This window comes from Salmo salar, unplaced genomic scaffold, assembly GCF_905237065.1.
Source record: "Salmo salar unplaced genomic scaffold, Ssal_v3.1, whole genome shotgun sequence".
NCBI lineage: Eukaryota > Metazoa > Chordata > Actinopteri > Salmoniformes > Salmonidae > Salmo > Salmo salar.
Genome location: NW_025550941.1, coordinates 418,290 through 490,378, shown reverse-complemented (window position 1 = coordinate 490,378; position 72,089 = coordinate 418,290). Strand labels below are relative to the sequence as shown.

General features: G+C 41.3%; 1 protein-coding gene across 1 annotated transcript; it reads right to left on the bottom strand.

Moving 5' to 3' along the window:
- Positions 1-28,031: 28,031 nt before the first annotated feature.
- On the bottom strand, positions 28,032-55,617 carry LOC106595040 (zinc finger protein 2-like). The gene is made up of 2 exons (XM_045714142.1): positions 54,976-55,617; positions 28,032-29,833 (listed from the first exon to the last, which is right to left on the bottom strand). Exons 1-2 carry the CDS (start codon positions 55,370-55,372, stop codon positions 28,545-28,547), a joined length of 1,686 nt encoding a protein of 561 aa, XP_045570098.1. The 5' UTR covers positions 55,373-55,617; the 3' UTR covers positions 28,032-28,544.
- Between the last annotated feature and the right edge of the window lie 16,472 nt (positions 55,618-72,089).

Below are 72,089 nucleotides of genomic sequence, written 5' to 3'. Positions count from 1 at the left end.
GTTGAAAGTTTCTGTCGGCTGAATGAGCGACACTGGTTGAGCATTCCTACAGCATTTCCCTCCAGAAGCCATGAGAAAGTTGTCCAGCTGCGGGAACCATGCGAGGGGATATACTACTATCTGTACTTACTGGGGGCACAGATGCTGTTTCATCCTTTCCTACACTGAAGTTACCCTTGCCTAATGATTGCGTCTGAAGCTGGGCTTGCAGCACAGCTATCCTCGCCGTAATGTGATCGTTCTCCTGTATATTATGAGTACAGCGACTGCAGTTAGAAGGCATCATGTTAATGTTACTACTTATCTTCAGCTGTTAGCTAGGTCTATGTTGTTGTTAGGTGAAGTTATGCATCCTGCAGTAGGTCTATGTTGTTAGGTGAAGTTATGCGTCCTGCAGTAAGTCTATGTTGTTGTTAGGTGAAGCTATGGGTCCTACAGTAGGTCTATGTTGTTAGGTGAAGTTATGGGTCCTACAGTAAGTCTATGTTGTTGTTAGGTGAAGTTATGGGTCCTACAGTAGGTCTATGTTATTGTTAGGTGAAGTTATGGGTCCTACAGTAGGTCTATGTAGTTGTTAGGTGAAGTTATGGGCCAATAGGTTAAAAACTTAGTGTACAAACCCTTATTGTCAGGCTGATGGCAAAGCTAGACAAAGAGCATTTTACTGGTTGAAGTGTTTAACTATAAATCAGTTCATTTGCGACAATAACACAAACATATTAAGCAGGTGATTCAAGCGAGCCTTACAATTATAATCCATATTTAACTTCTCTAGGGTAGGGGGCAGATGAAAAACGTAGACAAATTAAACGGCCTACTACTCGGGCCCAGGAACTAGAATGCATATTATTAGTATATTTGGATAGAAAACAATCTGAAGTTTCTAAAACTGTTTGAATGATGTCTGTGAGTATAACAGAACTCATATGGCAGGCAAAAACCTGAGAGTAATCCAACCAGGAAGTGTCATTGCCTATCTAACAACCACTGACTTCGGGTTCATTTTGCACTTCCTAAGGCTTCCACTAGATGTCAACAGCCTTTAGAACCTTCTTTCAGCCTTTTGCAGTGAACAGAAAGCGAACAAGAAGGCTGGGAAGTTGGTGACTCAGGGAAGGACATGGGTTTGTGACCCGCATTCACGTGAGGAGGTAGCTGTGTTCCAAAACGTTTTTCAAGACATTGCAATCGTCCGGTTGGAATATTATTGAAGTTTTAAGTTAAAATCGCCCTAAAGATTGATGCTATACAACGTTTGACATGTTTGAAAGAACGTAAATATAACTTTTTTTAAACTTTTCGTCGTGAAACTTTCGGGCGCTTTCTACATTTGGAGTAGCTTACTGAACGTGCAAACAACAAGGAGATATTTGAACATAAATTATGGACTTTATCGAACAAAACAACATTTACCTGGGATAGGATATAGTAATCCTTCTAACCCTCCCCCCCAAAAAAAGAAAAGATATAGATGTACTATTGTAAAGTGGTTGTTCCACTGGATATCATAAGGTGAATGCACCAATTTGTAAGTCGCTCTGGATAAGAGCGTCTGCTAAATGACGTAAATGTAAAATGTAATGTAAAAATGTATTGTGGCCCTGGGACTCCTGGAAGTGCCTTCTGGTGAAGATTATCAAAGGTAAGTGAATATTTCTAATGCTATTTATGATTTTAGATGACTCCAAAATGGCGGGTATCTGTATTGCCTGATGAGTGCCGTACTCAGATTATTGCAGTGTGCTTTCCCCGTGAAGTTATTTTGAAATCTGTCAAAGCAGTTGCATTCAGGAGATGTTAATCTATAATTCTTTGAATAACAGTTTAATATTTTATCAACGTTTATGATGAGTATTTTTGTAAATTGTTGTGCTGATTCACCGGCAGTATTGAAGGCAATATATTTTCTGAACATCACGCGCATAAAATGCTAAAATGCTGTTTTTGGATATAAATATCAACTTGATCAAACAAGAAATGCATGTATTGTGTAACATGATGTCCTGGGAGTGTCATCTGATAAAGATCGTCAAAGGTTAGTGCATAATTTTAGCTGGTTTTCTGGTTTTCAGGCTGTGTGGTTACTCTTGTGTTGTACCTGTCCGAACATAATCTAACTTTATGCTTTCGCCATAAAGCCTTTTTGAAATCGGACAATGTGGTTACATTAAGGAGAAGTGTACCTTTAAAATGGTGTAAAATATGTTATGTTTGAGAACTTTGAATTATGACATTTTGTGGTTTTTGAATTTGGCGCTCTGATTTTTCACTGGCTGTTGAATCGTGTGTCCCGTGGGTGGGACGATAGCGTCCCACCTGCCCGAGAGAGGTTAATGTGAAATGCACTTGTGTTGCATAAGCAACCTGTAAATGGAGGCTATTTTTGCTGTCAGCCTATAAGAACTCCCATGAGTTTTCTCCCACGGTGTTGAATTAGTAAATAGACACAGAACTTAATGTGAGTTTCCTTATGTAGCACTCCTGATCTTGTGCTGATAGTGAGATGTAATATTCAGAATACGTTGTGAAAAACTAAAATCTTCGCTCACCATTTTTGCTCCAGGCAGATATACTACATCCATAACTATCTCCAATCCAAAATTAAATCTAGAATCGGCTTCCTATTTCGCAAACAAAGCCTCCTTCACTCACGCTGCCAAACATACCCTCGTAAAACTGACTATCTTATAGATCCTTGGCTTCGGCGATGTAATTTTCAAAATAGCCTCCAACACTCTACTCAGCAAACTGGATGCAGTCTATCACAGTGCCATCCGTTTTGTCACCAAAGCCCCATATAGCACCCACCACTGCGACCTGTATGCTCTCGTCGGCTGGCCCTCGTTACAAATCTGTCACCTATCCCACTGGCTCCAGGTCATCTACAAGTCTTTGCTAGGCCGCCTTAACTCAGCTCACTGGTCACCATAGCAACACCCATCCATAGCACGCGCTCCAGGAGGTATATCTTACTGGTCATCCCCAAAGCCAACACCTACTTTGGCCGACTTTCCTTCCAGTTCTCTGCTGCCAATCACTGGAACGAATTGCAAAATTTGCTGAATTTGGAGACTTATATCTCCCTCACTAACTTTAAGCATCAGCTATCTGAGCAGCTTACCGATCGCTGCAGCTGTACACAGCCCATCTGTAAATAGCCCATCCAACTGCCTACCTCACCCCCATGTTTTTATATGCTCTTTTGCACCCCAGTATCTCTGCTTGCAGATCATCATCTGCACATCTATCACTCCAGTGTTAATTTGCTAAATTGTAATTACTTTGCTACTATGGCCTATTTATTGCCTTACCTCCTTACTCCATTTGCACACACTGTATATAGATTTTTCTATTGTGTTATTGACTGTACGTTTGTTTATCCCACGTGTAACTGTTGTTTTTGTCGCTCTGCTTTGCTTTATCTTGGCCAGGTCGCAGTTGTAAATGAGAACTTGTTCTCAACTGGCATACCTGGTTAAATAAATAAATAAAATCTTAACTTTATTGACAACACCCAAATGGATACTGTCATTAATGCGGTTCTTCAATAATTACACATAATTCTTAATGCTGTAGCAAACATTATATTAAACAGGACATTCAAATAGCCTTACAATTATAATCCAAAGTAGTGTGAAATGTACTCATAAGCAACCTGGAAATGGAGGTTACTCCCCTGAATTTCCCACATTCACATTCAGAATATATTGTGAAAAACTAAAATCTTTGCTCACCATTTTTGCTCCAGGCAGATATCCTACATCCATAACTATCGGTTTCCTCATTAGCAGGGAGGAGTTTCTGCAATCATATTGCCCTCGTGCCACAATTTTAGCAAACACAGAAAGGGGCCTATATTGGAGACCAAAAGTCGTCTGGCACACTGCTTAGAGTTTCAACAACATTAATAACTTATTTCTAGCCTACAATCATCAATGTCACTACTAATGTGAAACAAGACAAAATATGACTATTCTTGCTCATTTTAAGGCAAATGTCAAATAATTTTAACATTCACTACAGACGTCAATTGTTGTACAACATCATGGCTCCGCTGTTGGCATCACCTTCTACAGTGGATTACCGCTGTTGTGGGCATTTATATCATCTGTCTGACTCTGTCGTTCACACAGGAGAGAGACGTGACTACCGTGGATCCTCTGGGGAGCCTCAACAACCTCATGATGCTGACAAGGCAGAGAAGAGTCTCTCCAGAGCAGAACACCTCAAGAAACACCTGCAGAGATCCACAGGGAAGAGAACTCACTGCTCCTCTGACTGTGGGAAGAGATTCACCTCATCAGGCATTAAAATTCATCAGAGAACACACACAGGAGAGAAATCTTATAACTGTGATCAATGTGGGAAGAGATGTACTACATCTGGCAATCTGACTCAACACCAGAGAATACACACAGGAGAGAAACCTTCTAGCTGTGGTCAATGTGGGAAGAGCTTTGGTGGATCTGGCTCTCTGACTCTACACCAGAGAATCCACACAGGAGAGAAATCTTATAGCTGTGGTCAATGTGGGAAGAGTTTTGGTCGATCTTGCCATCTGACTCAACACAAGAGAACACACACAGGAGAGAAATCTTCTAGCTGTGATCAATGTGGGAAGGGTTTTGGTGGATCTGGAGAGCTGACAGTGCACCAGAGAACACACACAGGAGAGAAATCTTATAGCTGTGATCAATGTGGTAAGAGTTTTGCTGCATCTAGCACTCTGACTCTACACGAGAGAACACACACAGGAGAGAAATCTTATAGCTGTGATCAATGTGGGAAGAGTTTTGGTCAATCTAGCTCTCTGACTCTACACCAGAGAACACACACAGGAGAGAAATCTTATAGCTGTGATCAATGTGGGAAGAGTTTTGGTCAATCTAGCTCTCTGACTCTACACCAGAGAACACACACAGGAGAGAAATCCTATAGCTGTGATCAATGTGGGAAGAGTTTTGGTAAATCTGGCCATCTGGTATCACACCAGAGAATACACGCAGGAGAGAAATCTTATAGCTGTGATCAATGTGGGAAGAGTTTTGGTGGATCTGGAGAGCTGACAGTGCACCAGAGAACACACACAGGAGAGAAATCTGATAGCTGTGATCAGTGTGACAAGAGATACTCTAGTAAAAGATCTCTGATTAAACATCAGAAAATACATACATGAAGGAATTGTTTCATGATATCAATGAAACGAAATCTCACAATGTAGAATGTTTTTAACATTGTAGAAGGAGTATTTTAATGATGTCACAATGTAGAAGCCTTTTTTTCCCCCCATTCAATTGATTTCAACATGATATGGATATTAGCCTCAGGGGGAAAATCCAGGCTCTGAATTGAAAGAGTACTATTTATGTAATTTAACAAAAAGTGACTAACACAAAAAAGAGTTGTGTTACACTTACCACGTTGGTGACCCACTTGAATCAAAATGCAACACTTCAAAACATAGCTAGCTGTTTTCTACAAATTGTCCTCTACCCAGTGATGTACACATTATTCCCAGATTCTGTGTGGTTTTGGAGCTGTTCGTTTTAACAGGACGTGTAACCTCATCTTCCTCCTTTCGCACAACTGATTGCCAGCAGCATACCACCCTGCATCCCACTGCTGGCATGCTTCTGAAGCTAAGCAGGGTTGGTCCTGGTCAGTCCCTGGATGGGAGACCAGTTGCTGCTGGAAGTGGTGTTGGAGGGCCTGTAGGAGGCACTCTTTCCTCTGGTCTAAACAATATCCCAATGCCCCAGGACACTGCCCTGTGTAGGATGCTGTCTTTCGGATGGGATGTTAAAAGGGTGTCCTGACTCTCTGAGGTCATTAAAGATCCCATTGCACTTATTGTAAGAGTAGGGGTGTTAACCCTGGTGTCCTGGCTAAATTCCCAATCTGGCCATCATACCTAATCATCCCCACCTAGCAAAATGTAATTGAAAAGATGTTGAAAATATGACTATGCAATCAACTATTTCATATTTACATTTCATGTAACATTTAGTAGTGAAAGTTATTTATGCAACCAACTGACAATTTTTTGGGTGCAATTATATTGACATTGTTGCCCTGTTTTTAGAATATCAGGGTTCATTCTCAGAAGTGCCAACCCAAATGTACTAGAGAATGACATTGGGGACTGGGCACCGATCCAACAACATGCCTATCTAGTGAACCCTGAAAAGAGAGAGAAGCTCTGCAGTGAGGTGGAAAGTTACTACAGATATTGCAGGAGTTTCCTCTTGAAATCAGACATGTCTGTGGTAAGGACAACTTGGTTGCTGATTGTCTCAAGGGTGGGCAGTCAAAAAGACTTGTGTTTAGCCAGTGCGTTGCTATGGATCACAATTTATTTTAACTGCACTTTTTTTTCAAGGGGACGAGAGTTCTAGAAGCTAGTGAGTTTTAGGACGAAGAGAGTTCTAGAAGCTAATGGGGAAAAGTATTTTTTTATTTTTAATTGTTGACAGCCATTAGACACCATGTTTACATTGGTGAAGGTGAAGTATTGTAGTTGATTATAATGTGAAATAGAAGTTGTTTTCTGTTGGTGGTAAGCATTCTATTAAGTTGTTACAGTCTTTCTCTTAAGGGGTCTTAGAGGTTCACCTAGGGGTCATGATAGATGCAACACCAAATGTTTGATGTATTATAATAATTGATTATGTTAATGTTGTATTAATAAAACCCCTCCCTCCTTACATTTATAGGGTCCCAGACTACAGATTAACAATATATATACATTATGAGGTTTAATATTGTTCCAAAGTACTTTTCTACTCTCTACAAAACTGTCTGAGAAATGTGTGACTGTGAAGACAGGACTCTGCAGGGGAGTGTAAGACACTAGTCGGACATTCCACTATAAATCAACTTGGACATTTACTGCTAAGCTTTTAGATAACACTGAAACTCTACGTTTGTATAGCTGTGTGGCTGCATGGGCTTGGTCTCATGAGTAGAAGGTAATGATGTAATGGCTGGACTTCAGGTTTAATAAAAGCAACTTGGGACTTTTACTTTTTTGCAGAACTTACTCGGAAACATCCGTTATGTTCCTGTTGGCAACTTCTGTCTGCATTGCATTAATAAAGGTTTTGAATGATTTTATTAAAGATATTGTCATAATGCTAATTTTCACCAATGAGCCAATGATTGACAAGGAACAAGGAAATGAACCCCAGCAATCCCAATTGCATTGTGTCAATGTTCTGTCCTATAAGAATTTCAAAGGAAGAGAAAATGTGTCAAAGAATAGTCTTACAAGCATTAAAATATATATATTAAATAAATATTGAAAGATAAATGGCATCAACATACAATTGAATGCAAAAGAGGTAGTCTAGACACTGTATTAATACCATTATGCATTTGAATCCCATCTACAGCTACCATCTAAGATATTAATTTCCCTCCACAAGGGGGCGGACATCTAACGTTTCAAAATGGGATAGTATTGTACATGTAACGTTTCCAAAATGGGATAGTACTCTACAAGTAACGTTAACAAAATGGGATAGTATTGTACATGTAATGTTTCCAAAATGGGATAGTATTGTCCATGTAAGGTTTCCAAAATGGGATAGTATTGTACATGTAACGTTTCCAAAATGGGATAGTATTGTACATGTAACGTTTCCAAAATGGGATAGTATTCTACAAGTAACGTTAACAAAATGGGATAGTATTGTACATGTAACGTTTCCAAAATGGGATAGTATTGTCCATGTAACGTTTCCAAAATGGGATAGTATTGTACATGTAACGTTTCCAAAATGGGATAGTACTCTACAAGTAACGTTAACAAAATGGGATAGTATTGTACATGTAATGTTTCCAAAATGGGATAGTATTGTCCATGTAAGGTTTCCAAAATGGGATAGTATTGTACATGTAACGTTTCCAAAATGGGATAGTATTGTACATGTAACGTTTCCAAAATGGGATAGTATTCTACAAGTAACGTTAACAAAATGGGATAGTATTGTACATGTAATGTTTCCAATATGGGATAGTATTGTCCATGTAACGTTTCCAAAATGGGATAGTATTGTACATGTAACGTTTCCAAAATGGGATAGTATTGTACATGTAACGTTTCCAAAATGGGATAGTATTGTCCATGTAACGTTTCCAAAATGAGATAGTATTGTCCATGTAACGTTTCCAAAATGGGATAGTATTGTCCATGTAACGTTTCCAAAATGGGATAGTATTGTACATGTAACGTTTCCAAAATGGGATAGTATTGTACATGTAATGTTATGCCCCCTTGTGAGTTAATAGTATTGCATGCTCTAGCAGGCTATATAAAGAGGAAGACCTCCATTGACGATTCAGTTCGTTGTAACATCTCGTCTGGACAGGTCACCGTCCTTAGTTAGTTAGTTAGTTAGTTAGTTAGTTAGTTAGTTAGTTAGTTAACGAAGCTAACGTTAGCTAGTTCATTCTCACAAAAGTGAGAACTGCTCTAGATTGTAAACTTACATTAATGAGAGTGTAAAGCCATGTTGGCTTTATTGAAACGATATACAATATATGGGAAAGAATATAGTTCAGGAAATAATCCAAACCTAGTTGTGCCTAGTTAGGACATAACGTTAGCTAGCTAGCTAACGGTACTGTACTGTACCTCATACAACACCGACGGTCAAACCCGGCTTTCTAATATTTACGTTAATTAACTATAGTAACGTTATGGAAGATATTCACAGAAAACCATCATTGTCTTCGTTATTCATTATTAGTATGTTATATTATTATAATAAATGATTTCGAGACATATTCAGAGCCAAACATCAACCCAACTTAACCTTTTTAACTGTTGTCGCATCCAATCTTGTCACCATCGTTTCAGTTGTAATTGCGAAGTTCCCGGAAGAAGTCCAGCAACAACGGAGGTTCCTCGATGAACCCACCTTCTAACAAGTTCTTTGAAGAACCTTTTGGGGCTGTTTTTCATTGACCAAGAACCCTACGGTTCTTAGGGGATCTGAGAACAACTCCAGTTGAACACTTCATTTTTAGAGTGTAGTCGGCTCTATTTACTCTCAGATTCAAACATGATGATTAGCATCAACGATCAAGTCAGCTGCTGCTGCTCCAATACAATATGAGGTGAGACGATGAACTGATGTTGAACTGGGCAGTCAGCTGCTGCTGCTCCAATACAGTATGAGGTGAGACGGTGAACTGGGCAGTCAGCTGCTGCTGCTCCAATACAGTATGAGGTGAGACGGTGAACTGGGCAGTCAGCTGCTGCTGCTCCAATACAGTATGAGGTGAGACGGTGAACTGATGTTGAACTGGGCAGTCAGCTGCTGCTGCTCCAATACAGTATGAGGTGAGACGGTGAACTGATGTTGAACCGGGCAGTCAGTCATTCATTCTGTCTGGTCTAACATTGTTACTGCACATTGAGGTGGAAATTAGAACCAATCAGGAGAGACTTTGACATTTCTTCAAACAATCAACCTTTATTTAATAAGAATTGCAATAATGTAGCTGGTCAGCCCTACACTCTGAGGTGGAAGGTCGAGAGCTCGATGACACAAGGAGTTCAGAAGCCTTATATAGTCAAACTATCTTGTTCATATAGAAAACACGTGATCTTGGTTTGTGTACGTGTGTGGAGAACGAGACACAGACTAACTGTGAATTGGTCGTCTCGTTCTGTAGCAACAGCTAGTTATTCTAGTTTTCCAGTGAGGTGTCAAAACAACAGGAAATCACTCTAGACACAGTTCCTCTGAAGTAGATCAAAGGTTCCCTGAATTGGGCCAAGCGCCTTTGGCCTATCTGCCTGGAGGGTGTGTGGTTGCAGACCCACACAAACATACACATAAACTTCTCAACCTTAAAGAGATCCTTCAACACATTAGAAGTCATATCAACTTAAAGAGGTTAACATAGATGTTTCCCTCACAACATTGCACAGAGATAAATCAGACCCAGCCTGAACTGTGTGATGTAGTAAGGAGTTGTAGTTTCTCTAGAGGTAAATCAGACCCAGACTGAACTGTGTGATGTAGTAGGGAGTTGTAGTTTCTCTAGAGATAAATCAGACCCAGACTGAACTGTGTGGTGTAGTAGGGAGTTGTAGTTTCTCTAGAGATGAATCAGACCCAGACTGAACTTTGTGATGTAGTAGAGAGTTGTAGTTTCCAACAGGCCAATGTTCTACATAGTTTAGCGCATAAAACGTTGTAATTAACTACAATGACCATAATCCACTGCGCGCCTACTTGTCTTGTCTGTGTTTCTTTTACACCTGTGTTAAGTTCTAAATAAAGAGTAAAAACTCAGACGATAAGTAAAGCTCAAACCAAGTTTATTCACCCACTGAGTCACAGCTGCATAAGACCAAGACATATTCACACAAGCTGCTGGTATTTAACCCTTTATGCTGAGTCTCCTCCTTGCTGGTATTTAACCCTTTATGCTGAGTCTCATCCTTGCTGGTATTTAACCCTTTATGCTGAGTCTCCTCCTTACTGGTATTTAACCCTTTATGCTGAGTCTCCTCCTTGCTGGTATTTAACCCTTTATGCTGAGTCTCCTCCTTACTGGTATTTAACCCTTTATGCTGAGTCTCCTCCTTACTGGTATTTAACCCTTTATGCTGAGTCTCATCCTTACTGGTATTAACCCTTTATGCTGAGTCTCATCCTTACTGGTATTAACCCTTTATGCTGAGTCTCCTCCTTACTGGTATTTAACCCTTTATGCCGAGTCTCCTCCTTACTGGTATTTAACCCTTTATGCTGAGTCTCCTCCTTACTGGTATTTAACCCTTTATGCTGAGTCTCCTCCTTACTGGTATTAACCCTTTATGCTGAGTCTCCTCCTTACTGGTATTTAACCCTTTATGCTGAGTCTCATCCTTACTGGTATTTAACCCTTTATGCTGAGTCTCCTCCTTCCTAGTATTTAACCCGTTATGCTGAGTCTCCTCCTTACTGGTATTTAACCCTTTATGCTGAGTCTCCTCCTTACACCTCTGTTGCTAGGCAGAACCTTTGTGATATCAATTCTTCCTCACTTCATCTGACCTCAGCCTAAATTCCTCACTCCTCCCCACCTCACGGCTGTCCTGTTGACTTGTTCCAGACTGTGGCCCTTCTCCTCCCCACCTCACGGCTGTCCTGTTGACTTGTTCCAGACTGTGGCCCTTCTCCTCCCCACCTCACGGCTGTCATGTTGACTTGTTCCAGACTGTGGCCCTTCTCCTTCCCACCTCACGGCTGTCCTGTTGACTTGTTCCAGACTGTGGCCTTTCTCCTCCCCACCTCACGGCTGTCCTGTTGACTTGTTCCAGACTGTGGCCCTTCTCCTCCCCACCTCACGGCTGTCCTGTTGACTTGTTCCAGATTGTGGCCCTTCTCCTCCCCACCTCACGGCTGTCCTGTTGACTTGTTCCAGACTGTGGCCCTTCTCCTCCCCACCTCACGGCTGTCCTGTTGACTTGTTCCAGACTGTGGCCCTTCTCCTCCCCACCTCACGGCTGTCCTGTTGACTTGTTCCAGACTGTGGCCCTTCTCCTTCCCACCTCACGGCTGTCATGTTGACTTGTTCCAGACTGTGGCCCTTCTCCTTCCCACCTCACGGCTGTCCTGTTGACTTGTTCCAGACTGTGGCCCTTCTCCTCCCCACCTCACGGCTGTCCTGTTGACTTGTTCCAGACTGTGGCCCTTCTCCTTCCCACCTCACGGCTGTCCTGTTGACTTGTTCCAGACTGTGGCCCTTCTCCTCCCCACCTCACGGCTGTCCTGTTGACTTGTTCCAGACTGTGGCCCTTCTCCTTCCATAGGATCCCTGACGTCTAACAATAACACATTCTGACAGAATGTAAACGTTCTACATCCCCTTCTCTCAAACAGTGACATGAATAAGGATATTTCATATTTTCAAGTTCAGAAGTCAGAACCCACCACCTGCTATGTAAAAGAGACAGAAGAATGCACAATGGTCAATGCTATCCGGGATCCTTGGGACATCCCTACCCTAAACCCTAACCTTAAACCCTAACCTTAACCATTTTAAATGTCAACTTCAACGGGCTAGGGACGTCCCAAGGATGTATCTCTACCTGAAAATACATGATCTAAGTGATTGATAGTTGGTATTCAGCAGTCATAAAGCTTTATATACTTTAATGAACTACTAAAATAGTGATTTTGTCAGACAGCATAGACAGCAGCTCTACACTTTATTGACTGACTGATCCATTCAGCCTTCCTCTCCTCTGAAGACCCAGTGAGGGTGGAGCTCAGTCAAAGAGCTGTTGAGGGACTGGTTAGGAAGAACACTTCTACAGCCAGAGAGGTGAGAGGTCACACATGGTTTAGATGGTAAATATTTATGTCCCCTTAGCGGTTCATCACGTCAGCAAAAGGGAATATGTTCCATCATCTATGTTTATTTACATCAGTGCAAATTGTCCACTGATATTGGTGTAATTTCTCACCCCTCTTGGCTGTATGAAAGTTAATTTCCCCTCAGGCACATGCATTTGTTCTTTGTTATTATGAAGGTCATTTGTGTCAAATGTACTTTTCCCCTCAGTCACCCCCTCTCTTTACATTGCTTATGCATATTCAGTGGCCTGACTGTGTCAAAGGCCCATCCTGGTAGATCTGAACCTAATGCAGCTTGGCGTGATCAGATGACAGAAGTCACATTTTAGTGCCAGGTGTAACTGAGGCCATAGATGCTCCATATCCATTACTTTGAGTGTTTTATATAATATGACTAAATGTGTTTCTTTCTGTGTTACAGGGGCAGTCAAGAAATGGAACGGCAAGGCCACAGAACATGACATAAGCATATTCTGTCATTGTGTTCATTTGTTGAAATCAAATCAAGCTTTATTTATACAGGAAAAAAAACAAATAAAAAAATGAAAATAAACATAAATATTTAGTACACAACAAACAGAAGATTAACAACTGAATGACTAATTGGCACCCTAAGGAAATGCCATTGATTAAAATATTAATTGGATGCAATATCCAACCCAAAATACAAGCTTTTTTTTTTTAAGAGGGGCTCTCCATTGAAAGTTCACTAGTAACAACAACTGGGACCTAAAAGACACCCACCATGAGACCCACTAAATCTGCCCAAGAAGAGGAAAACAAAAGAAAAACCCACACCAAACTTAACGACAGGAAGTAAACCAAAAAGGCAGAACAACTAAAGGTGTTGACTCTCCACATCTATCAAGACAACTGGAGCACTGGGCCAGACACTCTTAAATAGAACCTGGACCAGCTCAGGTGAAACACCTTCCCACTAACGAGATGGACAAGCCAGCACAGGTGTAACACATACTGACTAACGAGGTGACACCAATCAGTGCGTCCTACGTGCTAACCAGCTAGACGTGCTAACCAGCTAGACGTGCTAAGCAGCTAGACGTGCTAACCAGCTAGACGTGCTAACCAGCTAGACGTGCTAACCAGCTAGACGTGCTAAATTTCAACCTCAAAACATAATTGGAAAAACCAAAGCCTGTAACACCTTCCCCCTTTAAGACAACAAATATATCCTACAAGTTTGCTCACCACCAACAGAAAACAGCTTCCATTTCACATTATAATCAACTACAATGCTTCACCTTCTACAATATAAACATGGTGTCTACTGGCTGTCAACAATTAAAAACAAGAAAATAATGTATTTTCTTCCTAAAACGCTTCTAGAACTCTCGTCCCCTTGGATCCAAACAAAAGTAATTCTATTCATCTATAAATACAGGAAAAACTGTGCAGTCAAAATAAATTATGATCATAGCAACGCACTGGCTAAACACAAAACCTTTTGAATGCCCACCCATGAGACAATCAGAAACCAAGTTGTCCTTACCACAGACATGTCTGATTTCAAGAGGAAACTCCTGCAATATCTGTAGTAACTTTCCACCTCACTGCGGAGCTTCTCTCTCTTTTCAGGGTTCACTGGATAGGCATGTTGTTGGATCGGGGCCCAGTCCCCAATGTCATGCTCTAGTATATTTGGGTTGGCACATCTGAGAATGAACCCTGATATTCTAAAAGCAGGGCAACAATGTCAATATAATTGTACCCCAAAATTGTAAGTCGGTTGCATAAAAAATTCTAACAAAATGTTACATGAATTGTTAACATGAAATATCAAAACCAAATGTACACCCATTTGTTAATATGTATTGGCAATAATTAACTTAAGGGTGAGGCATGGAATAATAAAACATGTATCTTTTGTCAGGCTGAATGTTTGAAATATGAGGTGATTTGAGTCTTGCTTCTTCAGTAGTGGAATAAAGACAATTAGCGCTTGAATGTTGTAAAGAAATACTGGAGTGATGTAGGATTGTTAATAAATTTGTGATAAATTGAAAACCTCAACATAAAATGTGCTATATACACAAACATCTGCCACAATAATCATATTACTTGTATTTTTTTAAACAAGCACCTTATAAACTGCTCAAGCACCAGAAACACTGTTGTTTTGACAAGTAGCAATAAATCACTGAAATTGATTAGGGGGGAAATCAGGTTGTACGGGATGTTGAAATTAACACAACTAAAAAATATATTTTACCTCACTGATTAGAGGACAACCTGCAGAAGACAGTCAGCTACATTTTGGAGTGGTGCATTTAAATGTAGGGGTCGCTAAACAAAGGAACACAACACTTATTTGTCATAACTCATCAATATCATGTTGAAATCAAATGCGCGAGAGGAGGGAGATGAGGTTGCACGTCCTGTTAAAACTAACATCTAAAAACCACCTGGAATCTGGGAGTAAGGTGTACATCACTGGTTAGAGGACAATTTGTAGAAAACAGCAAGCTACATTTTGAAGTGTTGCATTTTGATTCCAGTGGGTCACCAACGTGGTAAGTGTAAAACAACTATTTTTTTGTTAGTCACTTTTTGTTAAAACTCATAAATAGTACTCTTCCAATTCAGAGCCTGGATTTCCCCCCTGAGGCTAATATCCATATCATGTTGAAATCAATAGAACAGGGGCAAACGTTTAGGGTTCTACATTGTGACCTCATTACAATACTGCTACTACAATGTTAAAACATTCTACATTGTGACATTAATTCATTGATATCATGAAACTACTACTTCATGTATGTATTTTCTGATGTTTGATCAGATAACTTTTATCAGAGTATCTCTTCCCACATTGAACACAGCTATAAGATTTCTCTCCTGTGTGTCTCCGCTGGTGTACAGTCAGATAGCTAGATGTAGTAAAACTCTTCCCACATTGATCACAGCTATAAGATTTCTCTCCTGTGTGTGTTTTCTGGTGCATCTTCAAAATATGTGAAGTTGAAAATCTTTTTCCACAATCTGAACAATGGAATGGTTTCTCTCCTGTGTGTACTCGCTGGTGTCTAGTCAGATGGCTAGATGTAATAAAACTCTTCCCACATTGATTACAACTAAAAGGTTTCTCTCCTGTGTGTAGTTTACAGTGGGATTTCAGGGAGCTTGACTGAGTAAAAGCTTCCCACATTGATCACAGCTATAAGGTTTCTCTCCTGTGTGTGTTCTCTGGTGTAATATCAGCTGACTAGATGTAGTGAAACTCTTTCCACATTGATTACAGCTATAAGGTTTCTCTCCTGTGTGTACTCGCTGGTGTATTTTAAGGTCTGATGAATATTTGCAACGTTTCCCACAGTCAGAGCAGCAATGAGATTTCTTCCCTGTGGGTCTCTGCTGGTGTTTCTTGAGGTGTTCTGATCTGGAGAGACTCTTCTCTGCCTCGTCAGCATCATGATGTTGTTGAGGCTCCCCAGAGGATCCACGACTGTCCCGCCTCTCTCCTGTGTGAATGACAAAGTCAGACAGATGGTTAAAGGCCCACAACAGCAGAAATCCACTGTTTATTTGAGGTAAAAGGTGATGCCCAGATCATACCCATGAAGTTGTACAACAATTGACATCTGTTAAATTATTTGATAATTAAGACAGTCAACTTAGCAACAATCATATTTTGTCTTGTTTTCACATTAGTAGTAACTAGAAATAAGTTATTAAAGTTGTTGAAATCCTAAGCAGTGTGCCAGACAACTTTTGGTCTCCAATATAGACCCCTTTCTGTGTTTTCTAAAATTGCAGCACGAGGGCAATGCACACACAATTTGATTGCAGAAACTCCTCCCTGCTAATGAGGAAACCACTAGTTATGGATGTAGCATATCTGGTCATGAGGAAACCACTAGTTATGGATGTAGTATATCTGGTAATGAGGATGTAATATATCTGCCTGGAGCAAAAAATAGTGAGCAAAGATTTTTGTTTTTCACAATGTATTCTGAATATTACAGCGCAAGATTAGGAGCGCTACTCAAGGAAACTCACATTAAGCTCTGTCCATTTACTAATTCACCACCGTGGGGGAAAACTCAGGGGAGTTCTCATAGGCTGACAGCAAAAATAGCCTCCATTTACAGGTTGCTTATAAGTGCATTTCACAAATATGGATTATAATTGTAGGGCTCGCTTGAATCACCTGCTTAATATGTTTGTGTTATTGTCGCAAATCAACTGATTTATAGTTAAACACTTCAACCAGTAAAATTATCTTTGGCTAGCTTTGCCATCAGCCTGACAATAAGGGTTTGTACACTAAGTGTTTAACAAATTGGCCCATAACTTCACCTAACAATAACATAGACCTACTGTAGGACCCATAACTTCAACTAACAATAACATAGACCTACTGTAGGACCCATAGCTTCACCTAACAACAACATAGACCTACTGTAGGACCCATAGCTTCACCTAACAACAACAACATAGACCTACTGTAGGGCCCATAACTTCACCTAACAATAACATAGACCTACTGTAGGACACATAACTTCACCTAACAATAACATAGACCTACTGTAGGACCCATAACTTCCCCTAACAATAGCATAGACCTACTGTAGGAACCATAACTTCACCTAACAACATAGACCTACTGTAGGAACCATAACTTCACCTAACAACATAGACCTACTGTAGGACCCATAACTTCACCTAACAATAACATAGACCTACTGTAGGACCCATAACTTCACCTATCAATAACATAGACCTACTGTAGGACCCATAACTTCACCTAACAACATAGACCTACTGTTGATAGAATAATTTATATGTTTAAAATAATGACTAAAGTATTCCACCCTGAAAACTGTAGAACTGTATGACATGTGTTAAGATCATAAGACTATAATCTGATGATGATGTGTGTGTTGGAGAAGACTTGTAAATAGTATTCATTTATTGAGTTAATGTTGAATAATAGAAGGGAACATTCAACATTTATGAGTGTGTTTCAAAGTAGGTTAGAGAAATATTGACGGTTAGGAGGGAACATGTGTGTGGGTTTGTAGGAAACAAGTAGATCTATTCCTCTGAAGAAATAGGCGAGACTGAGCTCCGAGAAGGGAAGTAAGCCAGGCGCTGCGAAACCACAGAGGTTTCCTGTTTTGAGCTAGACTTGTCAGTTGCAGACATGAAGATGGAGGAACCCGGTTAGACAGTAGAAGCTATCAAAGTAGAACATTGCGACAGAGTTAGTGAGGGGCATTTATAAAGTGTATGATATAACCAAATGTGAGGTATAAAAGGCTATGTGCATTGTATGATTTTCAGAGAGCTCTCTGAATAAAGGACTGATCTATTGCAGACTGAGACTTTGTCTAATTCTTCATTAACCAGAGCCTTACAACCTCTGGGAATTGGTCAAAGCTTGAGTGATAGTTGAGTTCAACCACTGAGATAGCAAAATTCTCATGACAGAAGGACCTCGGCGTTACTCTGGACCCTGATTTCTCTTTTGAAGAACATAAAGACTGTTTCAAGGACAGCTTCTTTCCATCTACGTAACATTGCAAAAATCAGAAATGTTCTGTCCAAAAATGATGCAGAAAAATTTATCCATGCTTTGTCACTTCTAGGTTAGACTACTGCAATGCTCTACTTTCCAGCTACCTGGATAAAGCACTAAATAAACTTCAGTTAGTGCTAAATACGGCTGCTAGAATCTTGACTACAACCAAAAAATTGGATCATATTACTCCAGTGCTAGCCTCTCTACACCGGCTTCCTGTTAAGGCAAGGGCTGATTTCAAGGTTTTACTGCGAACCTACAAAGCATTACATGGGCTTGCTCCTACCTATCTTTCCGATTTGGTCCTGCCCTACATACCTACACGTACACTATGGTCACAAGACGCAGGCCTCCTAATTGTCCCTAGAATTTCTAAGCAAACAGCTGGAGGCAGGGCTTTCACCTATAGAGCTCCATTTTATGGAATGGTCTGCCTACCCATGTGAGAGACGCAGACTCGATCTCAACCTTTAAGTGTTTATTGAAGACTCATCTCTTCAGTAGGTCCTATGATTAAGTGTAGTCTGGCCCAGGAGTGTGAAGGTGAACGGAAAGGCACAAGAGCAACGACCCGCCCTTGCTGTCTCTGCCTGACAGGTTCACCTCTCTCCTCTGGGATTCTCTGCCTCTAAACCTATTACAGGGGCTGAGTCACTGGCTTACTGGTGCTCTTCCATGCCGGCCCTAGGAGGGGTGCGTCACTTCAGTGGGTTGAGTCACTGACGTGGTCTTCCTGTCTGGGTTGCCCCCCCCCCCCCCCTTGGGTTGTGCCGTGGCAGAGATCTTTGTGGGCTATAATCGGCCTTGTCTCAGGATGGTAAGTTGGTGGTTGAAGATATTCCTCTAGTGGTGTGGGGGCTGTTTTGGCAAAGTGGGTGGGGTTATATCCTGCCTGTTTGACCCTTTCCGGGGGTATCATCGGATGGGGCCACAGTGTCTCCTGATCCCTCCTGTCTCAGCCTCCAGTATTTATGCTGCAGTAGTTTATGTGTCGGGGGGCTAGGATCAGTCTGTTATATCTGGAGTAGTTATCCTGTCTTATCCGGTGTCCTGTGTGAATTTAAGTACGGTCTCTCTAATTCCATCTTTCTTTCGCTCTCGGAGGACCTGAGCCCTAGGACCATGCCTCAGGACTACCTGGCATGATGACTCCTTGCTGTCCCCAGTCAACATGGCCGTGCTGCTGCTCCAGTTTCAACTGTTCTGCCTGCGGCTATGGAATCCTGACCTGTTCACTGGATGTGCAACCTGTCCCAGACCTGCTGTTTTCAACTCTCTAGAGACAGCAGGAGCGGTAGAGATAATCTCAATGATCAGCTATGAAAAGCCAACTGACATTTACTCCTGAGGTGCTGACCTGTTGCACCCTCGACAACTACTGTGATTATTATTATTTGACCATGCTGGTCATTTATGAACATTTGAACATCTTGGCCATGTTCTGTTATAATCTCCACCCGGCACAGCCAGAAGAGGACTGGCCACCCCTCATAGCCTGGTTCCTCTCTAGGTTTCTTCCTAGGTTTTGGCCTTTCTTGGGAGTTTTTCCTAGCCACTGTGCTTCTACACCTGCATTGCTTGCTGTTTGGGGTTTTAGGCTGGGTTTCTGTACAGCACTTTGAGATATCAGCTGACGTAAGAAGGGCTACATAAATACATTTGATTGGATATTAAATTTGATTTAACAACAACATAGACCGACTGTAAGACCCATATCTTCAATTAACAACACAGACCTACTGTATGACCCATAACTTCACCTAGCAATAACACAGACCTACTGTAGGACCAATAACTTCAACTAACAACATAAACCTACTGTAGGACCCATAACCTCTTCTAACAACAACATAGACCTACTGTAGGATCCATAACTTCACCTAACAATAACATAGACCTACTGTAGGACCCATAACTTCACCTAACAACAACATAGACCTACTGTAGGAACCATAACTTCACCTAGCAATAACATAGACCTACTGTAGGACCCATAACTTCACCTAACAACATAAACCGACTGTAGGACCCATAACCTCATCAAAAATCAACATAGACCAACTGTAGGACCCAATTTAATCCTATAATTGGCCTATAGTAATCTGTACTTAATCCTATAATTACATTTGACATTTAGCAGATGCTCTTATCCAGAGCGACTTACAGTAGTGAATACATACATTTCATACATTTTTTTGTACTTGCCTCCCGTGGGAATCGAACCCACAACCCTGGCGTTGCACACACCATGCTGGCGTTGCAAACACTATGCTCTACCAACTGAGCCATAATGGCCGATAGTAATCTGTATTAATATTATAATGGCCTATAGTAATCTGTACTTATTATTTTCTGGAAATCATGTATAGGCGCGCCACCAATATAATTGATCCAAGGAACTAGAGGGGAGAGGAAAACCCCCCCTAGAGGAAAGAACTTAGATTTGGAAACAATGGTGGAGTAAAGCCGAGGGGATATGGTTATTAGCATAAAGGGGAGGGACTATGACACTTGTATAAGCATGAAACTGGACTGAGACTGAGTCAGGCAGTTGCTATTTGGGGAATGACAGAATATTTCCACGACAGTTTATAAACATTGGAGTAAAAAAATGCTTATTTGGGGTTCTGATGGGGAATGACAGTTTTTTTATTTTTAGATTTTACCCCTTTTTCGCCCCAATTTCGTGGTATCCAATTGGTAGTAGTCTTGTCTCATCGCTGCAACTCCCTTATGGATTCGGGAGAGGCGAAAGTCATGCGTCCTCCGAAACACAACCCAACAAAGCCATGCTTCTTGACACAATGCACATCCAACCCGGAAGCCAGCCGCACCAATGTGTCGGAGGACACCGTACACCTGGTGACCTGGTCAGGTGCGCCGCCCCATGGGCCTCCCGGTCATGGCCAGCTGCGACAGAGCCTGGGCACGAACCCAGAATCTCTGGTGGCACAGCCAGCAATGCGATGCCTTAGACCACTGCGCCACCTGGGAGGCCTGGGGTATTACAGTTGAACTCAGCTCATAAGCCATGCGTTATATTCTTCAAGAATCAATGGCTATAAATAAATAATTATAAAGTCTAAATATGGATGTAGCAATTGCAGATTTCCCCTTTAACACCACACATCAATTCAACAACTGCAGAGTTTGTGCCTCTGTATTTAAGACAGTACTTCCTAGTGTTAATCAGGGAACGGTTTCTCAAAACCATCTTATTGCTAAGTTCACCGTTAGAACCATTGGACGGCTTAAGATGCATTTGAGAAACCGGGCCCAGATATCCAGCTTCCTCCTCTTCTTCCTCCTCCTCCTTTTTGGATGTGACAGTCATCTCCCCCTCCTCCTCTTTCACTCCAAAAAATGCATCCCCCTCTTCTTTTACAGTAACATCCTCCTCCTCTTTCACTCTGAACGCCTCTTCTTCTTCTTTCACTGAAACGTCTTTCTCTTCTTCTTTCACAGTAACAGCCTCACCCTCTACTTGTTTTTGTATTGAAACAGCCTCCTCTTCCTCCTCCGCTTTGACGAGAGCTTCTTTCTCCATCCAGCAGACCTCCTCTTCTTTAGCAGGAGAGTAGTTTAGTAACTGCATGGCCGGGGATGCTAGCTAGCTAGGCTAATGCTAACTTAACCAGCCCGCTAGCTGAATAATAACAACACCGTAAATATGAAATTAAATCGGATAACTAACTAGACGACAGAAGTGAGTTTAAAACACAGTGGCTAATATACACGAAAGCGTCTAAAGAGCTTTATTGGTTCGGCTATTTTGTCTAGCAAGCTACCGAGGTGGCTGAATAACTGTTACTGCTGTTGAAAGAAGCGTTCCGTCCACTAGATTATACGTCACACCAGCATCATTTCCTTAAAGTCGCACACCGCCATCTGTTGACTGGAGTGGGTAACGCAGTTGAGTAAAACGTTTATTATATTTTCAAACAAGTTAAAGTGTAGGAAGCGTGAGTTTTTACTCACCAGTGTAACAACACAGTGTGGTTAAAGACTTAGAAACCTAGTTGTATTGAAGATCTGGTTACCTATAAGCACAAACTGTTATTTTTTTGAATAATCACATATTTATATATTTTTTTTATTTTATTTTAGTTCACCTTTATTTAACAGATAGACCAGTTTAGAACAAGTTCTCATTTACAACTGCGACCTGGCCAAGATAAAGCAAAGCAGTGCGACACAAACAACAACACAGAGTTACACATGGAATAAACAAACGCACAGTCAATTACACAATAGAAAAGTCTATATACAGTGTGTGCAAATGAGGTAAGATTAGGGAGGTAAGGCAATAAATAGGCCGTAGTGACGAAGTAATTACAATTTAGCAATTAAACACTGGAGTGATAGATGTGCAGAAGATGGATGTGCAAGTAGAGATACTGGGGTGCAAAGGAGCAAAACAATAAATAACAACATGGGGATGAGGTACAGTTGAATTCAGAAGTTTACATACACCTTAGCCAAATACATTTAAACTCAGTTTTTCCCAATTCCTGACCTTTAATCCAAGTAAAAATTCCCTGTCTCGGGTCAGTTAGGAGCAACACTATATTTTAAGATTATGAAATGTCAGAATAATAGTAGAGAGAATGATTTATTTCAGCTTTAATTTCTTTCATCACATTCCCATTGGGTCAGAAGTTTACATACACTCAATTAGTATTTTGTTAGCATTGCCTTTAAATTGTTTATCTTGGGTCAAATGTTTCGGGTAGCCTTCCACAAGCTTCCCACAATAAGTTGGATGAATTTTGGCCCATTCCTCCTGACAGAGCTGGTGTAACTGAGTCAGATTTGTAGGCCTCCTTGCTCGCACATGCTTTTTCAGTTCTGCCCACAAATTTTCTATAGGATTGAGGTCAGAGCTTTGTGATGGCCACTCCAATACCTTGACTTTGTTGTCCTTACGCCCTTTGCCACAACTTTGGAAGTATGCTTGGGGTCATTGTCCATTTGAAAGACCCATTTGCGACCAAGCTTTAACTTCCTGACTGATGTCTTGAGATGTTGCTTCAATATATCCACATAATTTTCCTCCCTCATGACGCCATCTATTTTGTGAAGTGCACCCAGTCCCTCCTGCAGCAAAGCACCCCCACATCATGATGCTGTCACCCCAGTGCTTCACGGTTGGGGTGGTGTTCTTCGGCTTGCAAGCCTACACCTTTTTCCTCCAAACATAACGATGGTCATTACGGCCAGACAGTTCTATTTTTGTTTCATCACACCAAAGGACATTTCTCCAATAAGTAAGATCTTTGTCCCCATGTGCAGTTGCAAACCGTAGTATGGCTTTTTTATGGCGGTTTTGGAGCAGTGGCTTCTTCCTTGCTGAGCGGCCTTTCAGTTTATGATGATATAGGACTAATTTTACTGTGGATATAAATACTTTTGTACCTGTTTCCTCCAGCATCTTCACAAGGTCCTTTGCTGTTGTTCTGGGATTGATTTGCACTTTTCGCACCAAAGTACGTTCATCTCTAGGAGACAGAACGCGTCTCCTTCCTGAGCGGTATGATGGCTGCGTGGTCCCATGGTGTTTATACTTGCGTACTATTGTTTATACAGATGAACGTGGTACCTTCAGGCATTTGGAATTTGCTCCCAAGGATGAATCAGACTTGTGGAGGTCTACAATTTTTTTCTGAGGTCTTGGCTGATTTCTTTTGATTTTCCCATGATATCAAGCAAAGAGGCACTGAGTTTGAAGGTATGCCTTGAAATACATCCACAGGTACACTTCCAATTGACTCAAATGATGTCAATTAGCCTATCAGAAGCTTCTAAAGCCATGACATCATTTTCTGGAATTTTCCAAGCTGTTTAAAGGCACAAACAACTTTGTGTATGTAAACTTCTGACCCACTGGAATTGCGATACAGTGAATTATAAGTGTATAATCTGTCTGTAAACAATTGTTGGAAAAATGACTTGTGTCATGCACAAAGCAGATGTCCTAACCGACTTGCCAAAACTATAGTTTGTTAACAAGAAATGTATGGAGTGGTTGAAAAATGAGTTTTAATGACTCCAACCTAAGTGTATGTAAACTTCCTACTTCAACTGTAGTTGATGGGCTGCTGTTTACAGATGGGCTGTGTACAGGTGGGCTTTGTACAGGTGGGCTGTTTACAGATGGGCTGTGTACAGGTGCAATGATCTGTGAGCTGCTCTGACAGCTGGTGCTTAATTAAAGTTAGTGAGCGAGATATGAGTCTCCAGCTTCAGTGATTTTTGCAATTCGTTCCAGTCATTGGCAGCAGAGAACTGGAAGGAAAGGCGACCAAAGGATGTGTTGGCTTTGGGGATGACCAGTGAAATATACCTGCTGGAGCTCGTGCTACCGGTTGGTGCTGCTATGGTGACCAGTGAGCTGAGATAAGGCGGGCTTTACCTATGTATTAATTTATGTATTAATATGTATTAATTTATTTGGGGATTCTGGGTAATCCACAGCAGATTTATGGAGAATTGCTGTCGGTGAGTTGAAAATTGAATGGTCCTGGCATAGAAATGTATAAAGTTGACATTACATCATAAACTGTATATCATCTATACTGTGTGGGAGTGCTATTTATATCCCGTCACTACTGATCATACATCCATACTGGGTGTGTCCCATCATTGCAGCTTTGGAAATAAATGAACTATCCATCCATTGCTCCTTCCTGTGTTGACTCACTGACTTGAGGGACCAGGAAGGTCAAGCTAGCTTAATATCTAGCTCAAGGTTCACCTCATGCTTTTCATGAACTGTGTGGTTGTGTTATCTAGAGGGAACCCGTTAGCACAGTAGGATCTGGTGCCTCTTGCAGTGGGTTCAAAACGACAGAGGATATCAACCTGCTTGCTCTTTTTTTTCCTTTTTTTCTTTTACACAACAGGCTGAAAAGCGTCAATGCTTCAGGAAGCTTTGTTTCCCCATCACTACTTTTCAGCATATTCTCTGTGAAGTCGACTACGGGAGTTTTATCACTTTTTCCACCTTGGCTTACTGCTAGCGCACTAGCTGACTGACTTCTGGAATCTATCTATTTTTTATGTTGGGGATTTTCCCTGCCATCATTCTGTATGTCTCTGTTCTTTTGATCTGCAGTTATGTTTTAGTTGAGTTTTGTTAGTTGGGTTCTAACTGGTCTCCTGTAGTTGGGCTCCAGCTCGCTGACAATAGCTAGTTGGCTAAATAACTAATGTTAGCTGGCTGGCTAAGATAACTGCATATAGCTAACATTCTTTGATTGGTTAGATGGCGTTATGTATTTCCAAAACGTTGGTTTACTTTAATCACTCAAGTCATGAGTGCAAACGATTGGTTTAATTTGAAGTTATTTCTGTTGTAGTTTACATCATAGGGAATAGGCTGGTCCTCCATATTACATCACACCTGACTTCATCATTCTTCTGAATTCTGATTGGTTTTTGTAATAACTCCAAAAATAGAACAGTGAGGTGTAACTTTACATTGGAACTTTAAAAAAATGATTGGGAACATATTTGATCTTTTATAAACTTTACCATAACCATTTTATTTCTCTCCGTCACCCACTTTACATGTTTAGATAATAAAGCATTTGACCTTTCCACTACGTTAACAATGGAGGATTGGTTGATTTCCAGTTTAAGTATTTAAGATGATTAATGAGAAAAGTATCGTCCAACCATCGGGTAACTTGTTTCATGCACATCAAAGGTGAGGGTGAATTTCAGATGTTCACTGCTTGTATTGATGAAGGAGTGGAATCAATGAATTTCTCTGCTGTCCCCTGGAATAGAAGGAACACGTCATCAAGGAAGCCATTTTCAGAGCCTGATGAGGTGCAAGAATGGATTGTTAGGGCTGACAATCACATTCTTCTCTAACAACCCCACTTACAGATTGGCATAATTAGATGCTATTTTTTAAACTACAATGACCATAATGACCTGAGCACCTACTTGTCTTTGTTTCTTTTACACCTGCTACGTAAAAGAGACGGAAGAATGCACAATGGTCAATGCTATCTGGGATCCCTGGGACATCTCTACCCTAAACCCTAACCTCTACCTCAGCCATTTTAAATGTCACCTCAATGAGCTAGGGAAGCCCCAAGGATGTATCTCTACCTGAAAATACATAATCTAAGTGATTGATAGTTGGTATTCAGCAGTCATAAAGCCTTATTTACTTTATTGAACTACTAAAACTGTGATTTTGTCAGACAGCATAGACAGCAGCTCTACATTTTATTGACAGACTGATCCATTCATCCTTCCATCCCTCCTCAGCCTTCCTCTCCTCTGAAGACCCAATGAGGGTGGAGCTCAGTCAGAGAGCTGTTGAGGGACTGGTTAGGAAGAACACTTCTACAGCCAGAGAGGTGAGAGGTCACACATGGTTTAGATGGTAAATATTTTTGTCCCCTTAGCGGTTCATCACGTCAGCAAAAGGTAATATGTTCCATCCTCCATGTTTATTTACATGAATGCAAATTGTCCACTGATATTGGTGTAATTTCTCACCCCTTTTGGCTGTATGAAAGTTAATTTCCCCTCAGACACACATTTGTTCTTTGATATTATGAAGGTCATTTGTGTCAAATGTACTTTTCCCCACTCATTCACCCCATCTCTTTATATTGCTTATGTATATTCGGTGGCCTGACTCAAATTCCGAACACAATGCCCATCCTGGCAGATCTAAATCTAATGCAGCACATTGTGACTTTTGTGCATCCAGACCTAATGCAGCTGAGAGTGATCAGATGACAGAAGTCACATTTAGGTGCCAGGTGTAACTGAGGCCATAGATGCTCCATATCCATTACTTTGAGTGTTTTATTTAACATGATTAAATGTGTTTATTTCTGTGTTGCAGGGGCAGTCAAGAAATGGAACAGCAAGGCCACAGAACATGACATAAGCAGAGCTGTGGGAGACCACCTCAAGCCCCTGGTAGAGCCGGGGGTGGTGTTTACCACTCCACCACGCCTTCAGCAGGCTGGAAAAGTGACCGTTTTTCATACTAAGATGGACCAAGAAATGTGTTGCTTTTGCACATATTTGTAAAATGTTTTGGCAAGAGTCTTCTTTGGTCAGTCATTGGGTTCATTTGTTTTACATTATGTTCAAATCAAATCAAGATTTATTTATACAGCACATTTCAGACATGGATGCAACGCAATGGCTTCATAGGAAAAAACAAATGAAAATAAACAGAAATATTTAGTACACAACAAACATAAGAGGATAAAAAACAGAAGACTAACAACTGAAAGACTAATGAGCACCCTAAGGAAATGATTAAAATATTAACAATTGGATGCAACATCCAACCCAAAATATAAGCTTGTTTTACTACATTGTTTGTTGTTACGTTCCCCAGAAAGAAAAATCTAAATTGCTCAAACTGAAGAGGAACTAACAAAGAGTCACTGACAACCACAACTAAACAGGTGAGGTTTTAGGAGGGGTTCTGATAGACACTATGGGGGTGTCCACTGAAAGTTGACTAGTAACAACAACTGGGACCTAAAAGTCACCCACCATGAGACCCACTAAATCTGCCCAAGAAGAGGCAAACAAAAGAAAAACCCACACCAAACTTAAAAACAGGAAGCAAACCACTGTGGAGCTTCTCTCTCTTTACAGGGTTCACTAGATAGGCATGTTGTTGGATCAGGGCCCAGTCCCCAGTCCCCAATGTCATGCTCTAGTACATTTGGTTTGGCACATCTGAGAATGAACCCTGATATTCTAAAAGCAGGGCAACAATGTCAGTTTGTGATATATTGAAAACCTAAACATAAAATGTGCTATGTACACAAACATCTGCCACAATAATCATATTACTTGTATTTTTTAAACAAGCAGCTTATAAACTGCACAAGCACCAGAAACGCTGTTGGTTTGACAAGTAGCAATAAATCACTGATATCGATTAGGGGGGAAATCAGGATGTATGTGCTGTTGAAACTAACACAACTAAAAAAAAACACATGGAAATGGGAGATATATTTTTCCGCACTGATTAGAGGACAACCTGCAGGAGACAGTCAGCTACATTTTGGAGTGATGCATTTAAATTTAGGGGTCGCTAAACAAAGGAACACAACACTTATTTGTCATCACTCATCGATATCACGTTGAAATCAATTGTACCGAGAGGAGGGAGATGAGGTTGCACGTCCCGTTAAACTAACAGCTCAAAAACCACACGAAATCTGGGAATAATGTGTACATCACTGGTTAGAGGAACCTTTGTAGAAAACAGATCGTTACATTTTGAAGTGTTGCATTTTGATTCAAGTAGGTTGCCAATGCGGTAAGTGTAACACAACTCTTTTTCTATTAGTCACTTTTTGTTAAATCTCATAAATAGTACTCTTTCATTTCAGAGCCTGGATTTTCCCCCTGAGGCTAATATCCATATCATGTTGAAATCAATAGAACAGGGGACAAACGTTTAGGGTTCTACATTGTGACATCATTAAATTACTCCTACTACAATATTAAAACATTCTACATTGTGACATCATTAAATACTCCTTCTACAATGTTAAAACATTTGACATTAATTCATTGATTGAGGTATTTTATCAGATTATCTCTGGTCACACTGATCACAGCTGAGGTTTCTCCTGTATGTGTTATATGGTGTGTAGTCCGCTTGCTAGACGTAGTAAAACTCTTCCCACATTGAGCACAGCTATAAGATTTCTCTCCTGTGTGTGTTTTCTCTGGTGTGATATCAGGCTGGTTGACTGAGTAAAACTCTTCCCACATTGATTACAGCTAAAAGGCTTCTCTCCTGTGTGTTTTCTCTGGTGTTTAGTCAGACAGCTAGACTCAGTAAAGCTCTTCCCACATTGATTACAGCTATATAGTTTCTCTCCTGTGTGTTTTCTCCGGTGTTTAGTCAGACTGTTAGATGTAACAAAGCTCTTCCCACATTCATCACAGCTATAAGGTTTCTCTCCTGTGTGTGTTCTCTGGTGTTTAGTCAGACAGCTAGACTCAGTAAAGCTCTTCCCACATTGAGCACAGCTAAAAAGTTTCTCTCCTGTGTGTGTTCTCCGGTGTTTAGTCAGACTGTTAGATGTAACAAAACTATTCCCACATTTATCACAGCTATAAGATTTCTCTCCTGTGTGTGTTCTCCGGTGTTTAGTCAGACTGTTAGATGTAACAAAACTCTTCCCACATTCATCACAGCTATAAGGTTTCTCTCCTGTGTGTGTTCTCTGGTGTGATATCAGGCCAGTTGACCTAGTAAAACTCTTCCCACATTGAGCACAGTTAAAAGGTTTCTCTCCTGTGTGTGTTCTCTGGTGTGATATCAGGCTGGGTGATTGAGTAAAACTCCTCCCACATTGAGTACAGCTATAAGGTTTCTCTCCTGTGTGTATTCTCTGGTGAAGAGTCAGATTACGCAATGTTGTAAAACTATTCCCACATTCATCACAGCTATAAGGTTTCTCTCCTGTGTGTGTTCTCTGGTGAAGCGTCAGATTGCTCGAAGTAGTAAAACTCTTCCCACATCGACCGCAGCTATAAGGTTTCTCTCCTGTGTGTGTTCTCTGGTGTGATATCAGGCTGTTTGAATGACTAAAGCTCTTCCCACATTGAGTACAGCTATACGGTTTCTCTCCCGTGTGTGTTCTTTGGTGTACAATAAGATGGCTAGATGTATCAAAACTCTTCCCACATTGACCACAGCTATAAGGTTTCTCTCCTGTGTGGATTCTCTGATGAATTTTCATGCCTGATGAGGTGGTGAATCTTTTCCCACAGTCAGAGCAGCAGTGAGGTTTCTTCCCTGTGGATCTCTGCTGGTGTTTCTTGAGGTGTGCTAATGTGGAGAGACTCTTCTCTGCCTTGTCAGCATCATGAGGTTGTTGAGGCTCCCCAGAGGACCCATGGTAGTCCCGTCTCTCTCCTGTGTGAACAACAAAGACAGACAGATGGTTAAAGGCCCACAACAGCGAAAATCCACTGTAAAAGTGATGCCAACAGCGTAGCCATGATGTTCTACAACAATTGACGTCTGTAATGAATGTAATGATTATTTGACATTTGTCTTAAAATGAGCAAGAACAGTCATATTTTGTCTTGTTTTCACATTAGTAGTAACATCTAAGACGATAAATGAGTTACTCATGTTGTTGAAACTCTAAGCAGTGTGCCAGACGACCTTTGGTCTCCAATATAGGCCCCTTTCTGTGTTTAATAAAATTGCGGCACGAGGGCGATGCACATGCAATTTGGTTGTAGAAACTCCTCCTTGCTAATGAGGAAACCGATAGTTATGGATGTAGTATATCTGCCAGGAGCAAAAATGGTGAGCAAAGATTTTAGTTTTTCACCATGTATTCTGAATGGGGGAAAACTCAGGGGAGTAACCTCCATTTCCAGGTTGCTTATGAGTACATTTCACACTACTTTAGATTATAATTTTAAGGCTCGTTTGAATGTCCTGCTTAATATAATGTTAGTGTCATCATTGCAAATCAACCGCTTTGTACTTAAAAAACACTTCAACCAGTAAAATGCTCTTTGGCTAGCTTTTCCATCAGCCTGACAATGAGGGTTTGCACACTGTTTGCCAAATTAGCCCATAACTTCACCTAACAACAAATATACCTATGTAATGAACGAAGAAGCACTTTGGTTGTTGTTGCATGACATACATAGTGTACTCTAGGACCCATAACAATAACATAGACCTACTGTAGGACCCATAACAATAACATAGACCTACTGTAGGACCCATAACTTCACCTAACAATAACATAGCCCTACTGTAGGACCCATAACTTCACCTAACAACAACATAGACCTACTGTAGGACCCATAACTTCACCTAACAACAACATAGACCTACTGTAGGACCCATAACTTCACCTAACAACAAATAAAGGAAAATAGCTCTGTGTGTTGTACAATAGCCTGTCCATCAAGGAACACACTGAACTCTGTCTGAGAAGCAGTTGGTGAACCAGGCGAGTCAGTCATTTGAGAAACCAAGGCTGTTGAGTCTGCTGATAAGAATACGGTGATTGACAGAGTCGAAAGCCTTGGCCAAGTTGATGAAGACGGCTGCACAGTACTGTCTTTTATCGATGGCGGTTATGATATCGTTTAGTACCTTGAGCGTGGCTGAGGTGCACCCGTGATCAGCTCGGAAACCGGATTGCACAGAGGAGAAGGTACGGTGGGATTCAAAATGGTCAGTGATCTGTTTGTTAACTTGGCTTTCAAAGACTTTAGAAAGGCAGGGCATGATGGAAATAGGTCTGTAACAGTTTGGGTCTAGAGTGTCACCCCCTTAGAGAGGGGGATGACCGCGGAAGCTTTCCAATCTTTAGGAATCTCGGACAATACGAAAGAGAGGTTGAACAGACTAGTAATAGGGGTTGCCACAATGGCGGCGGATAACTTTAGAAAGAGAGTGTCCAGATTGTTTAGCCCAGCTGATTTGTACGGGTCCAGGTTTAGCAACTCTTTCAGAACATCAGCTGGATTTGGGTGAAGGAGAAGCTGGGGAGGCTTGGGCAAGTAGCTATGGGGGGTGGGGAGCTGTTGGCCGGGGTTGTCAGGAGAAAAGCATGGCCAGCTGTAGAGAAATGCTTATTGAAATTCTCGATTATCGTGGATTTATCGGTGGTGACAGTGTTTCCTAGCCTCAGTGCAGTGGGCAGCTGGGATGAGGTGCTCTTATTCTCCATGGACTTTACAGTGTCCCAAAACCTTTTGTAGTTAGAGCTACAGGACGCAAATTTCTGTTTGAAAAAGCTAGCTTTTGCTTTCCTAACTGACTGTGTGTATTAGTTCCCGACTTCTCTGAAAAGTTGCATATCGCGGGGACTATTCAATGCTAGTGCAGTACGCCACAGGATGTTTTTGTGCTGGTCGAGGGCAGTCAGGTCTGGAGTGAACCAAGGGCTATATCTGTTCTTAGTTTTACAATTTTTGAAAGGGGCATGCTTATTTAAGGTGGTGAGGAAATTACTTTTAAAGAACAACCAGGCATCCCAGTTTAGGTCACCTAACAGAATATACTCTGAAGACAGATGGGGGCAATCAATTCACATATGGTGTCCAGGGCACAGCTGGGAGCTGAGGGGGGTCTGTAACAGGTGGCAACAGTTAGACTTATTTCTGGAGAGATTCATTTTTTTATTAGAAGCTCCAACTGTTTGTGCTTAGACCCGGAAAGTATGATAGAACTTTAAGGCCATGTCTGCAGTAGATTGCAACTCCTCCCCCTTTGGCAGTTCCAACGGAAAATGTTGTAGTTTGGGATGGAAATGTCAGAATTTTTGGTGGCCTTCCAAAGCCAGGATTCAGACACGGCAAGGACATCAAGGTTGGCGGAGTGTGCTAAAGCAGTGAGTAAAACAAACTTAGGAAGGAGGCTTCTGATGTTAACATGCATAAAACCAAGGCTTTTATGGTTACAGAAGTCAACAAATGAGAGTGCCTGGGGACACACAGGACCTGGGTTAACCTCTACATCACCCGAGGAACAGAGGAGTAGGATGAGGGTACGGCTAAAGGCTATCAGAACTGGTCGTCTAGTGCGTTGGGAACAGAGAATAAAAGGAGCAGATTTCTGGGCGTGGTAGGAAAGATTCAAGGCATAATGTACAGACAGGAGTATGGTAGGGTGCGGGTACAGTGGAGGTAAACCTAGGCATTGAGTGACGATTAGATAGGTTGCATCTCTGGAGGCAACAGTTATGCTAGGTGAGGTGTCAGGGAAATTGCAAGATTATGTTATAATGCTTGTATTGCATTATAATGGTTGTTTTATTTGACAGAATAGAGTATTCTGTTAACTATTGTGTGTGTGTTCTACTGAGGATGGGCCTCTATGAGATGACACTGACAGGTGATTTACGATGTCTTTGGGTGATAAAACCTAAAGAGCATTCCAGAGAACATGAGTTAATGGTTCTGTTCTATACCGTACCAGGAAGAGACGGTTCCAGTTTGGAGTAGGTGGGCCAGACACTGGTCTATACAATGAAAACTGTTGACACAGCAGATGCTGTCTGCTATGTAGTATAGATATCTTTCATACAAATCTTAACCTCTCTAGGGTCGGCGGGACAAAATCGTCCCACCTACGTAACAGCCAATGGAATCCTGTGGCGCATTATTCAAATACTTTAGAAATGCTATTACTTCAATTTCTCAAACATATGACTATTTTAGACCATTTTAAAGACAAGACTCTCGTTAATCTAACCACACTGTCCGATTTCAAAAAGGCTTTACAACAAAAGCAAAACATTAGATTATGTCAGCAGAGTACCCAGCCAGAAATAATCAGACACCCATTTTTCAAGCTAGCATATAATGTCACAAAAACCCAGAAGACAGCTAAATGCAGCACTAACCTTTGATGATCTTCATCAGATGACTCACCTAGGACATTATGTTATACAATACATGCATGTTTTGTTCAATCAAGTTCATATTTATATCAAAAAACAGCTTTTTACATTAGCATGTGACGTTCAGAACTAGCATACTAAATTACTCACGATAAACGTTCACAAAAAGCATAACAATTATTTTAAGAATTATAGATACAGAACTCCTCTATGCACTCGATATGTCCAATTTTAAAATAGCTTTTCGGTGAAAGCACATTTTGCAATATTCTAAGTAGATAGCCCGGCATCACAGGGCTAGCTATTTAGACACCCAGCAAGTTTAGCACTCACCAAAGTCAGATTTACTATAAGAAAAATGTTATTACCTTTGGTGTTCTTCATCAGAATGCACTCCCAGGACTTCTACTTCAATAACAAAATGTTGGTTTGGTCCCAAATAATCCATAGTTATATCCAAACAGCGGCGTTTTGTTCGTGCGTTCAAGACACTATCCGAAAGGGTAAAGAAGGGTGACGAGCACGACGCATTTCGTGACAAAACATTTCTAAATATTCCATTACTGTACTTCGAAGCATGTCAACCGCTGTTTAAAATCAATTTTTATGCCATTTTTCTCGTAAAAAAAGCGATAATATTCCGACCGGGAATCTGCGTTTAGGTAAAAAGACGAAAGAAAATAAAGCATGGGGTCGACTCGTGCACGCGCCTAAGCCCATTGTCCTCTGATCGGCCACTTGCCAAAAGCGCAAATGTGTTTCAGCCTGGGGCTGCCTCGATATCATTCAGATTTTTCCCGTGCTCTGAGAGCCTATGGGAGCCGTAGGAAGTGTCACGTTACAGCAAAGATCCTCAGTCTTCAATAAACAGAGACAAGAAGAATAAGATCTTGTCAGAGAGGGCACTTCCTGTAAGGAATCTTCTCAGGTTTTTGCCTGCCATATGAGTTCTGTTATACTCACAGACACCATTCAAACAGTTTTAGAAACTTTAGGGTGTTTTCTATCCAAAGCCAATAATTATATGCATATTCTAGTTACTGGGCAGGAGTAGTAACCAGATTAAATCGGGTAAGTTTTTTATCCGGCCGTGTCAATACTGCCCCCTACCTCCAACAGGTTAACCTTGTGACCATTCTATGTATCTGTTGTTCGTCATGTAGGTTGAAAGGGGTGCATCTTGGCTATAAAATATCTTTGTACTTTTGTTTTGCCACTCTCAACAGATCATTAGAAAATGGTGAATCGTTGATAAGTCATTGCTATTGCAAAGCTCTTATTATTAAAGATTTAGTTTAAGTATAACTCTGACTTGTGTGAAGATTGTCTCTCCTCATTTGATAGTAAAGAAATTAACCACCACAGAGGTCACCGCATGTGTGGGAGGTGGGACAGAAGAGCTCTCTGAGGCATGTTGAGTGGGACGAGGGGCTCCGCAGTAAAATAAAACAATGACAACTACCCTAAACAACAGTATAAAAGGCATATTAACATTAGAGAGACATAAAGCGAGGCAAAAAGCAATCACAAGTGTTGATTGGGAGAGCTAGCTAAGATGATCTACCAACGGGACATCACGTGGTCATGATTTTATGTTGATTTGTAACTTGCAGGATAAACAAGATCCAAACCACCAGGGGGGTATGTCATGACGTTGCCCTCTATCTGGGTACAGAGAACACAGTTGAACCCCCTCCCTCTGCACCAGGCCTTTTCTATGCACCATCCCCCGACCTCTATACTTCTGACACTGCTGTGGTGAGAGGGGTCGTAAAATTCTAAAGGAGAATGTCCTGCCGCATGGCCCAGTTTTGAGACAGAGAGGGGTTTCATAGAGAGACAAAGGAAATTCTTCCAACTCACAGAATTGGGGAACCGAACGACATTTATGTTCTGGAGAAGGTATAAAAGATCGGTGAAGAATCCAGCTACGAACTGGTCCGCTTGGTACAATTTTGTGATACTCATTGGAGACAATAGTGCCATATTACCATACTAAGGTTTATATAATAGCCTCAGCTATGGGACTTGCATCTAAATGGTTGTATACAATGATTTAATAAGATTAAAGCTATTTGGAATATGTTGAGAGGCTATGTACTGATGTTAACCTCTATGGGCTAGGTGGGACGCTAGCGTGCCACCCGTGGTGCACTCCATCAACAGCAGGTGCATTTCAAGAGCGGCAAATTTGAATCCGAATAAATGTCAAAATTCTAATTTTTCAAACATACAACTATTTTACACCCTTTGAAAGATAAACATCTCCTTAATCTAACCACGTTTTACGATTTCAAAAAGGTTTTACGGCGAAAGCATAAATTTAGAGTATGTTAGGACAGTACATTTACAAGAGTTGTGTGTAATGTTTTGTCAATTCAAATACAGGGTCACCAAAACCATAAAACCAGCTAAAATGATGCACTAACCTTTTACAATCTCCATCAGATGACACTCCTAGGACATTATGTTAGACAATGCATGCATTTTTAGTTCTATCAAGTTCATATTTATATCCAAAAACAGCGTTTTACTATGGCATTGATGTTGAGGAAATCGTTTCCCTCCAATAACCGGCAGTCAAGTCAGCGTCACAAATTAAATAATTAAAATTAGAAAACATTGGTAAAATATTATATTGTCATTTAAAGAATTATAGATTTACATCTCTTGAACGCAATCAACTTGCCAGATTTAAAAATAACCTTACTGGGAAAATCACACTTTGCAATAATCTGAGCACTGCGCCCAGAAAAATACGCGTTGCGATACAGACTAGACGTCATGTTGGGGAGATCTAAAATCGAAAATACTATGTAAATAATCCATTACCTTTGATTCTCTTCATCAGATGCCACTTCCAGGTATCACAGGTCCATAACGAATGTAGTTTTGTTCAAAAAAGCTCATCATTTATGTCCAAAAATCTCCGTCTTGTTAGCACATGATCTAAGCCAGCCGGACTTCTCGTCATGAACGAGGGGAAAAAATATATTTCCGTTCGTTCAGACATGTCAAACGTTGTATAGCATAAATCATTAGGGCCTTTTTTAACCAGAACATGAATAATATTCAAGGTGGACGAATGCATACTCTTTTATAACGTATTGGAACGAGGGTACCCAACATGAACTCGCGCGCCAGGTGTCTAATGGGCCATCATCGTTCCATGGCTCTTGTTCGGTCAGATCTCCCTCCAGAAGACTCAAAACACTTTGTAAAGGCTGGTGACATCTAGTGGAAGCAATAGGAAGTGCCAAAATATTCCTCAGCCCCTGTGTTTTTCAATGGGATAGGTTTAAAGGTAATACAACACATCAGGTATCCACTTCCTGTCAGAAAATGTCTCAGGGTTTTGCCTGCCAAATGAGTTCTGTTATACTCACAGACACCATTCAAACAGTTTTAGAAAATTTAGGGTGTTTTCTATCCATATGTAATAAGTATATGCATATTCTAGTTACTGGGTAGGAGTGGTAACCAGATTAAATCGGGTATGTTTTTTTATCCAGCCGTGTCAATACTGCCCCCTAGCCCTAACAGGTTAATGTGATAGAATTGTATTTCTGTTTAAAGCTTAACCTCTATGGGCAATGTCTAAATATTCCATTACCGTACTTTGAAGCATGTCAACCGCTGTTTAAAACCAATTTTTATGCCATTTATCTCGTAGAAAAGCGATAATATTCCGACCGGGAATCTGCAATAAGCTAAACAGCCGAATGAAATTTCTCCACGGGGGCGAATCGTGCACGCGCCTCATTCAATGGTCCTCTGATCGGCCACTTGGATAAGGCGATAATCTGTTTCAGCCAGAGGCTGCCTCGTCATCGTTCAGGTTTTTCCCGGGTTCTGAGAGCCTATTGGAGCCCTGGGAATTGTCACGTTACAGCTAAGATCCTTACTCTTCAATAAACAGATGCAAGACGCACGACTCCTTGTCAGACAGGCCACTTCCTGCATGAAACCTTGTCAGGTTTTTGCCTGCCATAGGAGTTCTGTTATACTCACAGACACCATTCAAACAGTTTTAGAAACTTTAGGGTGTTTTCTATCAAAACCTGAACAATAATATGCATATTCTAGCTTCTGAGTTGGTGTAGGAGGCAGTTAAAAATGGGCACATATTTTTTCCAAAATTCTCAATACTGCCCCCTAGCCCAAACAGGTTAACTCAGTCATTGGCACGCCCCCAGGGACACAGACAAGACCTGGCGCCATGAGACAGCCTTTTTCTGTCATTCCGAATAAAACCCCCACCCAGGGTTACTTTCTTTAGACCAGGCCTCCACTCCATTACGAGTTGGCCAATAGGTTTGACCATGCATCCCTCTCCTGAACTTTGACCATACCACGTGGTAAACTTTTAGACTATCGATACTGACATAATAATAACAAGTCTTTGATATTAATTAATAGTCTGCAGCTAGAAATTTGATGTCATCAAACGCGAAGACCGACGAAACATCCATTCTATAACGACATTAATGAATGTCGCTTTGAAAGATCCATTCTAATCGAGAGAGAGAGAATGCGGACAAAACTCTCCAACAAGGATCCCGACGACACACTGAGCGTAAATATATATTGATTGCAATTGTTCCCGAATGAGTGAGCGTTCATGTGCAGATTAGCATATCAATTGTTAATATTTATCAACTCTGTTGTGCCTTCTCAGCTGCCCCAACCCCCTTGTTTGTTTAACAAGCCGCCATGCCGGTTTAGCCCACTAGGGCACATTACTCTACCATTTCTTTGTGACGATAATTACTGTTTGTATGTTTTCTGTGAATTACTTTGTTTAGTAAATAAATGATTTTAAGACAGTTGATGTATGGATGACTTAGTAAAGACTGGATTTGTGCAGATACAACAATTTACGACGTTTGTAATGAGACTGACACGAGGTAAAATACACCATTTAAACCAGAATATAATCGGCCTGTACTATAATATAATATATAATGTTATAATATAGGAAAGTTATATTAGGAAAATTATAACTTTGTAATCTGAATATTTTCCTTGGTGCCCCGATCTCCTAGTTAAATACAGTTAAACGATTAATCAGTTTAATCGCGTAATAATAATTGCAGGGAGTTATTTTGATAAACATGTCTTCAGTATAATGGTGCCCAAAGACACGACAATGGCGATGAATGGGCAGAGAGGGTCAGTTAACCTCTTGGGGCTAGGGGGCAGTATTGAGAATTTTGAAAAATATATGTGCCCATTTTTAACTGCCTCCTACACCAACTCAGAAGCTAGAATATGCATATTATTGTTCAGGTTTGGATAGAAAACACTCTGAATCTTCTAAAACTGTTTGAATGGTGTCTGTAAGTATAACAGAACTCATATGGCAGTCAAAACCCTGAGACAAATTCTGACAGGAAGTGGATACCTGATGTGTTGAATTACATTTAAGCCTATGCCATTGAAACACACAGGGGCTTATTAATTGTTGAGCACTTCCTATGGCTTCCACTAGATGTCACCAGTCTTTAGAAAGTGTTTTGAGTCTTATACTGTGAGAACTGAACGAACAAGAGCCTTGGAACGGTGGTTGCCGATTAGACTCTGGCGCGAGAGTTCATGTTTGGGTACTCTCGTTCCAAAACGTTTTAAAAGAGAATGCAAACGTCCGCCTTTAATATTATTCATGTTCTGGTTAAAAAAGGCACTAATGATTTATGCTATACAACGTTTGACATGTTTGAACGAACGTAAATATTTTTTTTCCCCTCGTTCATGACGAGAAGTCAAGGCTGGCATAGATCATGTGCTAACAACACAGAGCTTTTTGGACATAAATTATTAGCTTTTTCGAACAAAACTACATTTGTTATGGACCTGGGATTCCTGGAAGTGACATCTGATGAAGAGAATCAAAGGTAATGGATTATTTACATAGTATTTTCGATTTTAGATCTCTCCAACATGGCGGTTAGTCTGTATCGCAAAGCGTATTTTTCTGGGCGCAGTGCTCAGATTATTGCAAAGTGTGATTTCCCAGTAAGGTTCTTTTTAAATCTGGCAATCCGGTTGCGTTCAAGAGATGTAAATCTATAATTCTTTGAATGACAATATAATATTTTACCAATGTTTTCGAATAGTAATTATTTAATTTGTTGTGCTGCTTGACTGGCGGTTATTGGAGGGAAACGATTTCCTCAACATCAACGCCATAGTAAAACGCTGTTTTTGGATATAAATATGAACTTGATAGAACAAAAAATGCATGCATTGTCTAACATAATGTCCTAGGAGTGTCATCTGATGGAGATTGTCAAAGGTTAGTGCATCATTTTAGCTGGTTTTCTGCTTTTGGTGACGCCTGTCTTTGAATTGACAAAACATTACACACAGCTATTGTCAATGTACTCTCCTAACATAATCTAACTTTATGCTTTTGCCGTAAAGCCTTTTTGAAATCGGACAACGTGGTTAGATTAAGGAGATGTTTATCTTTCAAAGGGTGTAAGATAGTTGTATGTTTGAGAAATTTGAATTATGACATTTAATTGTTTTCAAATTTGGCGCTCTTGATATTTCACCTGTTGTTGATTGGGTGTACCAGGGGTGGGACGCTTGCCACATAGCCCATAGAGGTTAACTACACACAGGGCCTGAGTTCGAGGCTGCGGCCGACAGATCAACAAAATAAACAAAATGGAGTACCGTGATTAATGAACAGTCCAGCAGGCATCAGCTATGTAGCCAAGTGACCATAGGGTCCAGTGAACAGCAATATATGAAACAGGGAAGCCGTTAGGTAGTCGTTACTACGCTAGCCGGGACATGTGCCTGGCTCGAGGCTAACTGGTGCTAGCTTCGGGACAAGGGCATCGCCGACGTCTGGCAAAGGCCGGTTGAGGGCACATCGGACGGAATTACGTCGGCAGACCAGTTGTGATGGATCGGCGGGGCTCCGTGTCGACAATGGGTCCAGGCCAATTGGCAAAAGAGGTATTGTAGCTGGAGTAATTTTGTTTGCTAGCCGGGAGATGCACCTGGCTCAAGGCTAACTGGTGCTAGCTTCAGGACAAGGGCGTTAGCCACTATAGCCAATCCGGTGTAATGGTCCAGAGCTTACGACAGGAATCCGGTGATGTAGTGGAGAAAAACAGTCCGATATGCTCAGGGTTGATATCGCGCTGTGCAGACTGGCAGGTATTATCCAGGCTAAAAGTGGCTGATGTCTGAGCTAAAAAGGTAAAGGCCGCTAGCAGTGGCTAACAATGACTAAATAGCTAGTAGCTAATTAGCTGGTTAGCTTCTGATGGAGGTTCTAGCTATAAGGTCTAAAAAAAATAGCAGATCCATATCACATTGGGTGAGGCGGGTTGCTGGAAGGTATATTTAATTTAAAAATGGAACAAGAGATTGAAATATATTGCAATATATACAAAAAAATATGAAAAAAACATAACATTTACAACAAACACGTCTTACTGCTACGCCATCTTGGATTACAAGATGACTCAGTTAAAAACCATTGGATTTAGCAAACTCTGAAATTATTTAGCATTTCTGTGCCCATGAAAACTGTTTTCCCAGCGTAACATAAGGAGCCACTAAATGATACATAATTCGAGTGCATTTCAGAATGCAAAAAAATTGTCCAGTATTTAAGTTCATCATGTGACAAGCGTAACGTTATGACCATAACTACTGTTCCCTGAAGGAGGGAAACTAGGTACAACATACTATTAAATCCACGCCTCTCTGGAAGCCCTGCCTTCCACAGGTGATGAGAGTGAGGCTTGGATTTATTCCTTAAATTTAATAAGGCTCTTCACCGACCCAGGAAGGGGTGGGGCCAAACAGGTGTTGCACCTCGTTTCCCTCCTTCAGGGAACACTAATTATAGTGTTAGGTTTCATCCGCTTCCCCAAACCAATCCTGTGATCTCCTCCCGTCCACCCAGCACATTCCACAGCCACTCTGTCTTTCTACAGATCTCACTCCTTTATATACTCTGCCTCTGATCTATCATGTCTTTAATATCTCAATGTTCAAAGTTTAGCCCGAATCCAACAGTCATAAAGTTACACTCCCTTTCAGTCGGTCAACTTCGGTAAAACATACTATGGGAAAATACAATCAATCCCCCACGCAGACCCAAACGGATACTAAATGAAACGGCCCCTGGCAGACCACCCAGACCTGACCCCGCAAGATGCGTCAGTTTTGTCAATTTATTAATAGTCTTTTGTTTGAAACACTCCTGTCAATGTTGAATAAGGACACACACCTGATTACGCATATAGAAGTAGGACTAGTCTACCTGGCCTGTGTGCAAATGTAGGCCTGTAAATGTGCCCATTTGGGGATGTCTGACAGTACTTCTGATTGTCTTAACGCATCACCACTAATGAGTTGCGGAGCTTCTCAAATATTTTTTTTTCCACCTCGCACAGCAAGTAAACAAAGTCTAATAAAAAGAAAATAACGTAATTTCACCTTTATTTAACCAGGTAGGCTAGTTGAGAACAAGTTCTCATTTGCAACTGCAACCTGGCCAAGATAAAGCATAGCAATTCGACACATACAACACAGAGTTGCACATGGAATAAACAAAACATAGTTAATACAGTCAAAAAATCAATTGCAAATGACAATAGTTCCTCAAAGTAATTTTGTAAAATATTTCCAGCTCTCGCCCTTTCGATAACCACTCGGCATAAAAGGGAAAAATGTAATTCTCTGATCCAGTGGAAACGTCATAAAATACCTGATTACTTCTTATCCTTTGAACAAATAGCCTACAGCTGTGTCTGTCCAGAACTCACTGGCAGGAAAACTGAGGGCCAGAATATTTTATACAATGTTGCAAGTTTCAGGGGGCCCAGTTGATAGTTGATACAATGTTTCAAGTTTGTTGTAGACAGGCCATGTGCAGCCAAAGTATTAATTTTTATCAGGATATTTTCTACATGCAGAATGCAATGTTTTTATTTGTTGGCTTTATGTAGGCTATTTTTTTACATAGTTGGCAATGGCAATAAAAGTTACTTTTAGATTTGTATTATTTTCATTTAGATAGAATGTAGATTAATCAGACAATAATTTTGAGATAGTATTATAAATTAAATGAAACTGTTCATGTAAAATGTAAATATGAAAATCATAACTGGCACCAGATCAGTAGAAATGGTCAGATAAATTGGCACTCCAACTGGAAAAGGTTGCCGACTGCTGGTGTAGTCTATTACTAGTCTATTAGTCTATCTATCTGTAGTCTATTAGTTTATTACTGAAAACTTCAGGAGCAGAACGGCAGAATTTACAAAGTCCAGAAGTGGGGGGGGGGCTTCTGGTTAGGTTGGGGCAGCAGTGTAGCCTAGTGATTAGAGCGTTGGACTAGTAATCGAAAGGTTGCAAGATCGAATTCCCGAGCTGACAAGGTACAAATCTGTCATTCTGCCCCTGAACAAGGCAGTTAACCCACTGTTCCTAGGCCGTCATTGAAAATAAGAATTTGTTCTTAACTGACTTGCCTAGTAAAAAAAAAAGGTTATGTTGATGACTGGCTCCCTCTAGTCAGGTTATAGTGATGACTGGCTCCCTCTAGTCAGGTTATAGTGATGACTGGCTCCCTCAAGTCAGGTTATAGTGATGACTGGCTCCCTCTAGTCAGGTTATAGTGATGACTGGCTCCCTCCAGTCATTTGTGTGTCTTATTTATTTAATCAAACAGCCTGCTTAAAGCATCAGACAAGTTCAGTACATATAGATTTTATAAAAACACATGGGGTGATTGGTAGAAAGAACAGATGACTCTTGGTTAACCAAGATGTATTTTAGTTGGGGACAGCACTAGAACATGATGTTGGGGCTACCGAGTAGCACAGCGGACACTGCATATCAGTGCTTTAGGCGTCACTACAGACACCCTGGTTCAAATCCAGGCTCTATCACAACCGGCCGTGATTGGGAGTCCCATAGGGCGGCGCACAACTGGCCCAGCATCATCCGGGGTAGGCAGTCATTGTAAATAAGAATTTGTTCTTAACTGACTTGCCTAGTTAAATAAAGGTTACATTTAAATACATTTATAAAAAATAGTGTTTCATGACAACCCGTTTTTTAGAAATCCGTCAAGGCACCAACTTTGAGAAGGGTTTAAAACAAAGGTTTCAAACCAATTCATGAATGTAATTGAATCTAGGTATGTCTTGCCTTTTTACAGAATATTATACAATGACTTATCAACAGCTCTAATAATTTGCCTCCACAGGAAATCTTCACTGGCAATTATAGAATATACAATATATCCTAGAAACCTGGTTAAACTGTCATTTTGACATCATGGATGAATTCTAGAATATACTATATATCCTAGAAACCTGGTAAACTATCATTATGACATCATGGATGGCCAGTCTTTGTATTCGTAGTGTAGTGAATTCAGGGGGGTAGCCCTGAGCTGAACTCAAACCTGGGTCCAGCGACTGTCAAGCCAACACCTTATAACTGTTATGCCAAGATGTCTGAACTTCTTGACGAGGTCGCTAGGTGTTGAGTTATGGTTTCTACAACAGCTTTCTCTATGAATTTGAGAGTGGTTACACTTCTCCTGCCATCCCTCAGCTGTTGACCAAACCAAGTCTCTGGGCAGCCATTTTGTTACTGTTTAAAAAACCCACACAACCCAGCAATCTGCAGTTCAAACAATAACAAATCTGTAATTACACCACTGTTTTGGTTATAAGATGATGATGATGGGGTTGGAGAAATGTAACTAGTCTCAAATTCATAGACAGACCTATGGATGCAAGGACTGACCATCCATCAACATTATACTATCTACGTTATAGTTTTAACCATGTTGAGGCTATACAGTGTTGGTTTACATTGTTTCTAAACATTGGAGTAAAAAAATAATATTTGGGGTTCTGATGGGGTACAGCAGTTGAACTAAACTCATGAGGCATGTGTTATATTCTTCAAGAATCAATGACTATAAACAAATAATTTAAAGTCCAAATATTGATGTAGCAATTGCAGATTTCCGCTTTAACACCAAACATCAGTTCAACAACTGCAGAGTTTGTGCCTCTGTTTTTAAGACAGTACTTACTAGTGTTAATTAGGGAACGGTTTCTCAAAACCATCTTATGGCTAAGTTCACCGTTAGAACCATTGGATGCCTTAAGATGCGTTTGTGAAACCGAGCCCAGATATCCAGTTTCCTCCTCTTCTTCCTCCTCCTTCATGTAACAGTCATCTCCTCCTCATCATCTTTCACTCCAAAAACTGCATCCTCCTCTCCTTTTACTGTAACATCCTCCTCCTCTTTCACTCTGAACGCGTCTTCCTCTTCTTTCACAGTAACGGCCTCACCCTCTACTTCTTGTTTTACTGTGATACCCTCTTCTTCTTTAGCAGGAGGAGAGTAGCTTAGTGAACTCATGGTCGCGGATGTTAGCTAGCTAGGCTAATGCTAACTTAACCAGCCCGCTAGCTGACTAACAACAACAACGCCGTATATATTAAACTAAATCTGTTAAGTGTTCCCTTTATTTTTTTGAGCAGTGTACATTTCTAATTTCTCCCACTTCCGGATTCAATTTCTCTCAGTTGTTTTGCCTGCCATATGAGTTCTGTTATACTCAGACACCATTCAAACAGTTTTAGAAACTTTAGAGTGTTTTCTATCCAAATCTACTAATTATATGCATATTCTCGTTTCTGGGCAAGAGTAGTAACCAGTTTAAATCGGGTACGTTTTTTATCCGGCCGTGAAAATACTGCCCCCTAGCCCCAACAGGTTAAAATTTTTCTCGTAAAATAGCGATAATATTCCAACCGGACAACGTTTTATTCATTCAAAGAGAGAAAGAAAAAAATGCCAAAGTCTCGTGAACGCGCTCTCCAGTGTCACTGTCCCCAGGCAGGCCACTTACAAACTCTGCTGCTGTACTTTGCCCAGAGACAGGAGACGCGTCATTCCACTTTCTAAAGGCTTTAGAGAGCCAATGGAAGCCTTAGAAAGTGTCACGTAACAGCACAGATTCTGTAATTTCGAGAGAGATGCAACAGAAGGACAACAAATTGTCCACTTCTATCTAATTTCTCTCAGTTTTTGCCTGCCATATGAGTTCTGTTATACTCAGACACCATTCAAACAGTTTTAGAAACTTTAGAGTGTTTTCTATCCAAATCTACTAATTATATGCATATTCTCGTTTCTGGGCAAGAGTAGTAACCAGTTTAAATCGGGTACGTTTTTTATCCGGCCGTGAAAATACTGCCCAACAGGTTAAATCATTTGATAATTATTTGCCGCCATTTGAAAATCAACCCAGAGGACCTCTGGGTGACTATACACAGATCTACCCTCTCATACCACTGACAGAAGAAAATGGAGATGCTACCACAATTATCCTCAAGGGGACTCCGATGAACGAGGTGGAAGACACAACAGCAGCAACAAGCAGCATGAGAACATTAAAATTGGATGAAAAAAGAAAGCACAGTTCCTGGAGGGAGTTTCCCTCGCCACCCCAACTCACTCCACACAAAGGAACAGACTGGAAGATCCTAGACATATTGCCGCCTGTAGAAAACACTAACTACTACAGAAGCAGAAGAAAAGTCCAATGTGCCACCATCCATGGGTGACCTATTCAGAGAGCAAGACAAGGAGGACTAGACACAGCACTGAAGAAGGCCCAGCTTGCACAGATCCAGACAGGAAGTGGTGGTTTTACCCACAATATGATGGCTGCTCAAAGTTGTTTCTACAGGCTCACCACAACCACAGCCTGCAGCTCCCCCCACAGTCACATCAGTCACACCCGTGAACCTGGTGCCTGCAGGGTATGTGCTTTTCACCACTCAACCTTATGGTGACCCTCAACCATGGACTGGAAGAGGAGGTGGGCCCGCCAGAGCCCTGCATGACTGGAACAACACTCAATGCTGGACCTGTGGGCATTTGGGGCATGCGAGTTCGCAGTGTGGGGGGAAATGAAAGAGGAAGAGGTTACAATAAGGGCAGAGGAAACTTTGGGTCTGGCAGAGGAAGAGGAAACTCAGCCACAGTACCACTCGGCCGGAGCTGAATATGCTCCCTGGGGCCACTTATGCCCTATGGACAAGGAGGACAAGTTAATGACAGAGAAGAGCCGTGGCCAATGGGAAATCACAACACCAACAGTTGTTATTTCCCTCAGAATCAACAATGAAGGAACAATAACAGGGACATGGGGACAGCCCAGGAATGTGTACTGGACAAAGACTTGTTTGATGAACCTCTGCTTGACTCTGACATGGTGCTGTTTGTTGATGGTTCTACTTATATAGATCAAAGCACAGGGAAGATATGTAGGATCAGCTGTAGTAGATGTGGGAGGTGACATTGAGGTTATACGGCCCCTACCAGAACATTTATCACAGCACATTTATTAGCTCTGAACACAGCTTGTGAATTGGGGGAAGGGAAGGCCCTTACTGTCTACTCAGATTCAGCATAGTGGGGTTTAGAGAGCAGGAGAGGTGACTAATACCACAGACACACCTATTAAAAACAGACAAGGGAACTCCACTGCAATCAGGGAAGTTCCCCTCCAAAAGGACCTTTTGTCCACCTTGCTATGGACTTCATAGACATGATAGAGTGAAAAGAAAGAAAGAGATACTGCCTGGTGATAATTGACAGGTTTACCAGGTGGGTGGAACCATCCCACTACCAACTGCGTTGCGCGTACAGTTGCAAAATTGCTAGTTAGGGAAATTATACTCCGGTTCGGAGTGCCTGTGGTTTGTCTGCAGACAATGGGACCCATCTCATAGGAGATGTGGTTGCCCAAGTGGCCAAAATGATGAGTGTTGACCAGAGGTTTGTGTCCATCTATCACCCGTGGAGTAACGGGATTACAGAGAGGGTTAATTAAATGATCAAAGGGGGGCTTGCAAAAGCCTGTCATTACACAAAAATGAGCTGGGTGGAATGCTTGCCCCTTGTCCTCATGAAAATGTGCAGCAGCCTTAACAAAGGTATTGGGTGTACACCTTATGAGATGTTAACAAGATGACCAATGAACACCCCAGGGGTGAGACCTATGACTGACCGACAGAAATAACTGAGACACTGTGTGACCATCTTGAGTACATGAAGGAACTAACCTCTGCTGTAAGTTTTCTCCACTCTCACACTAGCAAAGCAAACGAGGTTCCCCCAGGTGAAGACCCTGACGAGCTTACCATAAACGTTGGAGACTGGGTGAAACTACGAGTCCATAAGAGAAAATGGAACCAGCCAAGATGGATGGGACCCTTCCAGGTGACCATGGCAACAAAAGAGGCTGAGATCCACCGATGAGGAGGAGCCAGAGGAGAAACGGTGAAGACCACAGCCAGAGGAGAAACGGGGAAGACCACAGCCAGAGGAGAAACGGGGAAGACCACAGCCAGAGGAGAAACGGGGAAGACCACAGCCAGAGGGGAAACGGGGAAGACCACAGCCAGAGGGGAAACGGGGAAGACCACAGCCAGAGGAGAAACGGGGAAGACCACAGCCAGAGGAGAAACGGGGAAGACCACAGCCAGAGGAGAAACGGGGAAGACCACAGCCAGAGGAGAAACGGGGAAGACCACAGCCAGAGGAGAAACGGGGAAGACCACAGCCAGAGGAGAAACGGGGAAGACCACAGCCAGAGGGCCGAGACCAAAGGCCAGAAGAACCAACAGAGGGTTCAGCCACAGAACCAGAAGAGTCATCAGATGTCGAGGACACCATCACACACTATGGTTGTGAAACAAGAAAATCACAACCATGGAAACACATGCAGGGTATTTATTGCTCTCCAAATCCTACTGGTTCCCTTTGTGGACGGGGATGTGGACAATAATAAATGGGTGAAAGCAGTGACATACATAGGATTAAAGGGGAACACATCTGGCACATGGGTAATGCAACAGGTGACAGGTGTAAACTTTTCCAGGATGGAGGAAGGCATGGGAGCACCTTTTGGATGGATGTGGGTATGCAGTAACAGGGGATACCTCACTTTACCTCCTGGATGGGGGGGGATGTTGTTATTTGGGGAGAACAGAAATGTACATGTTAAGAATTCCGGTCACCGACCTGATCAATGAGACAGGTAAAACCAACTCTGGGGAACTGAAGCGTGCCAAACGACTCATCCCAGACAATCAGGAAGACTATGGTCATGTCCTACGCCCGGGGGAGATTTTTGGTATGTCAGTCATACCCTCCTGGGGTGTGGCTGTCCTGGGAAAGTGGGTGAATAATTGAACCTATTGTTTACAGGCCCGTATGAGTTTAACGATCCCAGGATTTAGCCAACTCTCATTAGATGTCCAAAATCTGAAAGCTGTCGTCGGCTGCCAAGGTGCAGAGTTGCTTTAGATGAATTGGAGGACATGACGTACTAGGAATTATTGATCCTGATTTTTTCTGCTCCTCTCCTGACTCCTGAGAATATGACTGCCAAAATGGATCCGAGTGATCTAGAAAGACTCTCTCAAAAAAATCTTCTTTGACAAAATTGGTGACTCGGGGTTTAATGCTGGAACTGTAATAGGAGAGTTATGTACTTTGTTTTCATTGTTTACTCCTGTACTAGGATTGTGATTTTGGCTACTTTTGTATTCTAGGAATTAACTGCTCTGGAACATGCTGGAGTGATGGTGTTGTTGGAAGCTGATGCAAATTATGCTGAAGGTGAGACTGGTGCATTTCTGGTTTCTCTTAATCCCATTGTCCATCCAACTCATGAGGTTCTTTCCCAGGAACCTCAGGAGGAATGGGAATATAGACAGACTCACCCCACCACCATTCCAGGACTCAGGAGGAATGGGAGTATAGACAGACTCACCCCACCACCATTCCAGGACTCAGGAGGAATGGGAGTATAGACAGACTCACCCCACCACCATTCCAGGACTCAGGAGGAATGGGAATATAGACAGACTCACCCCACCACCATTCCAGGACTCAGGAGGAATGGGAGTATAGACAGACTCACCCCACCACCATTCCAGGACTCAGGAGGAATGGGAGTATAGACAGACTCACCCCACCACCATTCCAGGAACCTCAGGAGTTGTTTCTCCCTTTAGCAAGCCATCCCTGGGATCAAATGGATCCTGGGGTTTTGCCAACTCTGTTTGATTTCAGAGGAGAATATTATGATTGAACCTGTGAGACGTATTAGTCTCAGAGGGGGGAATGTAGGGGGTGGGTCCCAAAGACCCCTCTCCATTATTGATTAAGGGGACTTTAAGATCCATATGTTTTGCTGCAGGCCTTATAAGAAGATACTGTTGCTATGTGCCTAAACTCTGCCACTATACGTTGCACTAGCCATCTATATTAGTCTTTGTGGTTAAGCTCTGGCTGTTGTGAGAGTGTGCTGCAGGCTGGGTCTGAGTCAGACTGAAACTAGATAAAGAGAAGTAACCACTGTCTGGTTTTGACAGTTTGATCTTGTGTGACAGTTTACAATTCTAAGAAATTCAGAGGAGCTACTGTACTAGGTTGCCTTATAAGGTAACCTCAGCTTATTGATACACACATACATTGACATAGGTGATCATACCACTAGGGAGTGATCACATGTATAAAATCAGCTGGGCCTTTAGGTGGGGAGCAGAACTTACTCAGAAACATGCCTTATGTTCCTGTTGTCAACATCTGTCTGCAATTACATTAAATAAAGGTTTGATTGGTTTACTTAAAGAAGATATTGTCTGACTGCTGATTTCACCAATAAGCTGGGGCGTCAGCGTAGTGGTTAGAGCGTTGGACTTGTAACCGAAAGGTTGCAAGTTGGAATCCCTGAGCTGACAAGGTACAAAATCTGTTGTTCTGCCCCTGAACAAGGCAGTTAACCCACTGTTCCTAGGCCGTCATTGAAAATAAGAATTTGTACTTAACTGACTTGTTATAAAGGTACAACAAAAAAAAGCCAAAGAGGGACAAGGAACCTACCCCGACAACGTTAATGAGGAAACCGCTAGTTTTGGACGAAGGTTCTGGTTTTTACACAATGTGTTCTGAATATTACAACTTTGGATTATAATTGTAAGGCTCGTTTGAATCTCCTGCTTAGTATAATGTTTGTGTTATTGCCGCAAATCAACTGCTTTATTCTTCAAAAAGTAAAATGCTCTTCGGCTAGCTTTTCCATCGGCCTTACAATGAGTGTTTGTACACTTTGTGTATGCCAAATTGACCCATAACTTCACCTAACAACATAGACATACCTGTCCTGATGACTCCTTGCTGTCCCCAGTCCACCTGGTTGTGCTGCTGCTCCAGTTTCAACTGTTCTGCCTGCGGCTATGGAACCCTGACCTGTTCACCGGACGTGCTACCTTGTCCCGGACCTACTGTTTTCAACTCTCTCTCTACCGCACCTGCGGTCTCTAACTCTGAATGCTCAGCTATGAAAAGCCAACTGACATTTACTACTGAGGTGCTGACCTGTTGCACCCTCTACAACCACTGTGATATTATTATTATTTGACCCTGCTGGTCATCTATGAACGTTTGAACATCTTGGCCATGTACTGTTATAATCTCATCCCAGCACAGCCAGAAGACGACTGGCCACCCCTCATTGCCTGGTTCCTCTCTAGGTTTCTTCCTAGGTTCCTGCCTTTCTAGGGAGTTTTTAGGCTGGATTTCTGTATAGCACTTTATGACATCAGCTGATGTAAAAAGGGCTTTATAAAAACATTTGATTGATTGACCTACTGTAGGACCCATAACTTCACCTAACAACAACATAGACCTAGGACTAATTTAATATTTCAGGTGAAACAAGGAAACTAAAATGTATTTGTCATGACATTTCATAATCTGATCACCAGATAATTTTGTGAATAATCCCACTAGGTTACTCTGTAATGTGTTGTCATTCTAAATGTCCTGAATAAAGGAAAATAGCTCTGTGTGTTGAACAATAGCTTATACATCAAGGAACAATTCTCTACACATTATGAGCTAAGTATCTCTGTGTTCAAACAGACTAACGAGACCCTACTGGAAATCAAGTAGACAATAACACATTATAAACATAATTTTGTTTAGGGAGGTTGGATCCAACGTGGCGCAGAATCCTTTTTTCCTTTAACGAGTCCGACGTGAACGATGTACTGCTTTCTCGGGAACAGGCCCAGATCCCCGTCAATTGCGTGAAGCGAAGGTGGAGAAATAGGGGCCAAAGGACAGGCTGCCTTCTGAGAATTCGTAGGTGATTGAATAAACCCCCACTTCCTTCCATTCTGCTAGCAAACGTGCAATCTTTGGAAAATAAAATCGATGACCTACGCGGAAGACTAAACTCGATGACATTATCAACATACAGCTGGCTGGTTATACGCTGCACAGGCAGGATAGAACAGCGGCGTCTGGTAAGACAAGGGACGGCGCACTATGTATTTTGTAAATAACAGCTGGTGCACGATATCTAAGGAAGTCTCGAGCTATTGCTCGCCTGAGGTAGAGTATCTCATGATAAGCTGTAGACCACACAATCTACCTAGAAAGTTTATCTGTATTTTTCGTAGCTGTTTACATACCACCACAGACTGAGGCTGGCACTAAGACCGCATTGAATGGGCTGTATTCCGCCAAAAACAAACAGGAAAACGCTCACCCAGAGCAGTGTTCCTAGTAGCTGGGGAATTTAATGCAAGGAAACTTAAATCCGTTTTACCAAATTTCTATCAGCATGTTAAATGTGCAACCAGAGGGAAAACAACTCAGGACCACCTTGACTCCACACACAGAGACACATACAAAGCTCTCCCCCCCATTTGGCAAATCTGACCATAATTCTATCCTCGTCCCCACAGTGACCGTACGTACATACCCCAACCAGAAGCCATGGATTACAGGCAACATCCGCACTGAGCTAAAGGCTAGAGCTGCCGCTTTCAAGGACCGGGACTCTAACCCGGAAGCTTATAAGAAATCCCGCTATGCCCTCCGACGAACCATCAAACAGGCAAAGTGTCAATACAGGACTAAGATCAAATCGTATTAAAGGCTCTGACACTCGTTGGATGTGGCAGGGCTTGCAAACCATTACAGACTACAAAGGGAAGCACATCCGATAGATGCCCAGTGACACGAGCCTACAAGATGAGATAAACTAAGGCAAATAACACTAATGCATGAGAGCACCAGCTGTTCCAGAAGACTGTGTGATCACGCCCTACGCAGCCGATGTGAGTAAGACCTTTAAACAGGTCAACATTCACAAGGCCGCAGGGCCAGACGGATTACCAGGATGTGTACTGCGAGCATGCGCTGACCAACCTGCAAGTGTCTTCACTGATATTTTCAACCACTCCCTGTCTGAGTCTGTAATACCAACATGTTTTAAGCAGACCACCATAGTGTTCTTGGGCACAGGGACTAAGGTAACCTGCCTAAATGACTACCGACCCGTAGCACTCACGTCTGTAGCCATGAAGTGCTTTGAAAGGCTGGCCACGGCTCACATCAACACCATTATCCCAGAAACCCGAGACCCACTCCAATTTGCATACCGCCCTATAACAGATCCACAGATGATGCAATCTCTATTGCACTCCACACTGTCTTTTCCCACGTGGACAAAAGGAACACCTATGTCAGAATGCAAAAAAAAATAACAAATACATGAAATGAAATGTATGTTTCAACTGTATAACCCCATCAGAAACCAAAACATGAGCATGTATAAGGCCACTGTTTGTAAACAAATACTATATGGCTGAGGGGTAGGGTCGAGCCAAGCGTTCTGACCTCACAATGACAGTAAAGCACCCAAGCTAACTGGCTACGGTTGGATAGCTTGCTAGACACAAATGAGAGAGAACCTCACTCTTACCATTTTATTTGCCCTAGCAGAGCTGGTTAGGCGGTTTTCATGTTATCCAGAACGTTGGTGAATAACTGTGCTGCTGGCAACAATTTAATTTGAGTTTTTTTTGCAGACGTTTACTGACACCGGCCATATTCAACGGGTGTTGAGCGTCAGTAAATTCATCAGTTATTCTGCGCTCTGGTACTCAGACAAGAGTGCTCTGAAATCGGAGTAGAGAGCCAGAGCGAATTTATGAACGCACCCAAATGAACAATTTCCATTGAGAATGCACACAACCCCTTGGCTAAGAATGACGTTAATAATCAAGTCTGGGTAGTTAGTTAGAATATAGTTAATATACTGGCAAGTTTGATGTATAAGTAGCTGATAAGAGAATTATCTAATAAAGGTAAATGAATCAATAATCCATTATGAATTAGTAGTTATGTAGCATGGATAATGAATAATTAAGGTACTGAATGGTTAGTCACATAAGGTCTAGTAGAGGGCCAGGACAAAATGTGTGTGTGTGTGGTTTTAGCAGGGAGATAAGAGAACAGTAGGCATCTGTTTTACCCGACCTAGAAAGTTGGAGAGACTTTGGAGAAAACCGGGAGGTACCTCCAAGGTTTCTGTAATCTCGGGGGGAGAGCACAGACAGCGCTGGATAGTGATTACCGGTTGTGAGAAATCCGAGGAGTGTTTCATATATCTAGTGTTTGTGAAAATGTATGTGCGTTAGCAGGGAGGGAACTATAAAATAAATGTCTTTGTTTTTTTGACCTCAGAACGTTCTCTGAATAAAGCTGAATGAACCTTTTGCAGAAAGCTGAGTCCTTGCCTAATTATTAACCCATTGTCTTACAAACCTTGGGAATTAGTCAAGGCTTATTGACTGTTAATTATTATCATTGGGATAGAAAATTCCTTTGACAGTAGCCAACTAATGTTAGGTAGCTAGCTGACATACTGGCACATACTGCTGTGAAGATACGCTATGCGGTTTGTAAGGATAGCGTAGCTAACGTAATGTGTAACGTAACTTATTTGAAAAGTCATTACATTGCTCAACATTTTCTTAACATTTGTCATAATTAGTTAAAGCAATGAATTCACTTGTATCCGCTCTCTCGTCGGACTTTGGCTGCATATTTTCCGCCATTTTCTTCAAATCTGAAAATAGTTGAAGCCACACCCATTTCGTGAAGAATTGCATTTTGGGCCCTAAAAACACAGAAATAGTGTCCTCTGCATGTATACTTCGTATTTTAGCGACTGTAGTACAACATCTGGGAACCTTTGGCATGCTAACTATATCCATACTATGACAAATAAACATAATAGATAGTATGGTTAGTATGACTATTCGAACACAGCTCAAGTCTCTGGGCAGCCATTTTGTTTCTGTTTAAAAACTAGGTTGCCCCTTTAAAAAAGCCACACAATCAATCAACCAATCTGCAGTCCAAACAATAACAAAGCTGTAATTCCACCACTGTTATGGTAATAAGATGATGATGGGGCTGGAGAAATGTAAGTAGTTTCAAATTCATAGACAGACCTATGGATGCAAGGACTGACCATCCATGATATCAACATTATAGTTTTAACCATGTTGGTTTACATTGTTTCTAAACATTGGAGTAAAAAAAGCTTATTAGGGGTTCTGATGGGGTACAACAGTTGAACTAAGCTCATGAGGCATGTGTTATATTCTTCAAGAACCAATGGCTATAATTAAATACATTTAAAGTAAAATATGGATGTAGCAATTGCAGATTTCCCCTTGAACACATCAGTTCAACAACTGCAGTTTGTGCCTCTGTTTTTAAGACAGTACTTACTAGTGTTAATCAGGGCACGTTCATCATTAGAACCATTGGACGCCTTATGATGCCCTTGGGAAACCGAGCCCAGATATCCAGTTTCCTCCTCTTCTTCCTTCTTCGATGTGACAGTCATCTCCTCCTCCTCTTTCACTCCAAATACTGCATCCTCCTCCACTCTGAACGCGTCTTCCTCTTCTTTCACAGTAACATCCTCCACCTCTTTCACTCTGAACGGGTCTTCCCCGTCTTTCACTGAAACGTTTTTCTCTTCTTCTTTCACTGTAACAGCCTCACCCTCTACCTGTTTTTGTATTGTAACATCCTTCTCTTCCTCCTCCTCTTTCACAAGAGCTTCTTTCTCCGTCCAGCAGACCTCTTCTTTAGCAGGAGGAGAGTAGCTTAGTGAGCTCATGGTCGGGGATGTTAGCTAGCTAGGCTAATGCTAACTTAACCAGCCCGCTAGCTGACTAGTAACAACACCACTGTAAATATGAAATTAAATCGGATAACTAACTAGACGACAGAAGTGGGTTTAAAACACAGTGGCTAATATACACTAAAGCGTCTAAAGAGCTTTATTGGTTCGGCTATTTTGTCTAGCAAGCTACTTTGCTGCTGTTGAAAAAAGCGTTCCGCCCACTACATTATACGTCACACCAACAGCATTGCGTTAAATTCCCAGACCGCCATCTGCTGACTGGAGTGGGTAACGCAGTTGAGTAAAATGTTTATTTTATTGTCAGACAAAGGGTTAAAGTGTAGGAAACATGAGATTTTACTCACCAGTGTAACAACACAGTGTGGTTAAAGACTTAGTAACTGAGTTGTAGTCACGATCTGGTTCCCTATAAGTACAAACAGTTATGTTTTTAGCGTTGTTACATATTTCTTGACTTATTTCCGGATATCTTCTAAACTACCCACAATGCAGTATTTCTCAACGTCATATGGAGGATCTACTCTGTGCTGCAGAGTTTGTATGCTAGCTCGGTAGCTAGCTCCAGCTTGCAAACGTCAGCCACACCTCATGCTTTCATATACTGTGTGGTTGTGATATCTAGTGGGAACGCATTAGCACGGTAGGCTCTGGTGCCTTGTTGTCAGTAGGGATGTTATGTTTGATACCGGAGCTACGAGGCCTGCGTCCAAATCGCTAAGCAGTAAACTTCAAAGCAGTGTACCGATGCCTGTATTATTTTATCAGCAGCACGTCATCAATGGCGTCTGAAGCTTCATTTCATCAAAGAACCACCTAATTGGTTTGGTATTGGGCTTGTTCGACAGGCGATTGCCGACTGACTGATGTACAAATTCCCTGTTGCTGCTGTTGAAAGAAGCGTTCCATCCACTATATTATACGTCACACTAACAGCATCGCCTTAAAGCCCCACATTATGTATTGTTACACCATGGAGGAGCAGCATAGACCTAGTCTGTTCATTATATACATCTACATGATGTATTGTTACACCATGTAGGAGCAGTATAGACCTAGTCTGTTCATTATATACATCTACATGATGTATTGTTACACCGTGTAGGAGCAGTATGGAGGTACAGTGGGGGACAAAATTGTTAACACCCTTGATAAAGATGAGTGAAAACGACTCTATAAAAAAAATCAAATTCTGAGCTATATTGTGTCAAAAATACAGGGAAATGATTTTATTTTATACTAATACAATAGCTCAGAGAAAGAGATTTAGTTTAACATGTAATTCTCAAAATGTAGGGGTCTGAATTATTGCCACCCATGTTTTCAATACTCCAGCACCTTCCCCTTGGGAGAATAACGACACTGAAATGTTTTATGAGATTAGAAAACACATTGGGTGTGATCTTAGACCATTCCTTCATACAGAATCTCTCCATGTCCTTGATTTATTTTGTCTGCGCTTGTGGACTGCCCTGTTCAATTCAAACCACAGGATTTCAATGGAGTTCAAGTCCGAAGACTGAGATGGCCATTGAAAGCGTTGATTTTGTGCCCGATTAACCATTTCTTCGTGGACAATGATGTGTCTTGCTGGAAGATCCACTTAAGGCCAAGTTTCAGCCTCCTAGCAGAGAGGTAACCAGGTTTTGGGCTAAAATATCCTAGTAGTGGGTAAAGTTTAATGATTTATTTTATACAGTAATTCTTTATCATCTTTATCAAGGGTATCAATAACTAGGTGCTTATTTTGATATCTAATTATTTGACTGAATCAGAAATACAGATGTGGAGTAGATGTAGAGTTTGTTTGAAATTCTCATAAAAATCTGAACTAATCAAACAACACTTGTTGCTCTTTGTACGTGCTGATATAATATTCATATTTAATGGAGAGAAAAAAACGTTTCCCTAAACTGCTTTATAATATTATAATTCAATAAAGAAAAAAAATAGTTTTCCCTCCTCACCTGCGTTTCTTCCCTCCAGACAGCAGATGGCGATATGTGTCTTTCAGCCGATGTTTCTAGTGTGACGTATAATCTAGTGGACGGAACGCTTCTTCAACAACTGCAGCCACCTCGGTAGCTCGCTAGCCGACAAAGTCTGAACATTCAAGCTCTTTAGACAATTTCGTGGTTTATTTGCCACTTTGCTTTAAACATACTTATGTGGAAACAACTAGCTACCCCATTAAATTTAATATTATCGTTGTAAGTCAGCTAGCTGGCTGGTTAAGTTAGCACTAGTCTAGTCGCTAATGCTAACTAGCTATTATCCCCGACCATGAGTTCACTAAGCTACTCTCTTCCTGCTAAAGAAGAGGAGGTCTGCTGGACGGAGAAAGAAGCTCTCGTGAAAGAGGAGGAGAAAGAGGGAGTGTGGCTGAACGTTGTCGTGAAAGAGGAAGAGGAGGATGTCACACTACAAAGACAAGTAGAGGGTGAGGCTGTTACAGTGAAAGAAGAAGAGAAAGACGTTACAGAGAAAGACACCTTCAGAGTGAAAGAGGAGGAGGATGCAGTTTTTGGAGTGGAGGATGAAGAGGGGGAGATTACTGTCACATTAGAGGAGGACGAAGAAGAGAAGACTGGAGAACTGATTAACACCAGTAAATACAGTGAGTACTATCTTATAAAACAGGAACATTGATCTGATTAACACCAGTAAATACAGTGAGTACTATCTTATAAAACAGGAACATTGATCTGATTAACACCAGTAAATATAGTGAGTACTATCTTATAAAACAGGGACATTGATCTGATTAACACCAGTAAATATAGTGAGTACTATCTTATAAAACAGGGACATTGATCTGATTAACACCAGTAAATACAGTGAGTACCATCTTATAAAAGAGGGACACAAACTCTGCAGTTGTTGAACTAATGTGTGATTTTTAAAAGGGCATTCTACACTTGAATATGTTTTTGTACTGTGTGAATTGTTCATGACGTCCTCCAGGGATTTTTAAACTTTTCCTGTTGAAAAGGGATATATAAATACAGTAAAGTATAAACACACTAAAGGGAAACAAATAAATGTTTGGAGCAAAATAGTTTTTTTTTTTGTAGATCTGCAAACTAGAAGGAGTGATGTCAAAGTAAGGCCTTCAAGGAGTTGGCTTGATAGGAAGTCGTGATGTCATCCAATAGGCTACTGATCTTCATGTGAATATTCATTATTCTATTTAAAATCATTCATGTTCCGTCAAGTTGGTTGTTGATTATTGCTGGAAAGCCATTTTCAAGTCTTGCCATAGACTTTCAAGACGATTTAAGTCCAAACTGTAACTAGGCCACTCAGGAACATTCAATGTCATCTTGGTAAGTTCCTCCAGTGTAGATTTGGCCTTGTGGTTTTGGTTATTGTCCTGTTAGGACAGTTTTTTGTATTCAGATCTCTGAAATACACTCTACCTACGTAACATTTAGTGTCTCCTTATATTACGCTGGGAAAATAGTTTTCATGGGCACAGAAATCCTAAATCATTTCAGAGTTTGCTAAATCCAATGGTTCTAACCTAGAGTTACCTTAACTTTATTGACAACACCCAAATGGATACTGTCATTAATGTGGTTCTTCAATAATTACACATAATACTTAATACTGTAGCTGTTTAGTTACAGTCACATGTTCAACTATCATCAGCTGATCCAGGAAATCATTTTCTGAATGACAGTCACATGACAAACATCACGACATGCAACAACAACCAAAGTGCTTCTTCATTCATTACTCTGGTAAAGAAAGTTATGCCGTGCTCCACTTTGAATCCAACATCCCTAACAAATTGATGTTTATAAAGTGTTATTGTCTGCTTGATTTACTGTAGGGTCTCGTTAGTCTGTTTGGACACAGAGATACTTTGCTCATAATGTGTAGAGAAATGTTCCTTGATGGATAGGCTATTGTACAACACACAGAGCTATTTTCCTATATTTGTTGTTAGGTGAAGTTATGGGCCCTACAGTAGGTCTATGTTATTGTTAGGTGAAGTTATGGGTCCGACAGTAGGTCTATGTTTTTTAGGTAAGTTATGGTCCTACAGTAGGTCTATGTTATTGTTAGGTGAAGTTATGGGCCCTACAGTAGGTCTATGTTATTGTTTGGTGAAGTTATGGGTCCTACAGTAGGTCTATGTTATTGTTAGGTGAAGTTATGGGCCAATTTGGCAAACTGTACAAACCCTCATTGTCAAGCTGATGGAAAAGCCAAAGAGCATTTTACTGGTTGAAGTGTTTTTAAGTACAAAGTGGTTTATTTGTGATGATGACACAAACATTATATTAAGCAGGACATTCAAACGAGCCTTACAATTATAATCCAAAGTAGTGTGAAATGCACTCATAAGCAACCTGGAAATGGAGGCTATTATTATCCCCTGAGTTTTCCCCGTTCACATTCAGAATACATTGTGAAAAACTAAAATCTTTGCTCACCATTTTTGCTCCAGGCAGATATACTACATCCATAACTAGCGGTTTCCTCATTAGCAGGGAGGAGTTTCTGCAATCAAATTGCATGTGCATCGCCCTCGTGCCGCAATTTTAGCAAACACAAAAAGGGGCCTACATTGGATACAAAAAGTTGTCTGGCACACTGCTTCGAGTTTCAATAACTTTAACTTATTTCTAGCCTACCATCATCGATTTTACTACTAATGTGAAAACAAGACAAAATATGACTATTCTAGCTCATTTTAAGACAATTGTCAAATAATTTTAACATTCATTACAGACGTCAATTGTTGTACTACAACATGGCTACGCTGTTGGCATCACCTTTTACAGTGGATTACCGCTGTTGTGGGCCTTTAACCATCTGTCTGTCTTTGTTGTTCACACAGGAGAGAGGCGGGACAGTTGTGGATCCTCTGGGGAGTCTCAACAACCTCTTGATGCTGAAGAGGCAGAGAAGAGTCTCTCCAGATCAGAACACCTCAATAAACACCTGCAGAGATCCACAGGGAAGAAATCTCACTGCTGCTCTGACTGTGGGAAGAGATTCAACTCATCAGGCATTAAAATTCATCAGAGAATCCACACAGGAGATAGACCTTATAGCTGTACTCAATGTGGGAAGAGTTTTGTTCAATCTACATCTCTGACAGTGCACCAGAGAATACACACAGGAGAGAAACCTTATAGCTGTGGTCAATGTGGGAAGAGTTTTGTTCAATCTAGCTATCTGACAGTGCACCAGAGAATACACACAGGAGAGAAACCTTATATCTGTGGTCAGTGTGGGAAGGGTTTTACTAGATCTGACCATCTGACTTTACACCAGAGAAAGCACACAGGAGAGAAACTTTATAGCTGTGATCAATGTGGGAAAAGTTTTACTCAATCTGACCATCTGACTTTACACCAGAGAATACACACAGGAGAGAAACCTTATATCTGTGGTCAATGTGGGAAGGGTTTTGCTGCATCTAGCAATCTTACTCTACACCAGAGAATACACACAGGAGAGAAATCTTATATCTGTGGTCAATGTGGGAAGGGTTTTGCTGCATCTAGCAATCTTACTCTACACCAGAGAATACACACAGGAGAGAAACCTTATAGCTGTGGTCAATGTGGGAAGAGTTTTAGTCAATCTAGCTATCTGACAGTGCACCAGAGAATACACACAGGAGAGAAATCTTATAGCTGTGGTCAATGTGGGAAAAGTTTTCATAAATCTGGCCATCTGACAGTGCACCAGAGAATACACACAGGAGATAAATCTTATAGCTGTAATCAATGTGGGAAGAGTTTTACTACATCTGGCCAGCTGACTTTACACCAGAGAACGCACACAGGAGAGAAACCTTATAGCTGTGATCAATGTGGGAAGAGTTTTACTAGATCTGACCATCTGACTTTACACCAGAGAACGCACACAGGAGAGAAACCTTATAGCTGTGATCAATGTGGGAAGAGTTTTACTAGATCTGACCATCTGACTTTACACCAGAGAACGCACACAGGAGAGAAATCTTATAGCTGTGGTCAATGTGGTAAGAGTTTTGTTCAATCTAGCCAGCTGACAGTACACCAGAGAACACACACAGGAGAGAAACCTCATACCTGTGACCAGAGATAATCTGATAAAAAATCTCTGATCAAATATCAGAAAATACATACATGAAGGAGTTATTTCATGATATCTATGAATTAATGTCACAATGTAGAAAGTTTTAACATTGTAGTAGGAGTATTTTAATGATGTCACAATGTAGAACCCTAAACGTTTGTCCCCTGTTCTATTGATTTCAACATGATATGGATATTAGCCTCAGTGGGGAAATCCAGGCTCTGAAATGAAAGAGTTACTATTTATGTGATTTAACAAAAAGTGACTTACAAAAAAAGAGTTGTGTTACACTTACCACGTTGGTGACCCACTTGAATCAAAATGCAACACTTCAAAATGTAGCGAGCTAATTTCTACAAATTGTCTTCTAACCAGTGATGTACACATTATTCCCAGATTCCGTGTGGTTTTTGAGCTGTTAGTTTTAACAGGGCGTGCAACCTCATCTCCCTCCTCTCGCACAAATGATTTTAGCGATGAGTTATGACAAATAAGTGTTGTGTTCCTTTGTTTAGCGACCCCTAAATTTAAATGTATCAGTCCAAAATGTAGCTGACTGTCTTCGGCAGGTTGTCCTCTAACCAGTGAGGTAAAATATATCTCCCATTTCCATGTGTTTTTTTAGCTGTGTTAGTTTCAACATCCCGTACAACCTGATTTCACCCCTAATCGATATCAGTGATTTATTGCTACTTGTCAAAACAACAGCGTTTTTGGAGCTTGTGAAGTTCATAAGGTGCTTGTTTTTAAAAAGTAATATGATTATTGTGGCAGATGTTTGTGTATGCAGTGTGGCCCATTTTATGTTTAGGTTATCAATATATCACAAACTGTTTCTGCATATTGGTTATTGATTTGTACATGTTAAAACTGTGTTTTGACATTGGGCTATCCCACCTAGAAAAATGTAATTGAAAATACTTTGAAAAAAGGACTATGCAACCAAATATTTATTTATGCAACCAACTGACAATTTCTGGTACAATTATATTGACATTGTTGCCCTGCTATTAGAATATCAGGGTTCATTCTCAGATGTGCCAACCCAAATGTACTAGAGCATGACATTGGGGACTGGGCCCCGATCCAACAACATGCCTTTCTAGTGAACCCTGAGAAGAGAGAGAAGCTCCAAATCAGACATGTCCGTGGTAAGGACAACTTGGTTGCTGATTGTGGGCAGTTAAAAAGTTTTGCGTTAGCCAGTGCGTTGCCATTGATTACAATTTATTTTGACTGGTTTTCCGTATTGGCGAATATGTTTTATCTCTTATTCTTTTCCGTATTTTTCATTCCAAGGGGACCAGAGTTCGAGAAGCTAGTGGGGAAAAAAAATATAAAACATTTGTTCCAGAAGCTAGTGAGTTTTAGGAAGACAAGGTTTTTTTCTTGTTTTTTTTAATTGTTGACAGCCAGTAGACACCATGTTTATATTGTAGAAGGTGAAGCATTGTAGTTGATTATAATGTGAAATTGAAGTTGTTTTCTGTTGGTGGTAAGCAAACTTTTCAGGTGTTAGTCTTTGGTTTTTCCATTTTGTTTTGAGGTTGGACTTTAGCACGTCTAGCTCGTTAGCACGTCTAGCTCGTTAGCACGTAGGACGCACTGATTGGTGTCACCTCGTTAGTCAGTATGTGTTACACCTGTGCTGGCTTGTCCATCTCGTTAGTGGGAAGGTGTTTCACCTGAGCTGGTCCAGGTTCTATTTAAGAGTGTCTGGCCCAGTGCTCCAGTTGTCTTGATACATGTGGAGAGTCAACACCTTTAGTTGCTCCACCTTTTTGGTTTGCTTCCTGTCTTTAAGTTTGGTGTGGGTTTTTCTTTTGTTTGCCTCTTCTTGGGCAGATTTAGTGGGTCTCATGGTGGGTGACTTTTATATCCCAGTTGTTGTTACTAGGCAACTTTCAGTGGACACTGAGAGCAAAACTGCAAGATTATGTTATAATACTTTTATTGCATCAAATGGTTGTTTTATGCAACAGAATAGAGGGTTCTTAGAACTATTGTGTCTGTGTGTTCTACTGAGGATGGGCCTCTGGGAGAAAACACTGACAGGAGATTTACAATGTCTTTTGGGTGATAAAACCTAAAGAGACCGCATTCCAGAGCATGAGTTAATGTTTCTGTTCTATATGGTACCAGGGAGAGATGACCCCAGGGCCAGACCCTGGTCTCGACACAAAGAGTAGTGTTTTTACAGCAGATTCTGTCTGCTGAGAATAATAAGTATCTTTCATACAAATCTTAACATTGTGACCCGTTCTGTACATCTATTGTTCGTCATGTAGGTTGAAATGGCTATAAAAGACCTTTGTACTTTTGTCCCGTGGGTCCACCAGCCATCATTATCGTAGGGCACTCAATTGATTCACTTTATATGTGTACGTTGTATTGACCTGCTCCCTTATAAGTGAATAAATATTTAGTTTAAGAACTCTGACTTGTATGATAAGTTTGTCTCACCTCATTTGATATTAAAGAAATTAACAACCACATTTGGGGATGTGAATCCTGACTTGGTGACTGCTCCTGATGACCTGGGTAAATGGTGCATGAGGGATCCCTCTAACTTGGGATCTCAGGGTGACCACACTTCGGGAACGGAGCAGATGTACCCACCTTTGATCTGAGAGGCAGCGAGCCAAGTGGATACCATCAGAATAGTATATACATCAGTACATCTCCAGAGGCAGCGAGCCGAGTGGATACCACATCTCGAACGTAGTTTAAAAAAAGAAAGAGGTGAGCGACACACACAAAGAGTTTTTAGAAAAGCCCTGTAGGCTCTGAGTGTGTATTCCTGTGTGGATGTGAAAACAGGGCCCAGTCAGGAGGCTCTGAGTGTGTATTCCTGTGTGGAGGTGGAAACAGGGCCCAGTCAGTAGGCTCTGAGTGTGTGTTCCTGTGTGGAGGTGTAAACAGGGCCCAGTCAGGAGGCTCTGAGGCTGAGTCGGCTATCTGTGTGAACTGGATGAAAACTAGAATCTGTGTTTACTAGTTAAGACCATTTATGGTATAGTATAAGATAGTAAGGTGCACCTGTAATTGTTTTAAACCTGTAATTATTTTAAACCTGTACCCCATTTTAGAAGTATTGAAAGATGTAAATGTATCAGTTACATTATCCTAGGAACTAACCATGAGATTGAAATGTGAAAATATTCCTGTAGGTAAAAATATTTTTGAAAAACAACTAATTGATTAGGTATGTTTGGGAATAGATTGAGCCTATTCCTGGAAACATTGAACCACTGTAGTTTACATCAATTATAATTTCTAAAGTGGAAGTTGGAAAAGTTATATTTGAGTGTTTCAGTGAATGGTTAGTGAGGGAGGCCCTGCGCTCTCGCTTCCCCAGTTGTTTAGTTAATTTTCATTCCAATCTCCTTTGCATTAGCGTAGCCTCTCCTGTAGTCTGTCAACTATGTGTCTGTCTATCCCTGTTCTCTCCTCTCTGCACAGGCCACACAAACGCCTCACACCGCGTGGCCGCTGCCACTCGAACATGGTGGTCTCAGCACGCACGACCCACGTGGAGTTCCAGGTCTCCGGCAGCCTCTGGAACTGCCGGTCTGCGGCCAACAAGGCAGAGTTCATCTCAGCCTATGCTACCCTCCAGTCCCTCGACTTCTTGGCGCTGATGGAAACATGGATTACCACAGAAAACACTGCTACTCCTACTGCTCTCTCCTCGTCTGACCACGTGTTCTCGCACACCCCGAGAGCATCTGGTCAGTGGGGTGGTGGCACTGGAATCCTCATCTCTCCCAAGTGGACATTCTCTCTTTCTCCCCTGACCCATCTGTCTATCTCCTCATTTGAATTCCATGCTGTCACAGTCACTAGCCCATTCAAGCTTAACATCCTTATCATTTATCACCCTCCAGGTTCCCTTGGAGAGTTCATCAATGAGCTTGACGCCTTGATAAGTTCCTTTCCTGAGGATGGCTCACCCCTCACAGTTCTGGGTGACTTTAACCTCCCTACGTCTACTTTTGACTAATTTCTCTCTGCCTCCTTCTTTCCACTCCTCTCCTCTTTTGACCTCACCCTCGCACCGTCCCACTCTACTCACAAGGCAGGCAATACGCTTGACCTCATCTTTACTAGATGCTGTTCTTCTACTAATCTCACTGCAACTCCCCTCCAAGTCTCCGACCACTACCTTGTATCCTTTTCCCTCTCGCTCTCCTCCAACACTACTCACTCTGCCCCTACTCAGATGGTATTGCGCCGTCACAACCTTCGCTCTCTTTCTCCTGCTACTCTCTCCTCTTCCATCCTATCATCTCTTCCCTCTGCTCAATCCTTCTCCAACCAATCTCCTGATTCTGCTTCCTCAACCCTCCTATCCTCCCTGTCCACCCTCCCACCTTATAAAAAAAATATTTTAACAACAATATTGACAATATTGATTTAAATAATTCATTGTTTATTTAGTGGCACCACAAATGTGAATTAATATTTACAAAACCATTTACCAAACAAAACACATTACAAAATTGCAACATTTCTGCAGACATGTCAGACCATAATAAATAATACATTTACTTTGTATAGTGCTTTTCATGACATTTAAAATTGATAAAATAATGATGTAAAATAAAAACAACATTGAAAATGAATCACAGGTCAACTAACAATATTGTAGACTTGATGCTAAATACAGATTTTTCAGCTTTAGTGTGTATATTGTATCCCCTTAGTTATGTTAGGAAGTTTGCCATCTTTATGACCGGCCCTGGTAACTTCACCCCAACTTCTCTGATCCCAAGAACACAGTAACTTAACAACATAAGTGTTTTTCTGACATTTTGGGGAAATTGAAGGGAAAATAAAAAATACAGCTGTAGCAGAGCGCCAAGTCCCATGGGGACGTCCTCGAGGGCGTGGATGTTCTCCCCATCAAAGGCCAGCGGGATTTCACTCTCATGGTGAAATGGATTTCCACCGATGTGCAGTAAAGGAGTGAAGAGCTGTGAAATCTGTGTCAATAAAAGTAAGAAAAGATTGATACACATACAAAGAACAGAACAAATGTATAGCTGTAGTTTTATATAAGCATGCACACCTATGTTAATGAAGAAACAGATGATTGGTGTATAGACATACCTTGTCATGGACATAAAGGCCACTCGGGTCCTCATTGAAGAGGTAGGGCAAGAGCAGAATCGCTGCTGTGGTCTCCAGTCCTAGTAAAGTAAAGCAATGATCTTACTACACTTGCCAATTTTATTACAAAATACATTAGAGAAAGGGAAGGAATAAGAGCTGTTGTTGGCTTTATGGAAACGATATACAATATATGGGAAAGAATATAGTTGAGGAAATAATCCAAACCTAGTTGTGCCTAGTTAGGACATAACGTTAGCTAGTTAGCTAACGGTACTGTACTGTAGCTCATACAACGCCGACAGTCAAACCCAGCTTTCTAATATTTACGTTCATTAACTATAGTAACGTTATGGAAGATATTCACAGAAAACCATCATTGTCTTCGTTATTCATTATTAGTATGTTATATTATTATAATAAATGATTGAGACATATTCAGAGCCAAACATCAACCCAACTTAACCTTTTTAACTGTTGTCGCATCCAAACTTGTCACCATCGTTTTCAGTTGTAATTGCGAAGTTCCCGGAAGAATTCCAGCAACAACGGAGGTTCCTCGATGAACCCACCTTCTGACAAGTTCTTTGAAGAACCTTTTGGGGCTGTTTTTCATTGACCAAGAACCCTACGGTTCTTAGGTGATCTGAGAACAACTCCAGTTGAACCCTTCATTTTTAGAGTGTAGTCGGCTCTATTTACTCTCAGATTCAAACATGATGATTAGCATCAACATCAGGTCAGCTGCTGCTGCTCCAATACAGTATGAGGTGAGACGGTGAACTGATGTTGAACTGGGCAGTCAGCTGCTGCTGCTCCAATACAGTATGAGGTGAGACGGTGAACTGATGTTGAACTGGGCAGTCAGCTGCTGCTGCTCCAATACAGTATGAGGTGAGACGGTGAACTGATGTTGAACCGGGCAGTCAGCTGCTGCTGCTTCAATACAGTATGAGGTGAGACGGTGAACTGATGTTGAACCGGGCAGTCAGCTGCTGCTGCTCCAATACAGTATGAGGTGAGACGGTGAACTGATGTTGAACTGGGCAGTCAGCTGCTGCTGCTCCAATACAGTATGAGGTGAGACGGTGAACTGATGTTGAACCGGGCAGTCAGCTGCTGCTCCAATACAGTATGAGGTGAGACGGTGAACTGATGTTGAACCGGGCAGTCAGCTGCTGCTGCTCCAATACAGTATGAGGTGAGACGGTGAACTGATATGAGTCTGGTCTATCATTGTTACTGCACATTGTGGTGGAATTTCTAACCAATAAGGAGAGACTTTGTCATTTCTTCAAACAATCAACCTTTATTTGATAAGAATTGCAATAAAGTAGCTGGTCAGCCCTACACTCTGAGGTGGAAGGTCGAGAGCTCGATGACACAAGGAGTTCAGAAGCCTTATATAGTCAAACTATCTTGTTCATATAGAAAACACGTGATCTTGGTTTGTGTACGTGTGTGGAGAACGAGACACAGACTAACTGTGAATTGGTCGTCTCGTTCTGTAGCAACAGCTAGTTATTCTAGTCTTCTAGTGAGGTGTCAAAACAACAGGAAATCACTCTAGACACAGTTCCTGTGAAGTAGATCAACGGTTCCCTGAATTGGGGCTTTGGTCTGTCTGCCCAGAGGGTGTGTGGTTACAGACCCACACAAACTTCTCAACCTTAAAAAGATCCTTCAACACATTAGAAGTCATATCAACTTAAAGAGGTTAACATAGATTTTCCCTCACAACATTGTACAGAGATAAATCAGATCCAGCCTGAACTGTGTGGTATAGTAGGGAGTTGTAGTTTCTCTAGAGATAAATCAGACCCAGACTGAACTGTGTGATGTAGTAGGGAGTTGTAGTTTCTCTAGAGATAAATCAGACCCAGACTGAACTGTGTGTGGTAGTAGAGTTGTAGTTTCCAACAGGCCAATATTCTACATAGTTTAGCGCATAAAACGTAATTAACTACAATGAGCATAATCCATTGCGAGCCTACTTGTCTTGTCTGTGTTTCTTTTACACCTGCTATGTAAAAGAGACAGAAGAATGCACAATGGTCAATGCTATCTGGGATCCTTGGGACATCCCTACCCTAAACCCTAACCTTACCCCTACCTTAACCATTTTAAACGGGCTAGGGACGGCTCAAGGATGTATCTCTACCTGAAAATACATGATCTAAGTGATTGATAGTTGGTATTCAGCAGTCATAAAGCCTTATTTCCTTTAATGAACTACTAAAATAGTGATTTTGTCAGACAGCATAGACAGCAGCTCTACACTTTATTGACTGACTGATCCATTCATCCTTCCATCCCTCCTCAGCCTTCCTCTCCTCTGAAGACCCAGTGAGGGTGGAGCTCAGTCAGAGAGCTGTTGAGGGACTGGTTAGGAAGAACACTTCTACAGCCAGAGAGGTGAGAGGTCACACATGGTTTAGATGGTAAATATTTATGTCCCCTTAGTGGTTCATCAGGTCAGCAAAAGGGAATATGTTCCATCATCCATGTTTATTTACATTAGTGCAAATTGTCCACTGATATGGGTGTAATTTCTCATCCCTTTTGGCTGTGTGAATGTTAATCCTGGTAGATATGCAGCTTGGAGTGATCAGATGACAGAAGTCACATTTAGGTGCCAGGTGTAACTGAGGCTATAGATGCTCCATATCCATTACTTTGAGTGTTTTATATAATATGACTAAATGTGTTTCTTTCTGTGTTGCAGGGGCAGTCAAGAAATGGAACAGCAAGGCCACAGAACATGACATAAGCAGAGCTGTGGGAGACCACCTCAAGCCCCTGGTAGAGCCGGCGGTGGTGTTTACCACTCCACCACGCCTTCAGCAGGCTGGAAAAGTGGGATTGATCTGTTTGATCCATTTGTTTGTTTCAGTTCTCAGTAGTTGAATCCTCTGATGTATTGTTGAGTTCAACATTTTTCATTTTCAACAAATGAACTGGTTGGTTGAAAAGTGATACTAAACATGCATACCATTTGCACTATATTGACAGTGGAAGATATACCTAATTTCTACTGTTTTTCATACTAAGATGGACCAATATGTGTTGCTTTTGCACATATTTGTTAATTGGTTTTGCAAGTCTGTTGATTGGTTGGTCGATCATTGGGTTAATTTGTTTTGCAATATGTTCAAATCAAGCTTTATTTATACGGCACATTTCAGACATGGATGCAACTAAATGGCTTCACAGGGGAGAAAAACAATGAAAATAAACAAATATTTAGTACACAACAAACAGAAGAGGATAAAAAAGTAAATTAACAACTTAAAGACTAATGAGCACCCTAAAGAAATTCCATTGATTAAAATATTAATTGGGTGCAATATCCAACCCAAAATATAAGCTTGTTTTTTAGGAGGGGTTCTGAAAGACACTATGGGGGTGTCCACTGAAAGTTGACTAGTAACAACAACTGGGACCTAAAAGACACCCACCATGAGACCCACTAAATCTGCCCAAAAGAGGCAAACAAAATAAAAACCCACAACAAACTTAAAGACAGGAAGCAAACCAAAAAGGTTGAGCAACTAAAAGTGTTGACTCTCCACATGTATCAAGACAACTGGAGCACTGGGCCAGACACTCTTAAATAGAACCTGGACCAGCTCAGGTGAAACACCTTCCCACTAACGAGATGGACAAGCCAGCACAGGTGTAACACATACTGACTAACGAGGTGACACCAATCAGTGCGTCCTACGTGCTAACGGAGCTGTACGTGCTAACGGAGCTAGACGTGCTAACGGAGCTAGACGTGCTAACGAGCTAGACGTGTTAAAATCCAACCTCAAAACATAAATGGAAAAACCAAAGCGTGTAACACCTTCCCCCTTAAGACAACAAATATATCCTATATTTTTGTTGGACAAGCTTGCTCACCACCAACAGAAAACAACTTCTATTTCACATTATAACCAACTACAATGCTTCACCTTCACCAATATAAACATGGTGTCTACTGGCTGTCAACAATTAAAAACACGCATTTAAATAATAATATACAATCATATTATTTTTTTCTTCTTTCTTCCTAAAACTCACTAGCTTCTAGAACCCTCATCCCCTTGGAACGAGCCCAAAAATAAACTTACGAGCCCCTATCCAACAGTGCAGTTTCAAAAACATACAGAAAAGAATAAGAGATAAAACTCTTAAACATATATATTTTTTAAACATTATAGTCATTTAGCAGACACTCTTATCCAGAGCGACTTACAGTAGTGAATGCATACATTTTATACATTTTTCCCCCTGTACTGGTCCCCCGTGGGAATCGAACCCACAACCCTTTTTTCCCCGTACTGGTCCCCCGTGGGAATCAAACCCACAACCCTGGCGTTGCAAACACCATGCTCTACCAACTGAGCCACACGGGACCACAGGAAAGAACTTATATTTGGAAACAATGGTGGAGTAAAGCTGAAGGGATATGGTTATTAGCATAAAGGGGAGGGACTATGACACTTGTATAAGCATGAAACTGTATAATAGGACTGAGACTGAGTCCAGCAGTTGTTCCACGGACCAGCTCGGCTTGTTACTTTGTAATAAAGTCTATTTGGGGAATGACATGATATTTCCACGACACTTTATAAACATTGGAGTAAAAAAATGCTTATTTGGGGTTCTGATGGGGAATGACAGTTTTTTTATATTTTACCCCTTTTTCTCCCCAATTTTGTGGTATCCAATTGGTAGTAGTCTTGTCTCATCACTGCAACTCCCTTACGGATTCGGGAGAGGCGAAAGTCGAGAGCCACGCGTCCTCCGAAACACAACCCAACAAAGCCATGCTTCTTGACACAATGCACATCCAACCCAGAAGCCAGCCGCAACCAATGTGTCGGAGGACACCGTACACCTGGTCAGGTGCGCCGCCCAATGGGCCTCCCGGTCATGGCCAGCTGCGACAGAGCCTGGGCACGAACCCAGAATCTCTGGTGGCACAGCCAGCAATGCGATGCCTTAGACCACTGCGCCACCTGGGAGGCCTGGGGTATTACAGTTGAACTAAGCTCATGAGGCATGCGTTATATTCTTCAAGAATCAATGGCTATAAATAAATCATTTAAAAAGTCTAAATATGGATGTAGCTATTTCATATTTCCCCTTTAACACCACACATCAGTTCAACAACTGCAGAGTTTGTGCCTCTGTTTTTAAGACAGTACTTACTAGTGTTAATCAGGGAACGGTTTCTCAAAACCATCTTATGGCTAAGTTCACCGTTAGAACCATTGGACGCCTTAAGATGCGTTTGGGAAACCGGGACCAGATATCCAGTTTCCTCCTCTTCTTCAACCTCCTTTTTGGATGTAACAGTCATCTCCCCCTCTTCCAATCCAAAAAATGCTTCCCCTCTCCTTTTACTGTAACATCCTCCTCTTCTTTCACTCTGAACGCATCTTCCTCTTCTTTCACTGTAACGTCTTTCTCTTCTTTCACAGTAACAGCCTCACCCTCTACTTGTTTTTGT

Bases quoted from the DNA above. Each gene is read 5' to 3' on its own strand.
- LOC106595040 (XM_045714142.1), bottom strand. From the start codon at position 55,372: ATGAGCTCACTAAGCTACTCTCCTCCTGCTAAAGAAGAGGTCTGCTGG. The intron at 29,834-54,975 runs GTAAGTACTGTC...TTGTTCACACAG, and splicing joins ACGTGCCCTGATTAACACTA to GAGAGAGACGGGACTACCAT.